Here is a 72,089-nt window from a genome sequence, read left to right on the forward strand (position 1 = left end):
AAAGCCACCAGCATCCACAAAGACTCTTCACACCCCTGCAACAGTCTGTTCGAACTCCTTCCATCGGGCAGACGATACAAGGCCTTCTACGCCCGCACCTCCAGACTCAGGAACAGTTTCATCCCCAGGGCCATAGCTGCTATGAACCGGTCCTGCTGAGCCGGATGGTCACAACGCACAGTGAACCGGCACAGATCTACTTGCACTTTATTCTGTCTTAAAACTGTTCTAATTTGTTTTGTTGGGTGTGCTGTTGTTTAAACTAACTAAATTATTGCATCGTATGGGAGGCGCATTCCCAATCTCGTTGTACCCCTGTACAATGACAATAAAGATATATTGTATTGGATTGTATTGTAGTGTAAGATAAAGTTCAGTAAAGTCTGATCGTTTGAAGGTCTACCAATGAGGTTGATGGTAGGTCGGGACACTCTCTGGTTGATGATGATGGTGCAGCTTTGACGTTGCCCTGCTTGGAGAGGGGAGTGTTTCATCTGCATTTGCATTTAGAGATAGTCCGAGGGTCTCCAATGAAGTAGATCTTCATCCTGATGGCCCGCTGAGTTACACCAGCACTTTGTATCTTTTTTTTAGATACATTGCAATTTTTAATTCTTCAAATAACAGCAAAAATGTACAATAATTTGTCACCTTGATGTCAGCCCTTTCTTAGCTACAATGACTAAGCAGGAATGGGAATTACTGACTCATACCCGTGATGAATCCAGCCCTCTGACTGATCATCGTTGGACAAAAGAGTGACATTTTATATTTATTCTTACATATTCATGTTGACTTTGAAAGAGTTAGAATACATGAATGTTGAAAATAGTAACACTATTTTAGTCCAAGTACAATAGTTAAAAATAGATTGTTCCTTCCTAAAATGATGGCAGAGTGGGATCAGAGATTCCTGTGTCTTAATGCGTTGTTGCTTATATTGTTTACAAGCTGGTAGTTGGAGAGGAATAGACCGTTGATGACATCTCTGCCCACAATCAAGCACAATCGTGGGTGGCACGGTAACACAGCGGTAGAGTTGCTGCCTTACTGCGCCAGAGACCCGGGTTCCATCCTGGCTACGGGTGCTGTCTGTACGGAGTTTGTACGTTCTCCCCGTGACCTGCGTGGGTTTTCTCCGAGGACTTCACACATTCTTCCACATTCCAAAGACAGACAGGTTTGGAGGTTAATTAGCTTGGTATAAATGTAAAAATTGACCCTAGTGTGTGTATGGTAGTGTTAATGTGCGGGGATCACTGGTCAGTGCGGACTCGGTGGGCCGAAGGGCCTGTTTCCACACTGTATCTTTAAACTAAACTAAACTAAACTAGACTAAATGAATCACACAACAAAAGCTTTTCACTGTACCTCGGTACACGTGACAATAAACTACACTGATAAATTGTGTGTGAAGTTCCCAATTCACAGACATTTGAAAGGCTGGAGCAATTAGGCTTGTATACACTGGAATTTAGAAGGATGAGGGGGGATCTTATTGAAACATATAAGATAATTAGGGGATTGGACACATTAGAGGCAGGAAACATGTTCCCAATGTTGGGGGAGTCCAGAACAAGGGGCCACAGTTTAAGAATAAGGGGTAGGCCATTTAGAACGGAGATGAGGAAGAACTTTTTCAGTCAGAGAGTGGTGAAGTTGTGGAATTCTCTGCCTCAGAAGGCAGTGGAGGCCAGTTCGTTGGATGCTTTCAAGAGAGAGCTGGATAGAGCTCTTAAGGATAGCGGAGTGAGGGGGTATGGGGAGAAGGCAGGAACGGGGTACTGATTGAGAGTGATCAGCCATGATCACATTGAATGGCGGTGCTGGCTCGAAGGGCTGAATGGCCTCCTCCTGCACCTATTGTCTATTGTCTATTGAAAGCTCGGGGCAAGACAAGGACACGTTGCCTTTTACCTTTATGGTTGGCCATCTGCCAGTGGGTGAACTGCAGGTGTGAACACTCCAATAATGTTAAGTATGGGAGTGTGAGACAGAGCAGATGGTTCAAAGGGTTGAGGACAAATTGCTGGAGGTTGGTGAGAGATGGCTTATGGAAGTATCTGAGTTTGGTGCGTGCATTTGCAAAGAGATATCATCTGAAAATTGCATTCACCTTGATAACGCACGCCAGATTGTTAAAAACCTTTATTCAGACTCTCGGGACAACACTCCCATCTTTGATAGACACAGAAAGCTGGAGTAACTCAGCGGGTCAGGCAGCATCGTTGGAGAAAAGGAACAGGTGACGTTTCGGGTCAAGACCCTCTTCAGATCCTTCTTGTCTCGACCCGAAATATCACCTATTCCTTTCCTCTGGAGATGCTGCCTGTCCCGCTGAGATACTCCAGCTTTTTGTGTCTATCTTCGGTTTAAACCAGCATCTGGAGTTCTTTCCTACACTCCCATCTTTGTCTGCCTTTCCTTTGATGCTTCTCCCTTTACCTCTTCCCCCTGCACACGTCGAGAGCACACCTGCCCCACTGTGAGTACGAGATACATCTTCCTTCCAATCTTGTACCAACATCTTCATCACATTTTCAGAAGGCCATGGGACAAGCAACTGCCTCAAAGCAGCTCAATGCAAATTCACCATTTCTCAGGCCCTACCCCAGCATCTGCAGGTGCAAGTTCACCCACCCTCCAACCTGAACGGCAGCCACTCGTGTCATCCAGCCTCCTACTGATGTGTGCATGTACGAGTACAGCACAAGAACAGGCCCTTCAGCCCACAATTACTGTGCCGAACATGATGCTGTGCAGCTGATGGTGCGGAATGCGCACAGCAATCATTTAAAATAGGTGGTATGCCTTTACCGTGTTGCCTGTATCAGGCAAGAGGTACAGAAGTGTGAAAACCCACACCTCCAGATTCAGGGACAGTTTCTTCCCGGCTTTTATCAGGCAACTGAACCATCCTCTCACCAACTAGAGAGTGGTCCTGAACTCCATGTAGGAAGGAACTGCAGATGCCAGTTTACACTGAAGATAGACACAAAGTGTTGGAGTAACTCAGCGGGTCAGGCAGCATCTCAGGAGAGAAGGAAAATGTGATGTTTCGGGTCGAGACCCTTCTTCAGACATCTCAACCCGAAACATTACCCATCCCTTCTATTCAGTGATGCTGCCTGTCCCGCTGAGTTACTCCAGCGTTTTGTGTCTACCTTAGTTTCTGAAGATCTGAAGATTGGTCCTGAAGTAGATCGTATCTCTGGAGAACATAGATGGGTGATGTTTCGGTGAGACTTTAGACTTTAGATACACCGCAGGGAAACAGGCCCTTCGGCCCACCAAGTCTGCACCGACCAGCGATCACCCGTACACTAACACTATCCTACACACGAGGGACAATTTACAGAAGCCAATTCACCTACAACCCTGAACGTCTTCCGAATGTGTGAGGAAACTGGTCACAAGGAGAACGTGCAAACTCCGTCCAAACAGCACCCGTGGTCAGGATCCAGCCCAGCTCTCCGGCGCTGTGAGGCAGCAACTCTACCACTGCACCACTGTGCTGCCCAAAGGGTCAGGATCCTTCTTCAGACTAAATAAAAAGAAGGGTCTCGACCCAAAACGTCACCCATTCCTTCTATCCAGAGCCTGTCCCGCTGAGTTACTCTAGCATTTTATGTTTATCTAAATAAAAAGAGCAACAGGAATCAAAGAGGGGGAGCAGTGAGAGAGGGTCTCACAGAACTCCAGTCAGAGAGAGGAGAACTTTCAAAGTAGCCACACCTTGAGGAGATTTCACAGTGGAACAGTGAAACTTCAACATCTGTAGTTCATTGTTTCCATGTAGGAATTCTGACAGATGTGTAAAACCTCATATTCTTCAAGTTTAATGCCCAAGCTTCAAAATAAACCATCTCTGAGGTCCTGTATTCTCCTTAAATAATGCAGAAACCATCAAATACCCGAAGAAAAATATCTTACATACCTCCAGTTCCTTCCCCCTACTTTCAATCTGAAAAAGGGCCCAAACCAAATAGCCACCCATCCTTTTCTCGAGATGCTGCCTGACCTGCTGAGTGACTCCAGCTCTTTGTGTCTATCTTCCATCTTACAATGCATGTTTAGTTTAGTTTAGAGATACAGCGCGGAAACAGGCCCTTTGACCCATCGAGTCCACCACGACCAGCGATCCCCGCACATTAACACCATCCTACACTATGGACAATTTTTACATTTACACCAAGCCAAATAACCTACAAACCTGCACGTCTGTGGAGTGTGGGAGGAAACCAAAGTTCTCGGAGAAAACCCACGCAGGTCACGGGGAGAACGTACAAACTCCGTACAGACAGCACCCGTAATCGGGATGGAACCCGGGTCTCTGGCGCTGTGAGGCAGCAACTCTAACATCACACCACCGTGGCACCCTAAAATTCCAATCCTGTGGAGACTGAGCATTCTGTGTGCACCAAAATGAGCCAGTATAAATATATTTAAAAAATAAATCGGCACAGTGGCGCAACGGTAAAGTTGCTGCCTCACAGCGCCAGAGACAATAGACAATAGGTGCAGGAGGAGGCCATTCGGCCCTTCGAGCCAGCACCGCCATTCAATGTGATCATGGCTGATCATTCACAATCAGTACCCCGTTCCTGCTTTCTCTCCATACCCCCTGACTCCGCTATCCTTAAGAGCTCTATCTAGCTCTCAAAAGCATTCAGAGAATTGGTCTCCACTGCCTTCTGAGGCAGAGAATTCCACAGATTTACAACTCTTTGACTGAAAAAGTTTTTCCTCATCTCCATTCTAAATGGCCTACCCTTTATTATTAAACTGTGGCTTCTGGTTCTGGGTTCACCCAACATTGGGAACATGTTTACTGCCTCTAACGTGTCCAACCCCTTAATAATCTTATATGTTTCAATAAGTGTAGGAAAATAACTGCAGATGCTGGTACAAATTGAAGGTATCACAAAATGCTGGAGTAACTCAACAGGTCAGGCAGCATCTCAGGAGAGAAAGAATGGGTGATGTTTCGGGTCAAGACCCTTCTTCAGACTGATGTCAAGGGGGTGGGACAAAGGAAGGATATTTGTGGAGACAGGAAGACAGTGGGAGAACTGGGAAGGGGGAGGGGAAGAGAGGGACCGAGGAACTATCTAAAGTTGGAGAAGTCGATGTTCAAACCACTGGGCTGCAAGCAGCCCAAGCGAAATATGAGGTGCTGTTCCTCCAATTTCCGGTGGGCCTCACTATGGCACTGGAGGAGGCCCATGACAGAAAGGTCAGACTGGGAGTGGGAGGGGGAGTTGAAGTGCTCAGCCACCGGGAGATCAGGTTGGTTAACGCGGACTGTACGAAAGTGTTGAGTGAAACGATCGCCGAGCCTCCGTTTGGTTTCGCCGATGTAAAGAAGTTGACATCTAGAGCAGCGGATACAATAGATGAGGTTGGGGGAGGTGCAGGTGAACCTCTGTCTCACCTGGAAAGACTGTTTGGGTCCTTGGATGGAGTTGAGGGGGGAGGTAAAGGGACAGGTATTGCATCTCCTGCGGTTGCAGGGGAAAGTGCCCGGGGATGGGGTGGTTTGGGTAGGAAGGGACGAGTGGACCAGGGAGTTACGGAGGGAACGGTCTCTGCGGAACGCAGAAAGGGGAGGGGATGGGAAAATATGGCCAGTAGTGGGGTCCCGTTGGAGGTGACGGAAATGTTGGAGGATGATTTGTTGGATACTCTGGCTGATGGGGTGGAAGGTGAGAACGAGGGAGATTCTGTCCTTGTAACGAATGGGGGGAGGGGGAGCAAGAGCGGAGCTGCGGGATGTAGAAGTGACCCTAGTGAGAGCCTCATCTATAATGGAAGAGGGGAAGCCCCGTTTCCTGAAGAATGAGAACATCTCTGATGCCCTAGTGTGAAACACCTCATCCCGGGTGTAGACGGAGGAATTGGGAGTAGGGGATAGACTTTCTGCAGGGGACAGGGTGGGAAGAAGTGTTGTCCAGATAGCTGTGTGAGTCAGTGGGTTTATAGTAGATGTCAGTCACTAGTCTGTCTCCTGTGATGGAGATGGTGAGGTCCAGAAACGGGAGGGAGATGTCGAAGATAATGATACAGGTTCGATCCTGACTACGGGTGCTGCACTGTAAGGAGTTTGTACGTTCTCCCCGTGACCTGCGTGGGTTTTCTCCGAGATCTTTGGTTTCCTCCCACACTCCAAAGACGTACAGGTATGTAGGTTAATTGGCTGGGTAAATGTAAAAATTGTCCCTAGTGGGTGTAGGATAGTGTTAATGTACGGGGATCGCTGGGCGGCACGGACTTGGAGGGCCGAAAAGGCCTGTTTCCGGCTGTATATATATGATATGATATGATATGATGATAATCTATGCTATTAGTTGATATAGTTAATTAGAGATATTGATATTTTGTTGTTGTCTTAACTAATATAAAATGAATGCTTATTTTCAGTGGAAAGCAGTAAGATGGATGTTTGTGGCAGAAATGTTATCCTTGGGAACGGAATGTGTTTGTCCCTTTATGAATGATAAGGAGTGTACAGAAGAGTAGGGGCTCTTGTCTCTAATTAACTATATCAACTAATAGCATAGATTGTCAATAGTCCAAGTATATTTACGAGCAGGATAGAAATTGCTAGTGAAGTGTATGAAGTCAGTGAGTTCTGCATGGGTACAAGAGGTAGCACCAATGCAGTCGTCGATGTAGCGGAGGTAGAGTTCGGGGATGGGGTCAGTGTATGTCCAGAACAGTGCATTTTGTGATATGTTTCAATAAGATCCCCTCTCATCCTTCTAAATTCCAGTGTGTACAAGCCTAGTCGTTCCTGTCTTTCAACATACGACAGTCCCGCCATTCCGGGAATTAACCTAGTGAACGCCCTCAATAGCAAGAATGTCCTTCCTCAAATTTGGAGACCAAAACTGCACAGTACTCCAGGTGCGGTCTCACTAGGGCCCTGTACAACTGCAGAAGGACCTCTTTGCTCCTATACTCAACTCCTCTTGTTATGAAGGCCAACATTCCATTGGCTTTCTTCACTGCCTGCTGCACCTGCAGACCCGGGTTCCATCCCAACTACGCGTGCTGTCTGTATGGAGTTCGTACGTTCTCCCTGTGACACATGTGGGTTTTCTCCGGGTGCTCCAGTTTCCTCCCACACTCCAAAGATGTACTGGTTTGTAGGTTAATTGGCTTCTGTAAAATTGTCCACTCTATGACTATATTCTTCTTGCCTTCTTCTAATTACTAGAAGTTTCATTTTTATGAAATACTAGACTTCTCCTGCATTGGTGCGGCATCCCCTCCTCCCCTCCCCCATCCCCTTCACCCAATCCCCCCTCCCCCTCTCCCTCCCATCCCCTTCACCCTTCCCTCCACCCTCCCTCCCTCCCTCCCTCCTCCTCTCCCACCCTCCCCCTCTCCCTCCCCTCTCCCTCTCCCTCAGCCGTTGCCGGGTGGGGAGTGCCCCTGTGGCCCTGTGCCAGCAAGGGGGAGAGGGGAGAAGCAGTGACGTCGGCCCCGTTTCTCCTGGGGAGCGGAAGCGTCTCCTGCAGCTGGGCTGTAATCTGCGGCGGGGAACGGGGGGGACAGCATGGACCCGTTGCCGGGCGGGGAGCATCTCCCGGGGCCGTGGGTGGGCGAGAGTGGACAGGGAGAATGCACTGTCTTCAGCCCCATTTCTCCTGGTGTGAGCGACGGCCATCTTGTTGGACCCTCTGCCACAGCCTCTGCGGCGCACTGCAGTATGGGAAGAAGGTCACGCGGACCAATCGGGCGCGCGGGTCCCATTGTGACGTCACACACTGAAGATCATAACGAAATCGGTTTAAAAGGAATTTTTAAAATGTAGCTTCAATTTGAAAGAGTTGTTTCAAATGGTGCCCAGGATAATGGTGAATAAGGTGGGCCAAAAATGGTGGCGTTATGGCTGTGTGGAACCACACACACATACACACAAACAAACTGAGAGAGATAGATAGATAGAGAGAGAGAGAGAGATAGATAGATAGATAGATAGATAGATAGATAGATAGATAGATAGATAGATAGATAGATAGATAGATAGATAGATAGATAGATGCATTTATTTCATCAGTAAGGAAATGACATTGAGGCCTTGTTTTCCAATCAATTTTATTTTGAAACCATATGCACATTGTACTTCAATTACAGCTCAGCAGAGCATGGGAAACCTTGTTGAACTGTTGAAACAAGAAAGTGGCACATACACTTCTTGCTGAACAAAGTACTAGAAACAAAGTCAGACCTGTCTTTTTCTTGTTACAGTATCACAAATGTGCATGCCTATCGTAAAGGCTGGTACTAAGTAGGAAATGGTCACAGAATCGAGAACTGAGTTATATGTTCTGCTGCCATATAAGGTTCTATTGCTATAGCACAAAAATGGTGAAAGTGTGAGTTCTTTGGAGACAGACAATGATTCAAACAGTGTCTTATTTGTGGCCGATAACATCATTTCAAACGCATGGAGACTATCCTATTGCCGACATTGAATTTCAGTGCTATTCTCTGATCACCACACAACACCAGTATTGTCTATTTTCAGAAAGCAAATAAATATCAGCCACTGGGAAAAGTAATGTATGCAGCAGAATGTAATTACAGATGTTTAACCACCAAAGATATACAGCTTATATATTTAATACTTGCACCTTCCTTTTGATGTGTATTTGTAAACATGGTAGTAACAATGTCACAACAAAGATAGGATATTAAGAAATATATGCAGTTCACATTCAAAATGTATCTGGTGAAGAATATTCTTTCTTCTACCTGACTGTATACCTCATCAGGTCATAAGTAATAGGAGCAGAATTAGGTCATTGGGCCCATCAAGTCTACTCCGCCATTCAATCATGGCTGATCTATCTTTCCCTCCTATCCCCATTCTCCTGCCTTCTCCCCATAACCCCTGACACCCGTACTAATCATGAATCTATCTATCACTGCCTTAAACATATCCATTGAACCTGCGAAGTTTACTGCAAGGAATAGCTGTCAGTCTTTGATGACTGCTGCCATTTTGCAGAAGGGAGCAAACTATAGCTGTGTCATTATCTTAATTATGCTTTTCCTTCTAAAACACAATGTAATTATTTTCTGTTATAAGCTGTAATAAAAATTCCCAAGAATTGAATGAATCGAAAGCAACAGTTAGACAATGTAAACGCAGGCTATGTTTAAGAACGTACTAAAAAAAAAATTCTGAATTTAAAATTAATCACCATGATGTGGAAATGGAATCAGAGAGCTGGACTAAGTGTAGGTATTGAACAAAATCAGCAACATGTTGTTGGATCGCTGCCTTGACAAAAGAGGGGCAGAGTTCAGCATCTTGTCCAGCTTCTGCTCACAGGACAACCCCAATCAAAGTTGTGGAGTCCATCATTTATACTGGACAGACACCTCCGACACCTCAACTCAACAGGGCAACAGGATCATTGTGGCACCTAGCTGCAGCCTGACAAGGCCAGATGAACCACAAACAGGTTAGGATTGGGACAGACTGGGCGGGCGGCTCAGTTGCGCAGCGGTGGAGTTGCTCCCTTACAGAGCCAGAGACCCAGGATCCATCCCTACAACGGGTGCTGTCTGTACTAGTCTACACGTTCTCCCCGTGACCCGCATGGGCCTTCTTCAGGAGCTCCGGTTTCCACACTCCAAAGACGTGCAGGTTTGTAGGTTAATTTGAAATGACAAATTGTCCCTCATGTGTAGGATAGAGGATCCCTGGTCAGTGTGGATTCAGTAGGCTGAGGAGCCCGTTTCCGTGTTGTACTTCTGAATTAAACAAAAAAAATTCAAAGTGATTTTCCAGATCTTTTGTATAAAGGTTATGTGGCAGGTAAGAGGGTCCAGAAATTAAATCCACCAATTTTCAAATGGGTAAGGTTCTGGTGTGCTAAGTGGGAGATAAGTGGGGATCAGGGGATTATGCTGCCGTCATGAATCAGGCACCAAGGACAGGCTGGACAAGCTACTGCCATACACTTGTGCAACGTCATCCCTCTTAGTTCATCTGAAACCGATGCCCAGCTTGCTCAAGGCATTTGGGGATAAAAAACTTCAAAGAATCGTTCATCCCAAATTAGTACAGCTGAAGACTTCCTTTTGTTTTCATCACTCAATTTTTTAAAAAGAATTGGACAAATGAATGAAAGCACTGGAGATGTAAGTTCAACAGAGGTAGGGTCTCGACCCGAAATGTCACCTATCCATGTTCTCCAGCGATGTTGCCTGCCCAGCTGAGTTACCCCAGCACATTGTGTCTTTTTTTGTAGACCAGCATCTGTAGTTCCTCGTTTCTCCAGTTATCATAAGATCATAAGTGATCGGGGTAGAATTAGGCCATTCAGCCCATCAAGTCTACTCCGCCATTCAATCATGGCTGATCTATCTCTCCCTCCTAACCCCATTCTCCTGACTTCTCCCCGTAACCTCTGATACTCGTACTAATCAAGAATCTATCTCAGCCTTAAAAATATCCACTGACTTTGCCTCCACAGCCTTCTGTGGCAAAGAATTCCACAGATTCACCACCCTCTGACTTAAGAAATTCCTCTTCATCTCCTTCCTAAAAGAACGTCCTTTAATTCTGAGGCTGTGACCTCTGGTCCTAGACTCTCCCACTAGTGGAAACGTCCTCTCCACATCCATTCTATCCAAGCCTTTCACTACTCTGTATGTTCCCCCTCATTCTTCTTAGCTACAGGACTCTTTCTCTGGTGCACTGGGCAGTTTTGAATCATTGCCTTCCATGTTTGAGTTTCAGTTTAGTTTAATGCCACGTGTACCGAGGTACAGTGAAAAGCTTTTGTTGCGTGCTATCCAGTAAGCGGAAAGACATTACGTGATTACAATCGAGCCATCCACAGTGTAGAGATACATGATGAAGGGAATTTGTAGATGACACAAAGCTGGGTGGCAGTGTGAACTATGAGGAAGATGCTATGAGGTTGCAGGGTGACTTGGACAGGTTGTGTGAGTGGGCGGATGCATGGCAGATGCAGTTACATGTGAGGTTATCCACTTTCGTGGTTAGAATAGAAAGGCAGATTATTATTTGAATGGTGTCAAGTTAGGAAAAGAGAACGTACAACGAGAAAAGTACAACGAGATCTGGGTGTCCTAGTGCATCAGTCACTGAAAGGAAGCATGCAGCTACAGCAGGCAGTGAAGAAAGCCAATGGAATGTTGGCCTTCATAACAAGAGGAGTTGAGTGTAGAAGCAAAGAGGTCCTTCTGCAGTTGTACAGGGCCCTAGTGAGACCGCACCTGGAGTACTGTGTGCAGTTTTGGTCTCCAAATTTGAGGAAGGATATTCTTGCTATTGAGGGCGTGCAGCGTAGGTTCACTAGGTTAATTCCAGGAATGGCGGGACTGTCGTATGTTGAAAGACTGGAGTGACTAGGGTTGTATACACTGGAATTTAGAAGGATGAGAGGGGATCTTATTGAAACATATAAGATTATTAAGGGATTCGACACATTACAGGCAGGAAACATGCTCCCAATGTTGGGAGAGTCCAGAACCAGGGGCCACCGTTTAAGAATAAGGGGTAGGCCATTTAGAACGGAGTTGCAGAATTTTTTTTCCAGTCAAAGAGTTGTAAATCTGTGGAATTCTCTGCCTTGGAAGGCAGTGGAGGCCAATTCTCTGGATGCTTTCAAGAGAGAGTTAGTTAGAGCTCTTAAAGATAGGGGGTATGGGGAGAAGGCATGAACGGGGTACTGATTGTGAATGATCAGCCATGATCACATTGAATGGCGGTGCTGGCTCAAAGGGCCAAATGGCCTCCTCCTGCACCTATTGTCTATTGAATAACATGAATAGATTAAGAAGAGCATAGTTAAAGGAAGAAATGCTGCTGTTGGAGCAGAGGTGTAAAAGAATGGAGCGGCTGTAATGTGTGAATGCAGATCCACTTCCGTGACCAGCTTGGGTTGTGCACCATCTTGGATCATTGACAAGTGAACATCATACTTTAAGCTGTCTACATTTATTTCTTAATTAATTGTACGCATAAAATCCAATTAATAAATGCTAATAATTTTTGGGGTCAAAGCTTGAAGTGGTGTGGGGTTTATTGGCACTAACCCCAATTACTTGTCACTGTTATAATGCTGTGTTGTGCACCATTGGTGTGAGTTAAGCCTACAGTTAAATCTATTAAGTCTTTCTATTCTGCCGTACTGTTGCCAACAAATCAAGGCAAACTGCTGGAAGGAATAGCATCATCATCCGGTGAGGGGAACATACAAGATGATTTTTTTTCTTCTCCTTTTCAATCAAGAAAGCAAATAACAATTTTTTTTTCTCAAAAGGTCTGGAAAATCACTTAGCAATCCTAACTTGTTTGCAGTTGAGACAGAAGTCTGGCATGGACAGGCAACGCTGGTTTTCTGAATTTAAGAGACAATGTGTCACAGCATTAAACAAGTACAGGAGCAAGCGGGAATAGCTGTGTCACTGACATCGAGATCTGAGGTTTGACACTGAAATGGTGAGGTTGGAGGAACAGTACTTTGCTGTATCCCTCAATGTGACACTGCTGGTCTGCCTGCCCGAGTCTCTGGCATTGTTTCAATTGTGTCTATATCCCTCCACCATTACAACATTTCAATAGTCCTTCCCTGTGACTACGTTTGCTTTGACTTCTCCACGATACACACACTTCCCTGTTATTATCCCATTCCCGTATATCTTACTGACAAACACCTGGTATCCCAGCCTGTTCATTCTTTAAGAGGAATATAGTACAGCATAAGAAGAATGAAAATCTGTCCTTTTTTTATCAGTTTTCTAGAAATAAACTGACATTTGAACCTGTTTATTTTATTGTGGCAGCAGTAAAAAGGATTGAAGGCTTTTGACTTAAAAATGAATCATCACATAAACATAAAAGACACGTCCCATTTAAAATATCACAAATAATCGGTGATGGTTTAGGCATTGTTTGGCCTTGTACTATTTTTCCTCCACTGTCTCTATTGATCTCGGTCAGATTTATTTTTCCTGTGACTCTGAGCTGTGCCAACTTACCAATGGAAAAAAGGCTTAAAATAGCAAGACCTCAAACTTATGTTTTTGTTTCCTCAAATTACTAACTGATTTCTGTCCAAGCTCTCTCAGGGTCATAAATCACAGTGTTAAACAGTTCCAACTTTTCAGAAACAAAGATCCTGGCCTGCAGATGACCTCTGGCATTCAAAGCCCCAAACATCTACAGCAGTTTGCACTAAGATGCAGTACTGGTGGGGCGGTGGAGCAGAATGTTCAGGTCATCTTTTGCTTATTCCCAGTTTGCGTTTACAATAAAATGTGTGGAATACTTGTGAATACTTGACTATAATGCCTATTAAACGCCAATTTAAGTAATAATCCGATCCAGTATGGTGATTGACTTCGAAGAAGAGTAAAGAGTAAAAACTACTGCCTCTGTAGCTATGTAGACAACAAAATACACAGCTGATCAAATGTGGACATTAAACTTAAATCTATACTTTATCCTTAAGGTTGAAGACACAGACAATATAGAAACAATAAATACTATCTCTACATAACATCAACCACCACATATGTAAATAATTGTCAGAAATTCAAGTACAGCTGAACATTCAGATGAAGCCTTTTGACAAACAAGTCAGTCGACTCGGAATCCCTTTTGAGGTTCTCTACCAGATTCCAGTCTGTGACCAAACCTTCACAGTGGGGTTCCAGTCAGGTGGTGCCAGCTTTTAGCTGCTCTCAGTCGAGCTTTCTGATGTTCTTTGACCAGAACAGTCTATTTCGATTTCTGGTGTCTGACTGGGCGCTGATGATACATCTAGAATGAACAGAACTAACATTACCGGTTGTGTATCTGGCCAATGGAACGCCACTGTTGTTACCAGACAGACAGGCATGATGTATTGAATGTGTAAATGCAATGTTACCTGAACATTTCACATGAGTGAAATGAAAGTTAGCTTAAGGTCATAAGTGATAGAAGCAGAATTAGGCAATTCGGCCCATTACGTCTACTCCACCATTCAATCATGGCTAGGATTGCCAACTATCTCACTCCCAAATAAGGGACAAGGTGACGTCACTGCCCCGCGCCCCACGTGACCTCACCCAGCCAGCGGCCACGTGCTTCCGCTCCATCAATGGCGGCCGCCCAGGCCAGGAGGCAGATTGCTACGCAATCTCCATTAGGCGGTGCCCGGGCCTCCGGGCCTACAGCATCTGGGCCTACAGCTAGCCCCCGGGCCTAATACAGGGTGGTCCCGTACCGGACAAACCAATTTAACCCAAAGTACGGGATGTCCCAGCTAATATGGGACAGTTGGCAACCACAATCATGGCTGATCTATCTCCCCCTCCTAACCCCATTCTCCTGCCTTCTCCCCATACCCCCTAACACCCATACTAATCAAGAATCTATCTATGTCTTATAAATATCCATAGACTTGGCCACCAAGTCAGTCAAAAACACTGTGGCTTTTCTACATAAAACCAAACAATATCTCCACGAATATTTTGACAGGCATGGGACTGAGATAACATCATTCCTCGCTGATCCATCTGCCTGATTCAGCTGACTTGCCCCCTGGAGCTTCCTGCTATAATAAGGAGTCAAACAGCACAGATACTAAAAGAGCAGTCATAAACATATGTTTATTCTAACAAATCCTTATTCCAGGGCAGACATGCAAATGCAATGTTAGCATTCATTTCCAGAGGACTAGAATATAAGAACAGGGATGTAATGCTGAGGCTCTATAAAGCCACATTTGGAATTTTGTGAGCAATTGTGGGCACCATATCTGAGGAAGGATGTGCTGGCTCTGGAGAGGGTCCAGAGGATGTGCTGGCTCTGGAGAGGGTCCAGAGGATGTGCTGGCTCTGGAGAGAGTACAGAGGAGGTGCTGGCTCTGGAGAGGGTACAGAGGATGTGCTGGCTCTGGAGAGGGTCCAGAGGATGTGCTGGCTCTGGAGAGGGTCCAGAGGATGTGCTGGCTCTGGAGAGGGTCCAGAGGATGTGCTGGCTCTGGAGAGGGTACAGAGGAGGTGCTGGCTCTGGAGAGGGTCCAGAGGATGTGCTGGCTCTGGAGAGGATACAGAGGAGGTGCTGGCTCTGGAGAGGGTCCAGAGGATGTGCTGGCTCTGGAGAGGGTACAGAGGAGGTGCTGGCTCTGGAGAGGGTCCAGAGGATGTGCTGGCTCTGGAGAGGGTACAGAGGAGGTGCTGGCTCTGGAGAGGGTCCAGAGGATGTGCTGGCTCTGGAGAGGGTCCAGAGGATGTGCTGGCTCTGGAGAGGGTCCAGAGGATGTGCTGGCTCTGGAGAGGGTCCAGAGGATGTGCTGGCTCTGGAGAGGGTCCAGAGGATGTGCTGGCTCTGGAGAGGGTCTAGAGGAGGTTTACAACAATGATCCCAGGAATGAGTGGGTTATCATATGATGAGCGTTTAATGGCATTGGGCCTGTACTCGCTGGAGTTTAGAAGGAGTCGTTGAAACTTACTGACTGGTGAAAGGCTTGGATAGATAGATGTGGCGAGGATGTTTCCACTAGTGGGAGTGTCTAGGACTAGAGGGCACAGTTTGACAGTAAAAGGACATACATTTGGAAAGGTGACGAGGAGGAATTTCTGTAGTCAGAGGGTGGTGAATCTCATTGTCATTGGGTATTTTCTAAATGGAGATTGGTAGGTTCTTGATTAGTACGGGTGTCAGGGGTTATGGGGAGAAGGCAGGAGAATGGGGCTGAGAGGGGAAACTAGATCCGCCATGATTGAATGGCAGAGTAAACTTGATGGACTGATTAGCCTTCTTCTGCTCCTATGATTTCTGAACTTATGAAGATACCCAAATACTACCCACCTCTACTTTGGTAACTTATTTTTGTTCTTGTTTGACATATTCTTATGTGAAATTCATGTAAGTATCAGCTTGTCTTCAGAGCCCTGCAAAGTTTTTTTTGAGCAATCTCCATGAATTATGCTCCAAATCATCCTCCCTCTGGTGGAAAAGTTCATTGGTTTCCTCCTCTGGCCTCAGATCAGAAACCCATTACGTGAAAATATGCTGTCAAAATAGTGTCGAAACAAGGGAGAGGTATAAAGGTCAGGACCGACCATTCTGCATCCGAAAGAGGGAGGTCGTGGGGATTGGTGCAAACATGACAGAGGTGAGTCTGTAGAAGGGACCCGACCTGAAATGCCACTTATCCATATTCTTCACAGATGCTGCCTAAGGTGGCACAGCGGTAGAGCTGCTGCCTTACTGTACCAGAGACCCAGGTTACATCCTGACTAAGGGTGCCGTCTGCACGAAGTTTGCACGCTATCCCCGTGACCTGCGTGTGTTTTCTCCGGGTGCTCTGCTTTCCTCACTCCAGATGTACAGGTTTGTAGGTTAATTGGCTTCTGTAAATTGTACCCAGTGTGTCGGACAGAGCTATTGTATGGGTGATCACAGGTTGGTGCGGACTCGGTGGGCCGAAGGGTCTGTTTCAACACTGTATCTCTAAGCTAAACTAAAATAAACCCACTGTTAGTTTCTGTCAAAATAGTGGCCTGGCCAATGGATCCATTGTTATTTTACACAAATGGTGCAGCAATGCAGATAACGGTAGAGGGGTGATTAACTGGGGACGTGTCCAAGATGCTCTGCTCATTTACACATTCACTACCTGAGACCAGCACTTTCTTGTTACCTCTTCCACTGAAACCCACTGAACTCCATGCACTTGCAGTAAGTACATAATAAAGTCCTTTCCATATCACTCATGTCCCAGATGCCTGGTTTTCCTTCAATGATGTATCCTGCAACTCATCCTTTCTGCAGTAATTGAATGCCTAATATGACTACCAAGCACCAGATATTGTTACATTCATTTCTGCAGAAAAATATATTTCACTCTGCATTAATAACGATAATGCCACTGCATTGTCGCTGTTAATACATAATGGAACATTGTGCATTGATATAACTTATATTGCCTGAATACTCTGCTTCAAAATTGTAATAATACTCTGCTGTAACAGTTTCTGAAATTCAACATTACAACAATGATATGTTTTTTAGTATAGAGATACAGCATGGAAACAGGTCCTTGGCCCGCCAAACCCAGGCTGACCATCGGTCACCCGTTCACACGTTCTATGTTAACCCACTTTCTCCTCCACTCCCTACAATTTACAAAGGGCCAATTAATCCACAAATCCGTATTTTTTGGGGATGTGAGAGAAAACTGGAACACCTGGAGGAAACCCACGTGGTCACAGAGAGAACGCTTAAACTCCACACAGACAGCAGGATCGAACCCGGGTCATTGAGGCAGTAACACTATGAACCCGGGTCATTGAGGCAGTAACTATCTCTGCCACACCAGTTTTCTTGGGACAAGTAAATAGTCAGCAAAAGCTTCTAGTTCTAATCCAACACAGTGAGTGTTTTAGGAAACTGTATGTTTATGGGCGTCAGGTGAGAACAGATTGACACCCTCTGCCGGAATCTTCAGATGAAGATTGACCGTAACTGAAGAATGTAGGAGGAATGACAGGAGTGCCTGAGGAACTGTTCCTCCACATGGTTCAAGGGAGGATTGGGTGAGGATGGCAGGAACCTCAAAGGAAAATATGTGGTAAATCAAGTAAGTGAATTAAAATTACATCATTGAGATCAGTTGCTCAAAAGATATACATATCTCCACAGTCAACTAGGGCGGCATGGTGGTGCTGTGGTAGAGTTGCTGCCCCACAGCGTTTGATCCTGACTATAGGTGCTGGCAGCACAGAGTTTGTACATGCTCCCTGTGACCATTGGGTTTTCTCCAGGTGCTCCTCCCACACTCCAAAGACGTGCAGGTTTGTAGGTTAATTGGCCCTGTATAAATTGACCCATATCCCCATGTGTAGGATGCGAAAGTGGGATAATGTAGAACTAGTGCATGGGTAATCGAAGATTGGTGCAGAATCAGTGGTGGAGAGGGTCTGTTTCCATGCAGTGTCTCTAAACGAAACGAAACTAAATAAATCACATGAGCCCATCAAAAGAAACGTGTGTTTTACCGTCCTCTGCATTTTCCGGTGTTTTTGGTTTAGAAGTTAATTCACTTTGGTGGTGTTCTTCACCTTCCAACACGTTCATCTCATCAGGAGGCCACCGTAGCTCTCCGCTCTCCACATCCCCACCCTCTGTTGGCTCAATCACAATTGATGGCAGTCTTTTTGTCATCTTGGGATACCTTTCTTGCGAATCAGGAAATATCTATTGCAAAAATAAATTGTCTTACATTGCTAATCTTTAGTTCATACTGTTTAGAGAATGTATTGGCAATGTGAAAAAGTTACATATTGCACATAATCATAATATTTTACAGAATATTGAATAGGACAAGTTGTTCTATTTTAGTAGAACCATGTACAAACAGGGAACTGCAGATGCTGGTTTACAAAATGAAGACACAAAGCGCTGGAGTAACTCAGTGGGTCAGGCATCATCTCTGGAGAAGATGTGGGGATATGGGGAAAAAAGCAGGAACGGGGTACTGATTTTGGATGATCAGCCATGATCACAATGAATGGCGGTGCTGGCTCGAAGGGCCGAATGGCCTCCTCCTGCACCTATTTTCTATGTCTATGTCAGACTGAGAAAGGGTCTCGACCCGAAACGTCACCCATTCCTTCTCTCCCGAGATGCTGCCTGACCTGCTGAATTACTCCAGCATTTTGTGAATAAATCGATTTGTACCAGCATCTGCAGTTATTTTCTTATACTATCATCATCATATCATCATCATATATATACAGCCGGAAACAGGCCTTTTCGGCCCACCAAGTCCGTGCCGCCCAGCGATCCCCGTACATTAACACTATCCTACACCCACTAGGGACAATTTTTACATTTACCCAGCCAATTAACCTACATACCTGTACGTCTTTGGAGTGTGCGAGGAAACCGAAGATCTCGGAGAAAACCCACGCAGGTCACGGGGAGAACGTACAAACTCCTTACAGTACAGCACCCGTAGTCAGGATCGAACCTGAGTCTCCGGCGCTGCATTCGCTGTAAAGCAGCAACTCTACCGCTGCGCTACCATGCCGCCCATACTATAAGGTTTGGAGGGATACGGACTAAATGCGGCAAAATGGAACAATCTTAGATTGGCCACCTTGATCAGCATGGAAGAGCTGAGCCAAAGGGCCTGTTTCCATGTTGTATGACTCGATGATTCAAATATTGATTGCATTCAGGAGATGTTATTGTTTGGAGAGATCTCTGGTGACTGAACAAACTGATGGTTTCAAATCACTGTTCTTCACAGAACAAATATGACTAGAAGAAAAAAATCTTCCAAAGTGAAATTGGCAGAGAATTGGCATTGTTTGTTAAATTCCTCTTGGCAAGACAGTGGGACATGGAATCAAGGGAGAAGCATACCAAAGACCATCTAACAAGATACCATACGGTGAACTTAGTTATTTTTAATTAACATTGAAGCTTGATTGTAACTTATTGTACCGCTCTTTAATGTTTGTTGAAGCTGTTACATAAATTAAACCTTCAGTTCGATTTATGATAAAACAAATTTGACGGAAAAAGAGCTAATAATTAAATACTATAAATTGACAATAATGGCATTTGCTTTGTTGGGACAAATCAACAGGTCAGGCTGATGTTTTTTGAAATGGAACATCAGTAGAAAATATTAAAACCTGAATGATCTTATTACTTGTTGGAATTCATTACTCTCAGTGCTTTGTCTGCAGCACATAGATTATCCGCGGGTTTCTAAGACAACCAGGTTTGTTTGTTCCACCCTTTATTCTGCACGGATTATTCAAAGAATGAAATGCTGAAGAGTGTGAGCATGGGAAGAGAAGCAGGAAACTTTGGTGGGAAAAACTTTGTGTACAAGTTCAAGGTTATTCAAAGTGCACCGAGAGAATAGTGTTCATTATTTCAGGTCCTCCCAGGTTAAGAATGACCGACATATGGACAACCTCTAGATGCAAATAGAACATAGAACAGCACAACACATGAGCAGGCTCTTCGGCCCAGTGTTGTTGCCGAACATGATGCCAAGTTCAATGAGCAAGGGGCCGGGATGGGCGGGAGTGGATTTGCCAGCATTTTCTGTTGGCTGGGGATGGGGCTTTTCCATCCTTCTCTCCCCACCACCCCATCCTGCCCCCCCACCCACTTCCCAAGCCACAACAGTCTGAAGGAGGCTACTAACCCAAGATGTCACCTATCCATGTTTTCCAGATCAGTCCCCAATTAGCATCAAGAAAGTGCCAGTGAGATACTCTCATGAACTGCGGCAGTCCTTCTGTTGATGAACTGTTGGTTTTGTTGATGTTGATGAGGAGGAACTTCCAGCATTTACACCTGGTAACAGTGAACGTTTATGTTTCCAAATCATGATGGTGTGTACCAAAGATGGACACAGAGTGCTGGAGTAACTCAGCGGGTCAGGCAGCATGTCCTGGAGAACATGGATAGGTGATGTTTCGGTACAGGGCCCTTCTTCAGTCTGAAGTCCATTTCAGTCTGAAGAAGGATTCCGACCTGAAACATCACCCATCCTTTTTCTCCAGAGATGCTGCCTGACCCTCTGAGTTACTCCAGCACTCTGTGAAACGTCACCTATCCATGGTCTCCAGAGATGCTGTCTGACCCACTGAGTTACTCTAGCACTCTATTTCCTTTAGCACAACAATCAGCGGCTGGGTTGGGGTGAGCAGTGAGCACTGGGCAGACTCACTCACTCACTCACTCACTCACTCACTCACTCACTCACTCACTCACTCACTCACTCACTCACTCACTCACTCACTCACTCACTCACTCACTCACTCACTCACTCACTCACTCACTCACTCAGTGAGGCGGCTGCCAGTTACTCTTGCCGCACTATCTCCATCTCTGCTGCTCTCCATCACACTCCGCTTGTTCATCTCTAACTTTCATGTTACAAGCGGAACAGGACCTTGTGGTCATCTGGGGACAGCCTCGAGGGTTTGACTGACGGGTGCTTTTCACCTGAACATTAATAGTATCATCACATTTGATCATAATCAGTTTTTTCTGGTCTATTCTAGTCAAATCTGCACGGTGTGGCAGCGGTAGAGTTGCTGCCTCACTGCCCCAGGGACCCCAGTTCTATCCTGATTACGGGTGCTGTCTGTACGGAGATTGTACGTTCTCCCCATGGGCTTTCCCTGAGATCTTCAGTTGCCTCCCACACTCCAAAGACCGATAGGTCTGTAGATTAATTGGCTTGGTATAAATGTAAAATTGTCCCTAGTGTGTGTAGGATAAGTGTTAGTGTACCGGGATCGCTGGTCGGTGATGACTTGGTGGGCCGAAGGGCCTGTTTCTGCACTGAATCTCTAAACTAATTATCAATTATTCAGCTGGAATTACCCGAATTTAAACTGATTGGGAATTGAATACAAGTCCTTATTTGAACCGTATGAGTTGGCTACATGCTAACTGTGCACGACAGGCTATTTATTTCAGTCCTTTATTTGATATTACACTCTTTCTTAATTCAGTTTATAGTACATGTCTAAGCAGACAGCTTATGATCACTGTGGAGGTACAAATGGCAGGAGAGTGTCTGTGACTGAAATAAGCAAAAGGAAAAGCAGCACGAGTATTTGCAACAATGCCCTCTCTTCCAGCAAACAATTTAATGCCACACACTTTTGTGTCTACATTTTATAACAGTCAAAATAGATCCTTTTGTTTTTGCATACACCGTAGAGTGATAGTGATATAGTGCGGAAACATACCCTTCAGCTCAACTTGCCCACACCGGCCAACATGTCCCAGCCACCCTAGCCCCACCTGCCCGCATTTGGCCCATAAACCTGTCCTATCCATGAATGTTAGGATAGTCCCAGCCTCTACTACCTCCTCTGGCAGCTTGTTCCATACACCCACCACCTTTTGTGTGAAAATAGTATATCAAGTATGTTAGAATTTTCTCTTTATACTTATGATACATAAAGTGAAATTTTCTCCTCCTCCCCACATTAAGTTTTCAATGAACCATCTTATTTTACAGTGTTAAGGGGCTGATCACTCTACAGCAAAACAAAATATCAGCAAGTCAAATATCCTTCCCAACTCAGTGAAGGAATTGAAGAGAATGGGCCCAACAGAGCAGTGATCTGCCATTTTAATTTATTACCATAGCATATCTACCGCACTTAGTTTCTCTTTAAGGTCTTTATTTAATCTGGTTACGGGGAACGGAAACTGAGCTTGATAAATTATTGTGAATAAAAAATAAACACTGGCCATGGTTATACAATATAAGAAAGACGAGCTGCTGGGAACTACGTGACTGGTTTAAAGAGTCCAATTCTTGAGTGGAAGGGTGAATGAGCAGCACATCGGAGCTTCCATTATAATTTACAATCAAACTAAGTCAAAGTAGTTTTGTGAAAGTGGAATCATGTTTGACAAATTTGCTGGTTCACAAGTTATAGAAGTTCAATGAGGCCATTCGGTCCATCAGGTCTACTCCACCATTCAATCATGGCTGATCTCTGCCTCCTAATCCCATTTTCCTGCCATCTCCCCATAACCCTTGACACCTGCACTAATCAAGAACTTATTATTTGAGCTTATAACAAGCAGAGTTGATAACGGAGAAACAAAGAATGGTAGATGCTGATTTATACCAAAGATAGACACATAGAGGTCTGAAGAATGATCCCAACCCGAAACGGCACTCATCCTTTTTCTCCAGAGATGCTGCCTGACCCGCTGAGTTACGCCAGTATTTTGTGTCTCTCTTTAGAAGACTAGTGGAAATGCAGTGTATTTAGATTAGAGTTGGTAATGTATCCATAATGCATTCAATAAAGTGCCACACGTTTAGAGATACAGCGCGGAAAAAGACCCTCCAGTCCACCGAGTCTGCTCCGACCAGCGATCCCCGCACATTAACACTAGGGACAATTTACACTTATACCAAGCCAATTAACCGACAAGCCTGTACATCTTTGGAGTGTAGGAGGAAACCGAAGACCTCGGAGAAAACCCATACAAACTCCGTGCAGACAGCACCTGTAGTCGGGATGGAACCCGGGTCTCTGGCGCTGCATTCGCTGTAAGGCAGCAACTCTACCGCTGGGCCGCCCACATGGAAGGCTAGTGCATAGAAGTTGGTGGTCATGGACAGGCGAAGTGTTAACATGCACTGGATGCTGGTTATCTCACAGGACACATAGAAGCACAATAGATACGCATCTTCTAGGCCGGAAAGCTGCAACCCTCCAGAGCACCCCTAGGATCAGTCTTTATCCATCAGTCACTTTTAGTGAGGTGGAGGGAAAGTATATAAAATATCCAAATTTGCTGATGTCATGAAAATAGGTGGAAGTGCACAAAGTGCTGGAGTAACTCAGCGGGTCAGGCAGCATCTGTAGAGACCATGGATAGGTGACGTTTTGGGTCAGGACCCTTTTCCAGACATTTTGATGGGGGAGGGGAGAAGGCTGGAGCGGTGTGGGCAGGACAAAGCCTGGTGAGTGACAGGTGGATACGGGTGAAGAAGAGGGGGTTGGTAGCAGAGGGTTGGACAAAGGCTAGGGATGAACAGACAAAAGGTGTAAGATAAGGGTGGAAGAGGATTGAACTGGGCGGCACGGTGGTGCAGCGGTAGAGTTGCTGCCTTACAGCGAATGCAGCGCCGGAGACCCGGGTTTGATCCCGACTACGGGCGCTGTCTGTACGGAGTTTGTACGTTCTCCCCATGACCTGCGCGGGTTTACTCCGAGATCTTCAGTTTCCTCCCACACTCCAAAGGCTAACAGGCACGTAGGTTAATTGGCTTGGTAAATGTAAAAATTGTCCCCATTGTGTTTAGAATCGTGTTAATGTGCGGGGATCGCTGGCCGGCGCAGACCCGGTGGGCCGAAAGGCCTGTTTCCGTGCTGTATCTCTAAAACTAAAAACTAGAGCAGCAGGTGGAGTCTTTAATTTAGTTAAGTTTAGAGATACAGCCTATCAGCCCACTGAGTCCACACCGACCACCGATCACCCCGCACACTAACACTATCCGGCCTTCTCCCCATATCCCTTGAAAGCATCCAGTGAATCAGCCTCCACTACCTTCTGAGGCAGAGAATTCCACAGATTTACAACTCTCTGGGTGAAAATGTTTTTCCTTTTCATTCTAAATGGCCTACCCCTTATTCTTAAACTGTGCCCCCTGGTCCTGGCCTCCCTGTAGATTAGTGTAATGGTGTTACTCATGTTATGCGACATACTTTTGTAGTTACGCCCCAGTAGCTTTTGAGTGACCACTGCTTGCGAGATTCGGGTTAGTGCAAGTGGAACGTGAGGTCGTGCTTGCTATGTAGTTAATAAAGTCTTTGGATCGTTATCCAGGTGTAAGGCTTCTGTTATTATACGATCACCACAACACTCCCCCAACATCGGGAACATGTTTCCTGCCTTGAGCGTGTCCAATCCCTTAATAATCTTATTTGTTTCAATAAAATCCCCTCTCATTCTTCTAAATTCCAGTGTATACAAGCCCAGTCGCTCCATTCTTTCAACATATGACAGTCCTGCCTGCTGTACCTGCATGCTTAATTTCAGTGACTGATGTACAAGGACACCCAGGTCTCGTTGTACTTCCCCTTTTCCTAACCTGACACCTTTCAGATAATAATCTGCCTTCCTGTTCTTACCACCAAAGTGGATAACCTCACATTTATACACATTAAACTGCATCTGCCATGCATTCGCCCACTGACACAACCTGTCCAAGTCATCCTGCATCCTCATAGCATCCTCCTCACAGTTCACACTGCCACCCAGCTTTGTGTCATCCGCAAATTTGCTAATGTTACTTTTAATCCCTTCATCTAAATCATTAATGTATATTGTAAATAGCTGCGGTCCCAGCACCGAGCCTTGCGGCACCCCACTAGTCACTGCCTGCCATTCTGAAAGGGACCCATTTATCCCCACTCTTTGTTTCCAGTCTGCCAACCAATTTTCTATCCATGTCAATACCCTACCTCCAATACCATGTGCTCTAATTTTGCCCACTAATCCGAGACCTTATCAAAGGCTTTCTGAAAGTCCAGGTACACCACATCCACCGGCTCTCCCCTGTCCATTTTCCTAGTTACATCCTCAAAAAATTCCAGAAGATTAGTCAAGCATGATTTCCCCTTCGTAAATCCATGCTGACTCGGAACAATCCTGTTACTACTATCCAAATGTGCCGCCATTTCATCTTTTATAATTGACTCCTGCATCTTCCCCACCACTGATGTCAGACTAACTGGTCTATAATTCCATTTTCTCTCTCCCTTCTTTCTTAAAAAGTGGGATAACATTAGCTACCCTCCAATCCACAGGAACTGATCCTGAATCTATAGAACATTGGAAAATGATCACCAATGCATCCACGATTTCTAGAGCCACTTCCTTAAGTACCCTGGGATGCAGACCATCGGGCCCAGGGGATTTATCAGCCTTCAGTCCCATCAGTCTACCCAACACCATTTCCTGCCTAATGTGAATTTCCTTCAGGTCCTCCGTCACCCTAGGTCCTCTGGCCACTAGGACATCTGGGAGATTGTTTGTGTCTTCCTTAGTGAAGACAGATCCAAAGTATCTGTTCATCTCATCTGCCATTTCCTTGTTCCCCATAATAAATTCACCTGTTTCTGTCTTCAAAGGACCCACATTTGTCTTAACTAATTGTTTTCTTCTTCACATACTTATTAGTACTGGTCTCAGAGGTTATGGGAAGAAGGAAGGAGAATGGGGGTTGGGAGGGAGAGATAGATCAGCCATGATTGAATGGCGGAGTAGACTTGATGGGCTGAATGGCCTTATTTTTTCCTATCCCTTATGAGATGGTGGTTCACACTGAAGATCAGATGCTGTCGGACCTGCAGGGTTTTGCGTCTATCTCCAGAGTTTTGTGTCTATCTTTGAGAGTGAGGACAGACAGAGGAATATGTTGCCATGAGGATGTGTGGACTCTGACAGTGGATGCAGATAGGTGGAGTGTAGGGTGTACACTGTAGGTAAATGGGAGGTCGTGTACTTCTATAGGAGGGAGCAGAAGGCAGACTATTATCTAAATGAGATAGCGACTGTGAATGACTGGCATTCAGCGGGATCTAATGTTCTCCTGATGAAACACAAAAGATTAGCGTGCAGCTGAAGCAAGTAATTAAGAAGCAAATGAGATACTGGTCTCTGGGGTTTAAAAATAGAGACTTATTACAATTGCATAAGGTGTTGCTGAGCTGCACTCGGAGAGCTGTCTGCAGATTTGGTCCTGTTATTTAACAAAGGATATCCTAGCAGTGGATATTGCCCATGGTTTAACAAAGGTAGCTCCTGTAACGAGAGGGCTAACGCACATGACTGAAAAGGCCAGGCCCATGTTTTTTGGAGTTTAGGAGATTAAGGGACAATTTTATTGAAACATGTAAGACATGATAAGGTAGATGTGAAGCTGCTTCCATGAGTGGGGGAGTCTCAAACAGGGCATAGTTTACAAGGTAACGGGGTGGTTAGTTAAAACGGACATACAGTCATGTGATAGGAGCACAATTAGGCCATTTGGCCCATCAAGTCTACTCCGCCATTCAATCATGGCTGATCTATCTCTCCCTCTCAACCCCATTCTCCTGCCTTCTCCCCATAACCTCCGACACCCGCACTAATCAAAAATCTATCTACCTCTGCCTTAAAAATATCCATTGGCAGCCTCCACAGCCTTCTGCGGCAATGAATTCAACAGATTCACCACCCTCTGACTAAATAAATTACTCCTCATCTCCTCCTTAAAGGAACGTCCTTTAATTCTGAGGCTACGACCTCTAAGTCCTAGACTCTCCCACCAGTGGAAACATCCTCTCCACATCCACCCTTATCCAAGCCTTTCAGTTTTCAGTATGTTTCAATGAAGATCCCCCCTCATCCTTCTAAGATCTAGCGAGTACAGGCCCAGTGCCAACAAACACTCATCACATGTTAACCCAAATGCATAGTAATGTCCTCTCACACAAGCCTCTGGAACTCTAAACTCCAGCGCATTCTGAAGACTAGATCGCAGAAGGTTTTAAAGAGGTGCCATGGTGGCACAGTAGTAGAGCTGCTGCCTTAAAGCACCGGGAATCCGGGTTCAATCCTGACTATGGGTGCTCTCTGTGTGAAATGTGTACGTTCTCCCTGTGGCCTTGTGGGGTTTCTCTGGTTTCCTCACACATTCCAAAGACGTGCAGGTTTGTAGGTTAATTGGCTCTGTAAATTGTAAATTGCCCCCAGTGTGTAGGATAGTGTTAGTGTAAGGGGTGATCACTGGTGGGCTCGGACTCGGTGGGCCACAGGGCCTGTTTCCATGTTGTACCACTAAAGTAAAGTCCAAAGACATGCATCGGGATGTCTACGCACACAGGGTGCGGTGTCACTCTGGAACTCTCTACCCAGGAGCACTCTGCCTTGCCGCGACGGTGATGACTTGCGGCTCGACTCACGGTCGATGAGGGGGGAGGGGAAAAGCAATGGAGGAGCTGGCCTGGTGGGGGGAGGGGAAGAGCAATGAAGAAGCCGGCGTGGGGGGGATGCCGTGAGGGGGGAGGGGAGGAGCAATGGAGGGACCCGCCGTGAGGGGGAGGGGAAGAACAATGGAGGGACCGCCGTGAGGGGTGACCGCCGTGACTTGTAACTTTGTCAACGCCGTAGGTGGCTGCTAATTGTACACATTGGGTACGCCAGCAAAGAACCTCACTGCCCCTGGTCACATGTGACAATAAAGTATCCATACTCCATTCCATTCTGGAGCTGGATTGCAGGTTTTAAAGCAGCAGTGAATAAGTCTTTGAAAGACCAGGGAATGTAGTGCTGCGTGGAATTGGCATGGAAGTGGAGATCAGGTTTGGGGCAGATCAGCCATGATCATATGAAGGGCCACTCCTTGTGTGTTACTTAGTGTGTCTAGCAGGCTTCGTAACATCAGCTAGTCAAACTCCTGCAAGGAATGGAGCTTTCTCCTTCTATTCTCCCCACATACACCATCTTGTTAGACCATTATTCTTTTAGTTTAGTTTAGTTACAGCACGGAAACAGGCCCATCGAGTCCGCACCGACCAGCGATCCCCGCACACTAACACTATCCTACACACACTAGGGACAATTGTTTTTTAACATTTACTCCAAGCCAATTAACCTACGTCTTTGGAGTGTGGGAGGAAACCGAAGATCTCGCAGAAAACCCACATAGGTCACGGGGAGAACGTACAAACTCCGTACAGACAGCACCCGTAGTCGGGATGGAACCTGTGTCTCTGGCGCTGTGAGGCAGCAGCACTTACCACTGTACCACCAGTAGCAAACATACATGTAGCCTGCCCTAACAGCCTTAACCACTCGACAGCAATAAAATCAGCTATTCTAATTTCCTTCCCCGCTCAGTGTAGGAAATGAAGAGAATGGAAAAATGTATTCCTCTGGTGCAGAATACTCCCACGTCCATCTATTACCACAGCACATCTACTGCCACTGGATCCTTTAAAATCTTTACTTGGTCCAGTTCCATTCTACATTGAACGGACGATGTGCTTGTTTCATTATCATGAATTAAAAAATATTTAAACATTGACTGTGGTTACACAAGGGAAGAAAGGCGAGGTGCTGGCAAGTCTGTGACTTCCCATAAATAGTTCCATTGTGCTGTGGGAAGGTGAAGCTATCTTGGCACCTATCTGCATTGCCTGTTTATAGAACTCCCACTGGAATGTGTGTTTCCTAGCTTGATGCTCAACTGTGGAATTTAAGCAAGTCCAAACCCTCATCCTTCTCTAATCAGCTCCAAGTTTGAAGTTGGCAAGCCGATGATTTTTATACCTTTGCTAAAGACAAAGTGTTGGAAGATATCAGTGGGTCAGGCAGCATCTGTGGAGGGAATGGACAATGTTTCAGGTCAGCACTTCCACAGTCTAAAGAAGGGCTCTGCCTCTGAACACTGTCTGTCCTTTCCCTCCACAGATGCTGCCTGACCCACTGAGATCTTCCAACACTTTGCTCAAGATTCAAGATTCCAGCATCTGCAGTCTCTTGTGTCTCTGCTTTTCTCACTGTGTTATTGTCACTCGTCTGAAGTAAATAGAATGAAAAGGAAATAATCTGCATTTCATGTGGAACCAATGTGAGAGCACATTATGTGGGCTTCTCCGTCACTTCCCGAAGCATCCACTCTTTGTTCTTCCTTCAGCCACTGCAGCCTCTTCATCCATGATAACCTTAATATCCTCATCAGCTTGTTATCTTCACTACTGCACACAGAGTGCTCTCCTTTCCACCCTGAACTTTCATCTAAACCTTCCACCCATACAAAGATGAATCTCGACCACATCCACCTGGCCCATCCATTCCCATCTTGGTCTCAATCACAGCCAGCTTTCTCCAAAGCCTTGCTTGTAATCTTCACTAACCACGTTGCTTTCCCTCCTTCAGTGCCACTACTGCTACATTCATCATTGGGGAACAATTAGCCTCCTCTAACTTTCATGCAACCCAGTCGTGACAATCTTTAGAACATGAGTATAGAACAGAGCAGCACAAGAACAGGCCCTTTGGCCCACAGTGTCCGTGTCAAACATGATACCAAGACTAACTCTTATCTGCCTGCACATAATTCATATCCCTCCATATCCATGTGCCTATCAAGTCTCTTAAATGCCACTGTCATACCTGCCTCCACCATGATCCCTGGCAGCACATTGCAGGCCCCGCCACCCTCTGTACAAAAAGACTTGCCCTAAACATCTCCGTTACCCTTTGTCCATCTCATGTGGGCAGCACAGTGGCACAGCGGTAGAACTCCTGCTTACAGCGCAACAGAACGGGGTTTGATCCCGACTACGGGTGCTGTCTGTACGGAGTTTGTATGTTCTCCAAGTGACCTGCGTGGATTTTCGCCGAGATCTTCGGTTTCCTCCCACACTCCAAAGACGTACAGGTTTGTAGGTTAATTGGCTTGGTATAAATGTAAATTGTCCCTAGTGTGTGTAGGATAGTGTAGGTGTGTGGGGATCGCTGATCGGTGCAGATTCAGTGGGCCGAAGAGAACTTATCTCTATAAAGTAAGCTAAATCACATCTTAAAACTATGCCCTTTAATATTTGTTCTCCATCCTGGGAAAAATGTTCTGACTGTCTATCCTATCGATGCCTCTCATCATTTTCTATACTTCTAGCAAGTCTTCCCACAACCTTTGACATTAAACTCTTGCTCATCCAACTTCTCCTGCTGGCCAGACATTCACTGACCCTGTCGATGGTGTTCATCCTTGTTCTGAAGTTAGTCACAAAATGCTGGAGTCACTCAACATGACAGGCAGCATCTCTGGATTGAAGGAATGGTTGACTTTTCAGGTCGAGACCCTTCTCGTTCTGTTGGTCTACTTTGTATAAATAATGGATATCTATTATCCTATTATCTATTATTTAGACATTATTTATTTATTTCCAGTTCTAGTTATCTCTAAAGTTCAAATTACATCCTTGGTGACTGTAATTGAAACATGTTGCCCATCCTTGGCCTCTGGAGAGTCATACAGAGGGCAATGGGCATGTGGAACAAGCTGCCAGAAGAGGTAGTTGGGATGGGTACTAGACCAGCATTTAAAAGACACTTGGACAGGTACATGAATAGGAAAGGTTTAGAGGGACATGGATCAAACATGGGGAGGTGGGACTAGCATAGATGGCGATTTGGTTGGCATTTACAAGTTGGGCTGAAGGGCCTGTTTCAATGCTATTTGACTTTATCATCCCTCATCTACATTAGTACTACTCAAGGACCTTGAAAGAGGTGATCAGACAGATCTTTGATAATCCTGATGGAAATCACCCCAATTAGTTTGCTATCCATCCCCACATGATCTCTGAGGTATAAATGACATTAGCTCTTAGGGCTAACGGAATCAAGGGATATGGGGAGAAAGCAGGAACATTGTACTGATTGTGGATGATCAGTCATTGAATGGTGAATGGTATTGAATCATATTGAATGGTGGTATTGGCTCGAAGGGCCGAATGGCCTACCCCTGCACCTATGTTCTTTGTTTCTATGATATCCTCGGTCTCTGTAGATTCAGACACGATCAGCACCTGGTCCTCCTCCATCAGCTCATCTCCTGGTGTTGGTCTAGTCAGTGACTGAAGCCACTTGGTGAAATATGTAACTGTGATCTCAGATCTAGTGCCCAATCTGGGAAATGTGGAGACAAGCCATCATTGTCAAAGACAGACACAAAGTGACAGAGTAACTCAGCGGGCCAGGCAGCAAATATTTCCCAGCATTTCCTTTATGGAGAATCATACGAATTATCCAGGAAAATATTGAAATCGGGAAGGCTGCGTTGTCTTTGTTTGATTTTCCACGCTGCATTTGTTTCTAATGGACTGATGAATATATATATATATATATATATATATATATATATATATATATATATATATATACTGCGAAATAATTCTTCACACTGGATGACTGATACCAGGGATAAAAATAACCTCATCCACTAACACAAGTGGTAGCTTCTATCCGTGCTTTGTCTCCATTACAGCAGTGCTCTCGTTCCATACCCACTTCAGTAACTGGAGAGCACTTCGGGGTGATTTGGTGTTGGGAAAGGGTGCATGTAAATCCAACTTTCCTCCTCCTTCCTCGTAGCAAACAATGATTGATGTGTGACTGAGGGCAGGAGCAATGTCGGGCTCTGTGATCATACCATTTAGTAGGTTACAACACTGGATATGAACACTGAATTCTCTACGTTTAGGTATCCTCTAAAAACCCCACTCCCCTCCCCCCCCCCCCCCCCCCCCGTGCACCTATTTATCCCCTCCCCCTCTACCCACATCCTGTCCTCCGGCTTCACAATTTGCAACTCGTCAATCTTCCTGTCTCACACCGTTTGTTTTATTCTCCGTCCTTTGTCCCACCCTATTTGCCTGTCAACACCCCCCCCCCCCTCGCCTGTACTCACCTGCCTCGCCCCGCCCAGCCTTCCCTCCCTCCCACCCCACGATCAGTCTGAGGAAGGGTCCCAGCCCGAAATGCCTGGCCATGTTCTCCAGAGATGCTGCCTGACCCGCCGAGTTATTCCAGCACTCTGTGTCCTTTTGTGTCTGAACCAGAATCTGCTGTTCCTTGTTTCTACACAGAGCTCTGTGTATTTACTCTTCGCACAGATACCCACACACACTCTGCACACCCACACACACTCTTACACGCACACACATACACCTACCTGAAAAGGCAGACTGCCTTCCTCTGAAGTCTGGTTTAAGGTAAAATCCTCCATTACAGGCTCGCAACCGCTCATCACTTCCGTCATTCTGAAACATAAAAGTACTGAACAGTTTGCAAACCCGGCAGCCAAATGTAGCATTGATTGTGTGAACGTTATTGACGAGCCCGCGGTGCGAGTCAGTGGAACGGGCAGTTGAACCGTCGAGAAAGAAAATAACGAATACACACACGGGGGGGGGGGGGTTAAAACTGCTTTAAAAACCACCCCTTCAGTCGGTCCAGAGGAGGACAGAGACGGGATATCACCAGAACAAACGGGGTGGAGAAGATTTCATGCAAAGATAGTCAGCTGGCTGGAATTGTCAGCGCAGAAGGTGAACAGACGCGTTGTTCAGTGTGGAGATGAGAAGACAAAGCCAGACCCTTTATGTTACAAAGAATGGCCGGGACTGGACTGGACGGACACTCCGGACAGCCAAGCTCACACTCCCCACACCTCCGCGGGTTCCCCACAGAAATCCCTTCAGAAGTCTTGTCTGCAAAGGAATTCATCGACAATGAAACGGCATTCCAAAACTTCACACTTTCTAATGGGGTTGTGAGTTTCTATTTCAGACGAGAAACATGCCCAGTCTCGGCATTACCCGGAGCAACGCTTCCCCACTCCATCAATGCATCGCCTTGCTGACTGGTCACTGGGAGAGAGAGAGAGAAAGAGAGAGGGAGGAACACAGTCGGCTTCTCCGGCCCCACTGGCGCCCCACTGTAACCCCACTGTAGCTCCACTGGCGCCCCACTGTAACCCCACTGTAGCTCCACTGGCGCCCCACTGTAGCTCCACTGGAACCCCACTGGCACCCCACTGTAACCCCACTGTAGCTCCACTGTAACCCCACTGGCGCCCCACTGGCACCCCACTGTAACCCCACTGTAGCCCCACTGTCGCCCCACAGTGTGCGGGCCGGCCGGCCGGCGGTGACAAGCACACAGACACCATTCCTACCTCGGGATGTCAGCGTGAGACGTTCCGCCGGCCCGGGGCTGGGGCTGGGGCTGGAGCTGGAGCTGGGGCTGGGGCTGGGGCTGGAGCTGGGGCTGGGGCTGGGGCTGGAGCTGGGGCTGGGGCTGGAGCTGGAGCTGGGGCTGGGGCTGGGGGGGGGAGCGGCTGGAGTGCGCTGCGCTGAGCTGAGCTGAGCGGACCCGGCTTGCCGCTTGTGCAACACGACTGGCAGCTCCCTTGTGCCTTCAGCTGCGGTGACCTCGGCTCACAGGACGTAGTGACTGCGAACCGCCCCAGGAGGCAGGACACCGACTGCCCATACACCCCGCGACGGAGGGAGGGAGGGAGGGAGGGAGGAGGGAGAGGGAGAGGGAGAGGGAGAGGGAGAGGGAGAGGGAGAGAGAGGGGGAGGGGATGGGAGGGGGAGGAGGAGGGAGGGAGAGGGAGGAGGAGGAGGGAGGGAGAGGGAGGAGGAGGAGGGAGGGAGAGGCTCCCTCACCATCTCCACATCACCAGCGACCCGGCCCCGGTGGGGGATGCGCTGGACTCTTCAGACCGGCTGTAATCGGGCCGGCACCCGCTCTCCTAGAACCATGGGGGGGAGGGGGGGGGGAGGGGGGTGAGGGGGGAGGGAGGGGGAGGGAGGGAGGTAGGGAGGGAGGGAGGGGGAGGGAGGGAGGTCAGATCAACGGAACCCTGATTAAAATATCTGGTGTGTCATTACACGGGGGGGGGGGGGGGGGGGGGAATCAAACATCTGCACATAAACAATAGCAGAAACTGACTGAAATTGGTTGTGATTTGTACATGGGTTGGGATGAGGGGCCATTACATGAAGATTTGATGTGCAGTTGTGCGCCGGCTGCTCGCTCTATTGTGCAGGAGAGGGAAGTTTGAGGCGGCGGGGCGAGTGTTTTTCATCACTTACCTTGCGACCCAGAGCCAGAGGCTGGCGTTCAGCGGCTCCACTGGCGGTTCAGCGGCGTGGTGGTGGAGGTGGTGGAGGTGGTGGAGGTGGTGGAGGTGGTGGTGGTGGCGGTGGTGGTGGTAGTGGCGGTGGTGGAGGTGGTGGTAGTGGCGGCGGTGGCGGCGCTCCGGACACTTGTGTTGTCCATGTATTTGCACCCTTCTCGTAGACGATCACCACGGCAGGCAGCACAGTGAAACCGTCTCCTCACAAAGCACCAGGCTCTTCCCCCTTCGCCTCTCCCCCGAAGAGGTTAAAGTCGAAATTGAGTGCGCTGGCCGTGACGTCTTATTGCATCTCTCTCCAGATTTGCCCTTTGGAAAGTTTAAAATATTCACCAGTGTCGGAATGGGACCGACGCACCGAGGAAAGGTGTTTGAGACAGGCAACCATTCAACATGCCAACATCTGACTGGCACGCTTCCAGCACCCAATTCTCACATCAATGGGAACCGAGCAAGGAGATGTTAAATCAGATGGTTCACGGTTCACAGATTGCCTCCTTCCTCGCTGCTCCTTTTAAACCCTCGAATTGTGCTTTGGCCACTCGTTGATGGCTAACGTCTGCGAGAAACGGTTCATGGCTGTGGAACTTAGTGCTTATCGACAGGCAGACAGTGTCGTTTACCAGCAATAAACACAGCTGAGTAATCCCAGTCTCCTTGTCCTTGGCTGTTAGTGTCTTTGGATGTGAACGCCAGCGATTGTCCTTTAACCCATCCCAAGGGCCATACACAATGGTTCCGAGGCGAGCGAGCCTTTAGGTTTAAGGAGGAGGCACTTGGGGGTTTGAAGTTATCATTGGGAATGTTGGGGGGGTAGATAGATAGAGAGAGAGAGCAAGTCCCAACTGTTAAAATGGGAGACCTGCATCTTGTAGCTGTTAAGGAAAGGGTGAGTAACCACAACACTCAAGGGCGAGCAGCTGTGTTTCCCGCTGGGAGTTTTACCAGCATATGTTGATGTTATTGCTAATGTGAGAAACAAGGCCGCGGCAGGAGAGGCAGTGAAAATATCCGCTTCACACTGAATAGACACAACACCGGAGGGTGGAGGGGAACCGAGGGCAGAATATCCCAACCTGGAGACAATGAGCTGCAGATACAGGTTTACAAAAACAAAGACACACAGTGCTGGAGTAACTCAGCGGGTCAGGCAGCATCTCTGGAGAACATGGATAGGTGACGTTTCACAGAGTGCTGGAGTAACTCAGTGGGTCAGGGTGGATAGGTGACGTTTTGAAGAAGACCCTTCTTCAGATTCGTCAAACCTTTCTCCAGACCCATCTTCAGACACTTCAGACTCATCTGTACTCAGATCCCGACTACGGGTGCTGTCTGTACGGAGTTTGTACGTTCACCCTGTGACCTGCATGTGTTTTCTCCGAGATCTTCGGTTTCCTCCCACACTCCATAGACGGCAGGTTTGTACGTTAATTGGCTTGGTATAAGTGTAAATTATTCCTCGTGTAGGATAGTGTTAGTGTGCGGGGATCAGTGCGGACTCGGTGGGCCGAAGGGCCTGTTTGCACGTTGTATCTTTTAACTAAACTACACAGGCCAATTAACCTACAAACCCGCAAGTCTTTGGAGTGTGGGAGGAAACCTGAGCACCCGGAGGAAACCCACGTGGTCACAGGAAGAACGTGCAAACTCCACACATACAGCACCCGTAGTCAGGATGGAACCTGGGTCTCTCCTGCTATAAGGCAGCAACTCTACCGCTGCGCCACTGCGCCGCCTCTATTCATACCAACATGTACAGGAAATGTCTTTCTTTACATTCGGTCACATCTACACGTTCCCTTGCAATGCGTAATTGCCACTCATGCTTCCTCCTTAAATAAATCGCCCACGAGGCATCCGGGAGGCTGTTACACAATATCCCCGCAGTGAAATGCAAATAAATAACTCTATTTGCTCTAGCATAATCTGCAGCCTTTGAACATTGTTTGAGCAATCAGTTCTGAAGGTGTCTAGTCAGATCTCTGGATGTCAGCAGTGTGTCCCTTCAGCAAGAATGCAGGTAAAACCAGCCACAGTACCATTCTACTGACACGTTTCCAAAGTATTCGAGTTACAGAGCCTTCCACCCCAATTTCCGTTAGAACAGACAGAAGCAGACATTACACACGCAATGATTTCATTTACTATGCATTTGACGTGGTGAGAAAAATCAAACATGCGTGTACCGAGATACAGTGAAAAGCTTTTGTTGTGTGTTATCCAATCAATACATGATTACAATCAAGCCGTCCAGAGTGTGCAGCTATGGGATAATGGGCATAATGTTTAGTGCAAGATAAAATCCAGTAAAGTCCAATTAAAGATAGTCCGAGGGTAGACAGTAGTTCATGACTGCTCTCCAGTTGGTGGTAGGATGGTTCAGTTGCCTGATAACAGCTGGGAAGAAACTGTCCCAGATTCTGGAGGTGTGCGTTCTCACACTTCTGAAACCCCTGATTGATGGGTGAGGGAAAAAGGAGTGACTGGTCCTTGATGATGCTGCTGGCCTTGCCGAGCCATTGTGAGGTGTAGACGGAGTCAATGGGGGGAGGTTGGTTTGTGTGATGGTCTGGGCTGCAACCACAACTCTCTGCAAGTTCTTGCGGTCTTGGATGGAGCCGTTCCCAAACCAAGCTGTGCTGCAACCCAATAAAATGCTTTCTGTGGCACATCTGTAGAAGTTGTTGAGCGGTGTTGGGGACATGTGAACAGCGTATAGTAGTTGCTGGTGCAATTTGATGCCTGATGCAATTTCACCCCAATATGATCTCCTGCAGCATCTTCTCCAGGTACAGCATCGCAACACAGGATTAGGTTCATGTCTTGACTTCTACTGAGAGCTTGCTGACTGGGAGTGGAAAATTGAATGCATTAACCAAGAGTGGTGAAATAGCAGCTCCATTGAAAGAGGGGTAGAGGTAAAGAAGTGAAATTAAGTTGTCGTTCTCAGCAGTCCGTGGAAAGAAATGAGGCTTTTAGTGCACATAACACAACAGTTCCAACTTTCCCCGTCAATGGCTCCTCAATCAAACAAGAGGAAAGGCCATTGGCCTGAAACATTGCTAGCTTTTCTTTCCATAGATGTTCCCTGACCTGCTGACTATGTTCAGTGCTCTCAAGTCAAGTCAATTTTATTTGTCACATACACATACACGATGTGCAGTGAAATGAAAGTGGCAATGCCTGCGGATTGTGCACAAAAAAAATTACAGTTACAGCATATAAATAAAGTTAATAAGTTACTATAGTGTAGACAAAAATTTAGTCTCTGGGGTTATAAAAGTTGACAGTCCTGATGGCCTGTGGGAAGAAACTCCGTCTCATCCTCTCCGTTTTCACAGCATGACAGCGGAGGTGTTTGCCTGATCGTAGCATCTGGAACAGTCCGTTACTGGGGTGGCAGGGGTCCCCCATGATCTTACTTGCTCTGGATCTGCACCTCCTGATGTATAGGTCCTGCAAGGGGACGAGTGTAGTTCCCATGGTGCGTTCTGCCGAACGCACTACTCTGCAGGGCCATCCTGTCCTGGGCAGAGCTGTTCCCAAACCAGGCTGTAATGTTGCCGGACAGGATGCTCTCTACAGCCCCAGAGTAGAAGCAATGAACGATCCTCAGAGACACTCTGAATTTCCTCAGTTGTCTAAGGTGGTAAAGGCACTGCTATGGTTTCATTTCTGATGTCCAGCACAAGCAGTATTTTATAGAGCTTTTTTTTTGTGATGTATGCATTCCCCCGCAGAAAATGACAACTGCAATTCCTTACAATCCTAAATAAAAACAGAAAATGCTGGAAAACGCTCAGAAAGTCATCGGTGGAAAAGGAAACTGAGCTCAAAAAAGGACACAGATTGCTGGAGTAACTCAGCGGGTCAGGCAGCATCTCTGGAGAACATGGATAGGTGACGTTTCACAGAGTGCTGGAGTAACTCAGCAGGTCAGGCAGCATCTCTGGAGAACATGGATAGGTGACGTTTCACAGAGTGCTGGAGTAACTCAGCGGGTCAGGCAACATCTCTGGAGAACATGGATAGGTGACTTTTTTGGGACGGGATCTTTCTTCAGATTTTGGTGCCAAATCTCTTATCTGCCTGCTCCTAATCCATATCCCTCCTTTCCATGTCTCTCTGTATTCCTAGCCAAAATTCTACATCTCTGGAGAACATGGATAGGTGACTTTTTTGGGACGGGATCTTTCTTCAGATTTTGGTGCCAAATCTCTTATCTGCCTGCTCCTAATCCATATCCCTCCTTTCCATGTCTCTCTGTATTCCTAGCCAAAATTCTCTTCAATGTCACTATCAGATCTGCCTTCACCACCAACCCAGGCAGCATATAAATAAGAGTCATGATAGATCACTTTTGCAAATTGTCCTGCCTTTGTCCCGCCCCCACGTCCCTTCCAGCTTTCTCCCCCCCCCCCCCCCCCCCCCACCCTCGCTACAATCAGTCTGAAGAAGGGTCTCAACCTGAAACGTCACCTATCCATAAGATAATTAGGGGATTGGACACATTAGAGGCAGGAAACATGTTCCCAATGTTGGGGGAGTCCAGAACAAGGGGCCACAGTTTAAGAATAAGGGGTAGGCCATTTAGAACGGAGATGAGGAAGAACTTTTTCAGTCAGAGAGTGGTGAAGGTGTGGAATTCTCTGCCTCAGAAGGCAGTGGAGGCCAGTTCGTTGGATGCTTTCAAGAGAGAGCTGGATAGAGCTCTTAAGGATAGCGGAGTGAGGGGGTATGGGGAGAAGGCAGGAACGGGGTACTGATTGAGAGTGATCAGCCATGATCACATTGAATGGCGGTGCTGGCTCGAAGGGCTGAATGGCCTACTCCTGCACCTATTGTCTATTGTCTATTGTCTCCAGAGAGGCTGCCTGAGCCGCTGAGTTACTCCAGTACTTTGGGTCTATCTTTGGTGTAAACCAGCATCTGTAGTTCTTTGTTTCAATGTCCTGCAATCATAAAATCTTATGAATCTTATGAACAAAGTCTTTAACAATACTGTTACAAAGTGCTGGTGCCAAACTTACGGGAACATGTTGTTTTAATGATGGTGGCTGCCAAAGATGTCAAATCCGGTTTAGAGATCCAGTATGGAAACAGGCCCTTCAGCCCACCGAGTTCATGCTGACCATCGATCACACACTTTCACACTAGTTCTATGTTATCCCACTTTCGCATCCACTCCCTACACACTGCAGGTAATTTACACAGGGCCAATTAACCTACAAACCCGCACGTCTTTGGAGTGTGGGAGGAAACCAGTGCTCCCAGGGGAAACCCACGCGGTCACTGGGAGAACGTGTAAACTCCACGCAGACAGTACCCCAGGCCAGGATCGAACCTGGGTCTCTGGTGCTGTGAGGTAGCAAATCTACCAGCTGCACCATTTTACCAACCCTAAACTGTAAACTGGTATGACAAATATTGTCTCATCAGCATCTATAATGTGCCTTGCTGTCATGTTATATTAATCACAACAATTATTCATAGAATAGCTGCACACAGCTCCTCTTTTATTGACAATTGCAAAATGTTAAAATAAACAGCCTAACCTGCCTATTATGTCTATTGTCTATAAATTAAGCATGGTTAATGGTTGTTATTTCAGTCATGACTATAAATTGTAAGTTATTCCTATTAAGTTGTACAATGTGAAACATTTTACTGTGACTCAGTGACTTTCACCCTTACATTGTTAATATTACTCCGGAACTAGTTTTTTTAAGATATATATATTTTTTAATTGGTGAAAGAATCACACTTGCTTGAGTGGTCTATCATAACTCTTAGATAGACACTAAAAGCTGGAGTATCTCAGCAGGTCACACAGTATCTCGGGAGAAAAGGAATAGGTGGCGTTTCGGGTCGAGACCCTTCTTCAGACTGAAAAAGGGTCTCGACCCGAAACGTCACCTATTCCTTTTCTCTTGCAATGCTGTCTGACCCGCTGAGATACTCCAGCTTTTAGTGTCTATCATTACTCTCACTTGTCCGCTCTGGGGTTGGTGGTGGACGCACATATGACCGTGGCATTTAAGAGACTTTTGGATAAACACATGGATATGGAGGGAATGGAGGGATATGGATTATGTGCAGGCAGATAAGAGATGGTCATGGCACCAAAATCTGAAGAATGGTCTCGACACAAAACGTCACCTATTCATTTTCTCCTGACCCGCTGAGTTACTCCAGCACTCTGTGAAACGTCACCTATCCATGTTCTCCAGAGATGCTGCCTGACCCGCTGAGTTACTCCAGCACTCTGTGAAACGTCACCTATCCATGTTCTCCAGAGATGCTGCCTGACCCGCTGAGTTACTCCAGCACTCTGTGAAACGTCACCTATCCATGTTCTCCAGAGATGCTGCCTGACCCGCTGAGTTACTCCAGCACTCTGTGAAACGTCACCTATCCATGTTCTCCAGAGATGCTGCCTGACCCGCTGAGTTACTCCAGCACTCTGTGAAATGTCACCTATCCATGGTCTTTTCAATCTTTCCTCATATGTCAGTCCTGCATCCCAGGGATCAATCTCGTGAACCTACGCTGCACTGCCTCAATTACAAGGATGTCCTTCCTCAAATTAGGAGAACAAAACTGTACACAATACTCCAGATGTGGTCTCACCAGGGCCCTATACAACTTTCAGTGACTGGTGTACAAGGACACCCAGGTCTCACTGCACTTCCCCCTTACCTAACCTGACACCATTGAGATAATAATCTGCCTCCTTATTTTTGCCGCCAAAGTGGATAACCTCACATTTATCTATATTATACTGCATCTGCCACGCATCTGCCCACTCACTCAACCTGTCCAGGTCACCCTGCAACCTCCTAACATCCTCTTCGCAGTCCACACTGCCACCCAGCTTTGTGTCATCCGCAAACTTGCTAGTGTTGCTTCTAATTCCTTCATCCAAATCATTAATATATATGGTAAACAGTTGCAGCCCCAACACCGAGCCTTGCGGCACTCCACTCACCACTGCCTGCCATTCTGAAAAGGACCCGTTTACTCCTACTCTTTGCTTCCTGTCTGCCAATCAATTCTCTATCCATGTCAACACCCTACCCCCAATACCATATGCTCTAATTTTAGTCACCAATCTCCCGTGTGGGACCTTATCAAAGGCTTTCTGAAAGTCTAGATACACTACATGCACTTCATTCATTTTACTTGTCACATCCTCAAAAAATTCCAGAAGATTAGTCAAGCATGATTTCCCTTTCATAAATCCATGCTGACTTGGACTTATCCTTTTACTGCTATCCAAATGTACCGTTATTACCTCTTTAATAATTGACTTCAGCATCTTCCCCACCACCGAAGTCAGGCTAACTGGTCTGTAATTCCCCGTTTTCTCTCTCGCCCCTTTCTTGAAAACTGTATAAAATTATGAGAGGAATAGATCGGGTAGATGCACAGACTCTCTTGCCCATAGTAGGTGAATCGAAGACCAGAGAACGTAGGTTCAAGGTGAAGGGGAAAAGATTTAATAGGAATCTGAGGGGTAACTTTTTCACACAAAGGGTGTGTGGAACAAGCTGCCAGAGAAGGTAGTTGAGGCATGGACTAACCCAACGACTAAGAAACAGTTAGGCAAGTACATGGATAGGACAGGTTTAGAGGGATTTGGACCAAATGCGGGCAGATGGGACATGTTGGCTGTTGTGGGCAAGTTGGGCCGAAGGGCCTGTTTCCACACTGTATCACTCTGTGACTCTATGAAGGGCCTGTTTCGACACTGTATCACTCTGTGACTCTATGAAGGACCTGTTTCCACACTGTATCACTCTGTGACTCTATGAAGGGCCTGTTTCCACACTGTATCACTCTGTGACTCTATGAAGGGCCTGTTTCCACATTGTATCACTCTGTAGCGACCATAGAGAATGGTCCAGGTCGTCGAACCCTCGGATTGGCCAGCGAGGTCACTTGGGAACGCGACCATGGGGATTGGTCCAGGGAACGACATCGCTGATTGGCCAGCGATGTCATGTGCGCGTTTGGCGCCCGATTGAGTCAGTTCGGCGAAGTCTTCAAGGAAGACAGTAAGTTTGTATTGGTTGTCCTGTACCTTGTTGTTTAACTCTGTATTCGTGTATTGCGGCTGCAATAAACTTCGTCAACAACCAACAAGTTTCGGACTCGCCATATTGGTGACCCCGACGTGATCTGGACGATCACCGACTGAGCAGGAACCCGACGCCTCGTTGACGATGGCTGAGCAGGGCACACCGGAGTCAAGCGCGGCAGGCGTTCATCTTCCGTTATTTTGGACGTACGCACCGCAAGCTTGGTTTATCCACGCCGAGGCTCAATTCCATATAAAGAAGGTGTCGGATGAGTCCACGAAGTACTTCTACCTCGTCAGCGCGCTATCGCCGGACAAAACCAAGCGCGTGATGCGGTTCATCGTAAATTCACCTGCGGAAGACAAATACGAGGCCATGAGGAAGGTATTACTACGAACCTTCGGGTTGAATAAGCATGGTGGTGCGGCAAAACTTCTGCACCTACCGGATCTTGGAGACCAACTGCCTTCCGTCCTCATGGCCGAAATGATGATGCTAGCCGGTGAGCATACGGATTGCCCGATGTTTGAACAGGCATTCCGCGAGAAACTTCCCGAGGATGTCCGACTGCTGCTTACGGATTGTTCTTTTAAGGACCCCGAAGCATATGCAGCGAAAGCGGACGCGCTCATAGCGGCAAAAAACAAGGCAAGTGGTTCAATCAACAAAGTCTCGACATCGGTGGCCACGCCACAGCGACGGCAAGATGGCGCCACGTCTCCCGTCAATTCTCCGAAAGCCCGCCAAAAAGATCCGCACAAGCGCGGCTGGTGCTATTATCACCTACGATGGGGTAACGAATCCCGCAACTGTCGTTTGCCTTCTACCTTCGCGGGAAATGCCTCGGCCGATCGTACATAGGGGCAGTTACGATTGGCCAGAACCGGCGCCTCTATGTCCATGATCGATTCATGGACACAGAATTTTTGGTAGACACGGGAGCCATCGTCAGCATAGTGCCGCCGACCGACCTCGAAACCAGATCGGGTAAGACAGGTCCCACCCTCATCGCGGTTAATGGCAGCCCAATTCGCACTTTCGGTACACGGAAGATGTCCCTTGTGTTAGGCCTCCGCACGTACGAATGGCCATTCATCATAGCCGACGTCAAACAAGCGATCCTGGGCGCAGATTTTCTCTGGGCTTTTTCACTGGTTCCTGATGTCCGCGGTAACGACCTCCGACCCTCTGCCGAAGATGAGCACGTCGCTCCGACAATCGCCTCCTCGCCCAGCCCTACTGTCCAGGCCGTCGTCGCGGCCCCCGACTCGTATGCTGCGATTCTGGCAGAGTTCCCAGAGCTGCTCGTCCAACGTTTTGACGCACCTTCGGCTAAGCACGGTGTGGTCCATCACATCCGCACCGAAGGCCCTCCCGTTTTCGCTCGGGCCAGGAGACTACCACCAGACAAACTGGTGGTGGCAAGGGCGGAGTTCAGGAAGATGGAGGAAATGGGAATTGTCCGTCAGTCTGACAGCCCGTGGGCCTCGCCGTTACACATGGTCTCCAAGGCATCTGGGGGGTGGAGGCCATGTGGCGATTATCGGCGTCTCAATGCTGTCACCACGGCTGATCGCTACCCCATACCGCACCTACAGGACTTTTCATCTGGGCTGGAAGGAGCGGTGGTGTTTTCCAAAATCGATTTGGTGCGAGGATACCATCAGATTCCGGTGCGACCGGAGGACATACAAAAAACTGCAACTATTACTCCGTTCGGGTTGTTTGAATGGTTGCGTATGCCTTTCGGTTTAAAGAACGCGGCACAGGCTTTCCAGCGACTGATGGACCGCGTGGGCCGGGGTTTACCCTTTTTGTTTATTTATTTAGACGACATCCTGGTAGCCAGCCCCTCAGTGCAGGAACACCAGGCCCATTTGCGGACCGTGTTCCAGCGGCTCCAAGACCACGGGCTCATTATCCAACCCTCCAAATATCAATTCGGCCTGCCTGCCCTCGATTTTCTAGGGCACAGAATTACTCCTGCCGGCGGCGCCCCTTTGCCCGAGAAGGTGGAAGCTATCCGGGCTTTTCCCAGGCCCACCACAGTAAAAGGGCTGCAGGAGTTCGTAGGCATGGTTAATTTCTACCATAGATTCGTCCCGGCAGCGGCGCGAGTCCTGCGCCCGCTTTTCCAATGCCTTGCAGGGAATCCGGTAGAGTTGTTGTGGTCCCCGGCCGCAGAGTCGGCTTTTACGGCAGCTAAGGCAGCCTTGGCAGACGCCACCATGTTGGTCCATCCGAGCCCCTCCGCCCCCACGGCCCTGACGGTTGACGCCTCTGACGTGGCGGTGGGTGGGGTTCTGGAGCAGCAGGTCGGTGGCCGTTGGCAGCCTTTAGCGTTTTTCAGCCGGCAACTAAATTCGGCCGAGCTGAAATATAGCGCATTTGACCGAGAGCTTCTGGCTCTCTATTTAGCTGTCCGTCATTTCAGGTATTTCCTCGAGGGCCGCCCATTTGTGGCATTTACGGACCACAAGCCATTAACATTTGCTTTTTTGAAATTGTCTGACCCATGGTCGGCCCGCCAGCAGCGGCACCTGACTGCTATCTCCGAATTTACCACAGATGTCCGTCATATCGCGGGTAAGCTTAATGCCGTTGCTGACGCCCTGTCTAGACCTGCTTTTCCCCCTATTTCGGCGGTGGACTGCGAAGTGGATCCCCAGGAGCTCGCGGAGGCACAGCTCCTAGCGGATACCGTTTCGGCATACCGGTCCACCACTTCGGGATTGAAGTTGGCCCAGGTAGCTTGTGGGTCGGAGGGCACGAAAGTCTGGTGCGATGTTTCTCTTCCTCGTCCCAGGCCGGTAGTACCGCCCTCCCTTCAGCGCCGGGTTTTCGATGCCATTCATGGGCTGGCGCACCCGTCCATCCGCTCCACCTCTGCCTTGGTAGCAGCGAGGTTTGTCTGGCATGGCCTGCGGAAACAGGTAGCGGGGTGGGCACGTTCCTGCGTGCCCTGTCAGACCGCTAAAGTCCAGCGCCACGTCCAGCCCCCCGTACAGGATTTCGGGGTCCCGGCTTTTCGTTTTTTCCACATCCATGTGGATTTGGTTGGGCCTTTGCCTTCCTCCCGGGGCTACACCCACCTCCTCACGGTGGTGGATCGGTTCACCCGGTGGCCAGAGGCTTTCCCATTGTTTGATATCTCGTCAGCGTCTTGTGCTAGGACTTTGGCCCTTCATTGGGTAGCTCGTTTCGGGGTCCCGGCAGTTATTACAACTGACAGAGGGCCACAGTTCACTTCGTCCCTCTGGGCCGCGCTGGCGGAACTGTACGGGTCCAAGTTACAACCCACAACTGCATATCACCCCCAGGCAAATGGACTCGTAGAAAGGTTCCACCGCCAACTTAAGGCGTCCCTCAGTGCAAGGCTTGAAGGCCCGGACTGGGTAGACCAACTCCCTTGGGTTCTTTTGGGCATCCGGACTGCTCCTAAGCCAGATCTCGGTGCGTCGTCCGCAGAGCTAGTATATGGCTCGACACTTCGAGTACCCGGAGATCTGTTTCCGGACCCTTCAGCCCTGCTCCCTACAGTCCCATCAGCGTTAGCATCCCTCCGGGAACGGGTGGGCTCCCTGGCTCCAGTGCCGACTTCACGTCATGGGTGTCCCATGGTACATGAACCGTCTTCCCTGAAGGACTGTGAGTTTGTTTTTCTGCGTAAAGATGCCCATCGCGCCCCGTTGCAGAGGGTCTATCAAGGGCCGTTCCGGGTTTTACGTAAGGGAACGGCTACTTTCACCTTAGACATGGGCGGCAAGAGTGAACTCGTCTCGGTGTCCCGGCTCAAACCTGCCCATTTGGACCCGGATCAACCAGTCCTGGTCGGTCAAACCCCTAGGAGAGGCCGACCTCCGTTAGTTCCGCCCAGTCCAGAAACCCCCGTTCCGACAGTTCCTCCAGGACCCCCCGTTTCGGCAGTTCCTCCAGGACCCCCCGTGCCGGTAGTTCCTCCAGAACCTCTCGTTCCGGCTGTTCCACCAAGTCCGGAACCTCCGGCTCCTGTGGTTCAGGCTGTCCCTCTCCGTACTCGTTATGGTCGCGAAATCCGGCTCCCAGCTAGGTTCCGCACCTCGGGTTCTGGGGGGGGTCATGTAGCGACCATAGAGAATGGTCCAGGTCGTCGAACCCTCGGATTGGCCAGCGAGGTCACGTGGGAACGCGACCATGGGGATTGGTCCAGGGAACGACATCGCTGATTGGCCAGCGATGTCATGTGCGCGTTTGGCGCCCGTTTTAGTCAGTTCGGCGAAGTCTTCAAGGAAGACAGTAAGTTTGTATTGGTTGTCCTGTACCTTGTTGTTTAACTCTGTATTCGTGTATTGCGGCTGCAATAAACTTCGTCAACAACCAACAAGTTTCGGACTCGCCATAACTCTGTGACTCTATGAAGAGCCTGTTTCCACACTGTATCACTCTGTGACTCTATGAAGAGCCTGTTTCCACACTGTATCACTCTGTGACTCTATGAAGGGCCTGTTTCCACACTGTATCACTCTGTGACTCTATGATGGGCCTGTTTCCACACTGTATCACTCGATGACTCTGTGACATCTCTCCCACATTGGAAGTATTTCTCAGCTAAAAGCCATCCTCGCAAAAGCAGTTCCGGTTTTGACTGCAACCCCCGCTGGAAGATAGACACTGAAAAAGGGTCTTGACAGAAGTATCTGTTTCTTCAAGCAAAATGCCAGCAGGGTGGTGAGTAATCGGCAACTGTTTAATGGGCCTCACTAAGTCAGTGCCAACTTAGCACCGGATGCAAGTGCAAACAAACACAGATTTGACAGTTCACAAGGCAGCACATTGTAGCTCAGCTGTATCCTATATTGCTACTGCATTGTCCCAGCTTTCTTTCCCTTTTATCATCCATCTACTTCATGTCGGTAATGGAATCCATTCACCAAGATGATTGGTAAGAAGATGGATATTTTGTAAGGTGGAGATAGATAGATTCTTGATTAATACGGGTGTCAGGGGTTATGGGGAGAAGGCAGGAGAATGGGGCGAGGAGGGAGAGATAGATCAGCCATGATTGAATGGCGGAGTAGACCTGACGGGCCGAATGGCCTAATGCTGCTGCTATCACTAATAGACATGAACATGGTTGTGAAGCAGTATTGGCCTCATATTTGTGTGAATGTGGCAGCACCATTTGATGGTGAAATCTGAGTCTGCAACCCCCAGGGAGGTTTCAATACATGATTGATTGATTTATTCTTCTTTTTTCACGTCCATCATCCATGTTTCAATTGTTACATCACTGTCATCGTCCGTCCTGAAAAGGGCGCAAGCTTCCAGCGACAATCAGTGGGAGCCGTCACTTGTACAATAGATGATGGTGGTAGCAGAATTAGTTCAGGACACTTCCAGTTTCCAGCCCCACGATGTGGTCGCTTCTGCTATGGGGCCGATTGATTTATTGATTGAAAGATACAGCAGGGAAACAGGCCCTTCGGTCCACCGAGACCACGCCGACCATCGCTCCCGTTCACAGTTTCTCACCCACACCAGCACTTTGTGTCTCTGTTTGGAAGGCAGCATCTGCATTCCCTTGTTTCTGCATCGTATACGTGCATCGATTCTCGCACATGCCTTCATCGGTCAGGAATCTGCCTGTCCATGGTGGCTCTTCAGCGCAGTGCTGGCAGAGTGGAATCCATCTCAGTTCCAGTCTGGTTCAGCGTGGAGCCTGAGCCCAGAGGAAGCTCACAACCATGCAGTGTCACCTGCTTCCTCCATCCCCTGCTCGGCAGCAAGGGAACATAATACAATACAATACAATACAATACAATATATCTTTATTGTCATTGTACCCAGGGGTATAACGAGATTGGGAATGCGCCTCCCATAACGATGCAATAATTTAGGTAATTTAGACAGCAGCAACCCAACGAAACGAAACAGTTGTAACAGTTTTGGACAGGGTAAAGTGCAAGTTGATCTGTGCGTTGTGACCATCCGGCTCAGCAGGACCGGTTCATAGCAGCTATGGCCCTGGGGATGAAGCTGTTCCTGAGTCTGGAGGTGCGGGCGTAGAAGGCCTTGTATCGTCTGCCCGATGGAAGGAGTTCGAACAGACTGTTGCAGGGGTGTGAAGAGTCTTTGTGGATGCTGGTGGCTTTTCTGAGGCATCGTGTGTTGTAGATGCCCTCCAAGTCTGGTAGCTGTGTTCCGATGGCCCTCTGAGCTCTATGGACTACCCGCTGTAGAGCTTTCCTTTCTGCCTCCGTGCAGCTGAGGTACCACACAGGGATGCCATGCGTTAGGATGCCCTCTATGGTGCAGCGGTAGAAGGTCGTCAGCAGCTGTTGGGGTAGACCAGACTTTTTCAGTGTTCTTAAGTAGAACAGTCTTTGTTGTGCCTTCTTGACCAGCGCAGCAGTGTTATTGGACCATGTTAGATCCTCCGAAATGTGAGTGCCCAGAAACTTGAAGCTGGACACTCTCTCCACATTGTCCCCGTTGATAGAGATCGGGGCATATTCCCCGTTATGTGACCTACGGAAGTTGATGATCAGCTCCTTGGTCTTGGTGGTATTTAGGGACAGGTTGTTATCCGAGCACCAGTCCGCCAGGTTCTGCACCTCCGCTCTATAGTTTGTTTCATCCCCGTTGGTGATCAGCCCGATCACCGTTGTGTCATCTGCAAACTTGACAATGGTGTTGGTGTCGAATGCAGGAACACAATCGTGTGTGAAGAGGGAGTAGAGCATGGGGCTCAGAACACAGCCCTGTGGTGTGCCGGTACTCAGGGTGATAGTGGAGGACAGGTGCGGGCCCATTCTCACTGCCTGCGGTCGTTCCAGCAGGAAGTCCAGGATCCAGTCACATAATGACGAGCTGAGGCCTAGCTGGTGGAGTTTGGTGATGAGCTTGAAGGGGATGACCGTGTTGAAGGCGGAGCTATAGTCTATGAATAGCATCCTCACGTACGTGCCCTGTCTCGCTAGGTGAGTCAGGACAGTGTGAAGAGCCAGAGAGATGGCGTCCTCTGTGGATCTATTTGCCCTGTATGCAAATTGATGTGGGTCCAGTGAGTCAGGGATGCTGGATTTGATGTGTGAGAGGACTAGCCTCTCAAAGCACTTCATGACTATCGGCGTTAGGGCAACCGGGCGGTAGTCGTTCAGGTTGGAGATCTTTGCTTTTTTTGGCACCGGAACTATGATAGCCGACTTCAGGCACTTGGGGACCATAGCCAGAGATAATGACAGGTTAAAGATCCTGGTGAATACCTCAGCCAGCTGTTCAGCACAGTCCTTCAGTACCCTTCCTTGAACTCCATCCGGTCCTGCAGCCTTGCGTGGGTTGACCCTTTGCAGAGCGCGTTGTACCTCCTGTGTGCTCAGTTGCAAGACTTGTCCCACCGCCTCGGCTGGGGTTCTTTCACTCAAGGTGGTTTTGCCAGTTTCAAAGCGGGCAAAGAAGGTGTTAAGCTCGTAGGTCAGTGCCATATCGCTGTGGGGGCAGGCAGGGCTGCTCTTGTAGCCAGTGATGTCCCTGACACCCTGCCACATGCTTCTGATGTCCGTGGTGTTGAAGTGGTCTTCCACCCGTTGCCTATGGGTGTCTTTGGCCCTTTTAATACCTTTGCTCAGGTGTGATCTGGCAACACTGTATGCTGAAGTGTCACCAGATTTAAAGGCATTGTTGCGTGCCCTCAGCAGGTTCTGTACCTCCTTGTTCATCCAGGGTTTCCGGTTTGGGAACATCTTTATCTCCTTGTCCTCCGTGACATTCTCCACACAGCAGTTGATGTAGGAGAGCACAGTGGATGTGTATTCCTCCAAGTCTACCTCTGAACCGTAGGTGGCCTGTTGTGCAAACAGGTCCCAGTCGGTGCGTTCAAAGCAGTCCTGGAGTTGTAGGGTGGCATCCTCGGGCCATATTTTGACTGTCTTTATTGTGGGTTTGGTCTTGCGGATGAGGGGTTTGTATGCGGGCAGTAGAAACAGTGAGAGGTGATCGGATTGTCCCATGGGTGCGTATTCCTCCAACACGCTGCTGTCTGGTACCTTTGAACAGGAAGCTTCAGACTCTCGTCCATTGGCAAAGTTTAGTTTAGTTTAGAGATACAGCACGGAAACAGGCCCTTCGGCCCACCTAGTCTGCGCCGACCAGCGATCCCCATACACTAACACTATCCTACACACACTAGGTACAATTTACAATTTTTACTGAAGCCAATTAACCTACAAATCTGTATGTCTTTGGTGTGTGGGAGGAAACCGAAGATCTCGGAGAAAACCCACGCAGGTCACGGGGAGAACGTACAAACTCCGTACAGACAGCACCCGTAGTCAGGATGGAACCCAGGTCTCTGGCGCTGTAAACTCTACCGTTGTACCACCGTGCCAATATAAAGTGTCTAGAGCAAAATTTGTATGTTCTCCCTGTGACTGCATGGTTTTCCTCCAGGTTTCCTCACACACTCCAAAGACATTCAGGTGAATTCCCCTCTGAGAATTGTTAATTGTCTCTAGTGTGTAGGATAGTGTTAGTGTAAGGGTTGATCGCTGGTCAGCACCGACCCAGTGGGCCGAAGGGCCTGTTTTTGCACTGTATCTTTAAAGTCTAAAGTCAACAATGCCTGATTTGATGAAGCAGCTCCCCATCTGTGATTCCTGCTGCTTTCTGAAGAAGGGTCCCGACCCAAAACGTCACCGATCCCTTTTTTGCAGAGATGCTGCCTGACCCGCTGAGTTACTCCAGCACTCTGTGAAATGTCACCTATCCATGTTCTCCAGAGATGCTGCCTGACCCGCTGAGTTACTCCAGCACTCTGTGAAACGTCACCTATCCATGTTCTCCAGAGATGCTGCCTGACCCGCTGAGTTACTCCAGCACTCTGTGAAACGTCACCTATCCATGTTCTCCAGAGATGCAGCCTGACCCGCTGAGTTACTCCAGCACTCTGTGAAACGTCACCTATCCATGTTCTCCGGACATGCTGCCTGACCCGCTGAGTTACTCCAGCATTTTGTGTCCTTTTTTGAGATACATTGCAGTTTGTTTCTCCAAATAACAGCAAATGTGTACACTGACTGTCACGTTAAGAGATGCTGCACACTGAGTCTCAGCTCTGCCAGGGAACAGAGCTAATGGGCTTCACAAGTGCAGAGTGAATGTAGATAAAACCCCATGAGGCCTCCAGCAGGTGACAGTATGTAGGCCGCTACATGTGCTGCCAATTATTCACCCAAAACTCAAAATCATCCCAATCTAACACTTCAAGAAGATAAATTGTTGCTCAAAATGATGTACAAAATGGTAATAAGGCAATATGCTGCCTGGCTTAAAATGACAACATCCTTTTCTGAAGAAGTGTCTGAAGAAGGGTCTCGACCCGAAACGTCACCCATTCCTTCTCTCCAGAGATGCTGAGTTACTCCAGCACTCTGTGAAACGTCACCTATCCATGTTCTCCACAGATGCTGCCTGACCCGCTGAGTTACTCCAGCACTCTGTGAAACGTCACCCATTCCTTCTCTCCAGAGATGCTGCCTGACCCGCTGAGTTACTCCAGCACTCTGTGAAACGTCACCAATTCCTTCTCTCCAGAGATGCTGCCTGACCCGCTGAGTTACTCCAGAACTTTGTGTCTATCCTTCTCATTGATGGGAGTGAATAACATTTTTATTTGTTGCCCACATCATTTTTCTGTGTGATTTGAATTGTTATTGAATAAACCTAAAGTACTTTAATGTTGATATTCAATTACTAAGAATCTATGTACTAATCTTGATAAAATATAGTGATTTTCGAACCCTTTGAAACAACTCCAAACTAAACTAAACATTAAACTGTGTGAACATCTAGGAAATCTCGGTAACCCAACCTCTTTCAGTAATTAAGAGAGTGAAGAGAGTGTTCAAGAATGGGCAGCATGGCAGAGTTGCTGCCTTACAGCGAATGCAGCGCCGGAGACCCGGGTTCCATCCCGACTACGGGTGCTGTCTGTATAGAGTTTGTACGTTCTCCCCGTGACCTGCGTGGGTTTTCTCCGAGATCTTCGGTTTCCTCCCACACTCTAAAGACATAAAGGTTTGTAGGTTAATTGGCTTGGGTTTGTATACTTGGTATAAGTGCAAATTGTCCCTAGTGTGTGTAAGCTTGTGTCAGTGTGCGGGAATAGCTGTTCGGTGCGGACTCGGTGGGCTGAAGGGCCTGTTTCCACGCTGCTTCTCTAAACTAAAAAAAATAATGTTTTATTGTCATATGTCCCGAACTGAAACTATGAAATGTGTACTTGCATCAACACACTGCTATTTTCTATGTTTCTATGTTTCTATAATATAATATAATATAATATAATATAATATAATATAATATAATATAATATAATATAATATAATATAATATAATATAATATAATATAATGTAATAAACAAACAAATTAAAAAGTTAAATAAATAAAAAACATAACGTGGTGCAAAACCAAAACAGCCTCCTGACCCTCGCCCCAATCTCCAGTAGAATTAGACACTTGAGTTTTGACATTGCTTTTGCATCAGCTACATCCCTGTTCTTCACTGGTGTGGGCCATCGATACATTGCCACTGGACCATAAACTATTTAAGGGAACAAAATGTCAGAATCAAAGAACTGCAGATGCTGGTTTACAAACTAGCCACTAAGAGCTGGAGTAACTCAGCGGTTCAGGCAGCATCCCTGGAGAACATGGATGAATGACATTTCAGGTTGGGGCCCTTCTTCAGACAAAGATGCTGGAGCCCAACTTGCCCACACCGGCCAACATGTCCCAGCTACACTAGTCCCACCTGGTCCATATGCCTCCAAAACGATCCCCCAGTCCCGTAAAGTATTGCCATTCCCCCAATCTCCGTTTAGCAAGTGTACAAAAGTGGTCTAGTGAGCCGGCATGTAAGAAGCGTCATGTTTTGGCGCCCTTTCCAAAGTCCACACTCCAGTTCTTCTGAGTTCCAGGCAAGCTCCAGGCTGTTGGGGCCTCCAGCCATCTCCATCCTTGGATGTCACGTCCCTCCCTTCACCCGTCCACCTTTGTTACCCTAAGGTGCCACCCACAGCTGACCTGGAGGGCATGGTCGGCCTGACCCTGGTGCTCTCTCCCCTCCTACCAGGAACACTGAGATGTGTGAAGGTGGATTTCTGGTGACTTCTTTTCAACATCCTGCCAAGGCGTACAGGCTAGATTCAGGATATGTTTGGGAAATCATTATCAGATTTTCCTTTTCGCGATGCTTTGAAGTGCCAGCAGCAGATTGGACCACTACAGTGGTGCAGCGATAGAGTTGCTGTGTCACAGCACCAGAGGCCCGGGTTCCATCCTGACTACGGGTGCCGTCTGTACAGAGTTTGTACGTTCTCCCCATGACCTGCCCCGTGGCTTTTTGCCAGCTGCTCCTGTTCCCTCCCAGATCCAAACACATGCAGGTTTGTAGGTAAATTGGCATCGGTAAAATTGTACATTGCCCCCAGCTTAGCTTAGTTTAGCTTAGAGATATAGCGCGGAAATAGGCCTTTCGGCCCACCGGGTCTGTACCGACCAGCAATCCCCGCACATTAACATTACTCTGCACACACTAGGGACAATTTTACATTTATACTAAGTCAATTAATTTACAAATCTGTACGTCTTTGAAATGTGGGAGGAAACCGGAGCAACCGGAGAAAACCCACGCAGTCACGTGGAGAACGTACAAACTCCGTGCATACAGCACCCGTAGTCTGGATCGAACTCGGGTCTCAGGGTCTGTAAGGCAGCAACTCTACTGCTAGGCCGCGTGTCACCCAAAGGGTGGAGAATAGTGCAAGTGTACAGGGGTGATTGCTGGTCAGCACGGATTCAGTGGGCCCATGGGCCTGCTTCCACTCTTTATATCTAAAGTCTAAAGTCTCAAGACAGCCTGCTCAATGATTCTATTTCAAAGGGTTGGGTTTCCTCCCTGGCTGAAGAAGCGGTAGATTATTGCTAGTTTCCTGCATGTAACCACTAGTCAAAACCACCGTCTGTCTCACTGCTCACCACACCCCGCCCATCCCACAGCCTTGTGGTATCATGAGGCAACAGAACCTCTAAGCATCGGGCCCAGCTACTTCCTGTCTGGGAAAGGGCAGGAAGTAATTGTGGCCAATAATTCCTGATTTAAACACCGCCATGTAGAAAACAGGTTCATCAAAGCAGAACATTTGTCATCCCAGCTCACATATTTACAAACAATTACTCAAGTTTTAAAATAAAGGCTGCTCGTTTTTACATTTTACTGACATTATCATATGCCAGCACTCAGAAAAATAGATCTGGCTGTCCAGTGAAACTTTATTTTTATCGAATCATTATTATTATTATTATTATTATAGACAATGGGATGAAGATAGACACAAAATGCTGGAGTAACTCAGCGGGACAGGCAGCATCTCTGGAGAGAAAGAATGGGTGATGTTTCGGTTCAAGAGAGTCTTCAGACTGAGAGTCAGGGGAGAGGGAAAGCAGAGATATGGAAGGGCAAGGTGTGAAAACGAAAGAACAAAGGGGACAAAGCTTGAGGAAAATGTCAAATTGATCATTGTTAGTTAGGGAAAGGTGAAAACGAGGCATACAATGTAACATTTAATCAGGAGGACAGTCAGACTGGTTGGGGAACTAGGATGGGGGAGGTGGAGAGAGAGGGAAAGCAAGGGTTACATGAAGAGAGAGAAGTCAATATTCACACCGCTGGGGGTGTAAGCTGCCCAAGCAAAATATGAGGTGCTGTTCCTCCAATTTACGCTGGGCGTCACTCTGACAATGGAGGAGGCCCAAGCCAGAAAGGTCAACAGGTAGGTTTAGGCGGACTGAGTGGAAGAGCTCAGCGAAATGATCGACGAGCCTGTGCTTGGTCTCGCCGATATATAAGAGTCCACACCTGGAACATAGAAACATAGGAAAAACATAGAAACATAGAAAAATAGGTACAGGAGTAGGCCATTCAGCCCTTCGAGCCAGCACCGCCATTCAATATGATCATGGCTGATCATCTAAAATCAGTACCCCGTTCCTGCTTTATCCCCATATCCCTTGATCCCTTTAGCCCTAAGAGGTAAATCTAACTCTCTCTTGAAAACATCCAGTGAATTGGCCTCCACTGCCTTCTGTGGAAGAGAATTCCACAGATTCACAACTCTCTGGATGAAGAAGATTTTCCTCATCTCAGTCTATAAATTTAAATCCCTGCTCCCTGCACCAGCTCCTCAGCCACACATTCATATCCCCTATCTCTCTGTTCCTGCCCTCACCAGCACAAGGTAGAGGAAGCAATCCAGAGATAACCACCCTAGAGGTCCTGCTCTTCAGCCTCCTGCCTGGTTCTATAAATGCACGATGCAGAGCTTCCTTCCTCTTCATCCCGACATCGTTTGTGCCCATGTGCACAACTACTTCCGGCTGCTCATCTTCCCTCTCGAGGATGTTGCGAAGTCGTTCTATGACATCTTGGACCCTGGCACCAGGGAGGCAACAGACCATCCTCGAGTCTCGGCTGCCACCACAGAATCTCCTGTCCGCACCTTGGCCAATGGAGTCACCCACCACTATGGCTCTGCCCGACGCTTGTCTCGCCTCAGTACCAGAATTTGAGTTACACACCTGTCCGCCGCTCGGACTGGAAGCGTCATCTGCCCTGACAGCTCCCAAGAGGGTGTACCTGTTTTCAAGAGGCACTTCCACCCAGGTCTCCTGCACTAGTTTCATCCCCTTCCTTTCCGTCTCTACCCATCACACCTCCTGCACTCTTGAAGTGATGACCTCACTGTAAGTCAATGGTCAGGGCGGACTCATAGAAACATAAAAACATAGAAACATAGGTGAAGGAATAGGCTGTTCGGCCCTTCGGCCATTCAATATGATCATGGCTGATCATCCAAAATCAGTACCCCGTTCCTGCTTTTTCTCCATATCCCTTCATTCCTTTAGCCCTAAGAGCTAAATCTAACTTGGTGGGACGAAGGGCCTGTTTCCGTGTTGTGTCTCTCAATTTAACTAGAATCCAAAAATATCCTTCAGTCAAATATATTTGGGCACTTCCAAATATTAGCATTATGTTTGTTTCATTTGCATCCTCAGTATTTTTGTAAATGGGCTGATGCGCGTTCTGCTTTGATGAAATGCCCTGTTTAAATGTGAATCTATTGAAAACTAATCAGTCTTTGCAGCTTTCCAACTGCACATATTTAAGATCATAAAACACCAACAATTATAACCTGTCAGCTGTGCCTTTGAATCTTAAAATAGCACAATTGCAGTACATGGACTTTACATCGCAGTGAAGACTCAGTAGAATTCTACCATAGATACAAAAGGTCTTCCTGATGGACATTTAATTAACAAATATGTTTGTTGAAAACTCTTCAAAACGATCATTATTCAGGAACTATTTATTCTTGTCCTTTCAAAGTATTCTAATACAAACTCATATCAAAACACTCATTCTTAGATCTCAATTTTTATCATAAAGTCTTTCAGAATTTAATGATCAACCTTCATTTCAGACAATCAATCCTAGTAATAAGAACAGAACCTGCTGGAACCCATCAGCTGATCAGCTAGCATCAACCTGGAAAGTTATCTCTACTTCTCGTTTCACGGATGTTTTTCTATTTTTCTTTCAGGTTTCCAGCATCTGCATTGTGCTTGATTTTTGATCAACTCTTCCACTTCCAGATGACGCTTCCAGTTGAACGAATGACAAGTATTTGCTCAAAAGACTGGAGTAACTCAGCGGGTCAGGCAGCATCTCTGGAGAAAAGGAACAGGTGACTTTTCGGGTCAAGACCCTTCTTCAGACTGAGAGTCAAGGGAAAGGGAATCGAGAGATATACTTCAGACGGTGATGTACAGAAATGAATGAAAGATACGCAAAAAAGTAACAATGATAAAGGAAACAGGCCATTGTAAGCTGTTTGTTAGTTGAGAACAAGTACAGACAATGAGACTCAACAAGACGACTTTGAAGCTGGTACGACTTGGGTGGGGGAGGGATGGAGAGAGATGGGATGCAGGGGTTACTTGAAGTTAGAGAAATCAATGTTCATACCACTGGGCTCTAGCTGCCCAAGTGAAATATGAGATGCTGTTCCTGCAATTTGCATTTAGCCTCACTCTGTCAAAGGAGGAGGCCCAGGACAGAAAGATCAGCGTGGGAATGGGAGGGCGAATTAAAGTATTTGGCAACCGGGAGATCAGATAGGTCCAGGCGGACTGAGCGCAGATGAACATGGATAGGTGACGTTTCACAGAGTGCTGGAGTAACTCAGAGGGTCAGGCAGCATCTCTGGAGAACATGGATAGGTGACGTTTCACAGAGTGCTGGAGTAACTCAGCGGGTCAGGCAGCATCTCTGGAGAACATGGATAGGTGACGTTTCACAGAGTGCTGGAGTAACTCAGCGGGTCAGGCAGCATCTCTGGAGAAAACATGATTAGTGAAGTTTTGGATCGGGATCCTTTTTCAGGTCTGAAAAAGGGTCCTGACCGGAAATGTCACCCATCCATTTTCTCCAGAGATGCCTCCTGACTCGCTGAATTACTCCAGCACTTTGTGTCTATCTTCAGTATAAACCAGCATCTGCAGTTCCTTTGTACGCTTATATTCTATCTACAGGCCAAATACAGCATAGAAATGTAATCCTCCAATTTGCGTTTGGTCCCACTCTGACAATGGCGGAGGCCTGGGACAGAAAGGTTAGTGCGGGAACAGGAAGGGGAATTAAAGTGTTTGGCAACTGGAAGATCAAGTAGGTCCAGCAGGTAAGCTCCTCCCATTTCTTCAAAATGAACAACTTCAACTCCTCCCACTTCCTCCAAATCCAAAGCATAGCCATGGGCACCCGCTTGGGCCCCAGATATGCCTGCCTCTTTGTAGGGTAAGTTGAACAATCCCTGTTCCAGGCCTACACTGGCCCCATCCCCGAACTCTATCTCAACTGCATTGACGACTGCATTGGTGCTGCCTCCTGCACCCATGCAGAACTCACTGACTTCATCAATTTCACCACCAATTTCCATCCTGCACTTGAATTCACATGGACCATCTCTGACACCTCCCTCCCCTTGCCTGATCTCACCGTCTCCATCACATGAGATAGACTATTGACTGATGTCTATTACAAACCCACTGACTCCCCCAGCTATCTAGACTACACTTCCTCCCACCCTGCATCCTGTAAATACTCTATCCCCTACTCCCAATTCCTCCGTCTACGCTGCATCTGTGCCCAAGATGAGGTGTTCCATACTAGAACATCCGAGATGTCCTCATTCTTTAGGGAACGGGGGTTCCCCTCTCCCGTCATAGGCGAGGCCCTCACTCGTGTCTCCTCGGTACCCCGCAGCTCCGCCCTTTCCCCCCCTCTCCCCCTAGTCTCAACAGGGACAGAGTCCCCCTTGTCCTTATCTTCCACCCCATCATCTTCGGTTTAAACCAGCATCTGCAGTTCCTTCCTACACACTCAGGCACTGGCCTGGATTCATGCTGCAGCCTGCAGGTCCTTGTTTCAGGAGCACTGACACCAGAAACAGTGACTTGGAACATGGTGCCATCTATGGGGACCAATGGTGTTCAGCTACAATTCAGTTCAGCTCAGTTCAGTTTAGTTTAGTTTAGTTCTGGAGAACATGGATAGGTGATGTTTTGGGTCGAGACTCTTCTTCAGACTGATTGTTGGGGGTGGGGGGGGGGGGGGGGGAGGGGGGAGGAGGAAAGAAAGCTGGAGAAGAGATACAGAATTGAAGATGTATAAAATTATGAATGGCGGGACTGTCGTATGTTGAAAGGCTGGAGCGATTAGGCTTGTGTACACTGGAATTTAGAAGGATGAGGGGGGATCTTATTGAAACATATAAGATAATTAGGGGATTGGACACATTAGAGGCAGGAAACATGTTCTCAATGTTGGGGGAGTCCAGAACAAGGGGCCACAGTTTAAGAATAAGGGGTAGGCCATTTAGAACGGAGATGAGGAAAAACTTTTTCAGTCAGAGAGTGGTGAAGGTGTGGAATTCTCTGCCTCAGAAGGCAGTGGAGGCCAGTTCGTTGGATGCTTTCAAGAGAGAGCTGGATAGAGCTCTTAAGGATAGCGGAGTGAGGGGGTATGGGGAGAAGGCAGGAACGGGGTACTGATTGAGAGTGATCAGCCATGATCGCATTGAATGGCGGTGCTGGCTCAAAGGGCTGAATGGCCTACTCCTGCACCTATTGTCTATTGTCTATTGACTGGACAAGCTAGATGCAGGAAAAATGTTCCCAATGTTGGGGGAATCCAGAACCAGGGGCTACAGTCTACGAATAAAGGGGAGGCCATTTAAAACTGAGGTGAGAAAAAACTTTTTCACCCAGACAGTTGAGAATTTGTGGAATTCTCTGCCATAGAAGGAAGTGGAGGCCAATTCACTGGATGAATTTAAAAGAGAGTTAGATAGAGCTCTAGAGGCTAGCGGAATCAAGGGGTATGGGGAGAAGGCAGGCATGGGTTACTGATTGTGGGTGATCAGCCATGATCACAATGAATGGCTCGAAGGGACAAATGACCTCCTCCTGCACCTATTTTCTATGTTTCTATAAGAGGAGGACAAGACAAATCCTGGCAGGAAATAGGTGATCCCAGGCGGGTTCACATTTTCACCCCCTCTACAATCACTCAAAGACGGTCCCGACCCAAAACGCCACCTATCCTTGTTTTCCAGAGATGCTGCCTAACGATGTGAGTTGCCCCTCAGGTTCTGATCAAATCTTTCCCCTCTCACCTTAAACCCAAGGTTCTTGATTCCCCTACCCTGGGTAAAAGACTCTGTGCATTCACCCTGTCTTTTCCCCTCATGATTGTATACACCTCGATAAGATCACCCCTCAACCTCCCATGCTCCAAGGAATAAAGTCCTAGCCTGCCCTACCTCTCCCTGCAGCTCAGGCACTTGAGTCCTGGCAACATCCTCGCAACTCTTCTCCGCCCCCTTGCAGCTTGACAACATCCTCCCTACAGCAGGATGACTAAAACTGAACACAATACTCCAAATGTGGCTTCACCAACTAATGGAAATAACGTCTGAAACACAAATCATCTGAAAGAAAGCGATATCCAGCTGGTACAGAAGTTATTGATAACAATTGCAACCTAAGTGAAAATGGATTGTCAATTCTGTGCATGGCAGCATAATAATCTTTTTCCACGACTGAATTTTCCAAGACATTGACAGAATTTCCGATTTTTAGGATCATGAGCTTCTCGGGATAGGAAAAAGCTTTTCTGACATTTCTTTACATTCTTTCTTCGAACAAGACATTAGCAGCTTGCAAGCATTCCTCTGGCAGTGAGGTGCACATTTTATGGGACAGATCAGGTGAATCAGAGGTCCTGTGCTCTGTGTCAATTGTTACCATTCTTTAGTTCCTTGACAAAGATGTCTTTGGAACAGCCTCCGGCTGCTGTTACTTAGATCAGAAACACGCTCAATAATACACACTCTCCAATAGTGGAGAGAACTAATTAAAAGTAAATTTGGTTTGACATTTACCTTCATGCATAATTCAGAAATAAAAATCACACAAAGACAAAAGTCAAGCGAGAAATCGAGCATTAAGGCAATGATTATTAATAATTGCATCGGTGTAACTAATTTTTATAATCTTGTAGATCGACACAAAATGCTGGAGTACCTCAGCGGGACAGGCAGCATCTCTGAAGAGAAGGAATGGGTGACATTGGGAGAGGGAGACATAGAGATATGGAAGGGAAAGGTGTGAAAACGACAAATCAAAAGGGACGAAGCTCAAAGAAAATGTAGAATAGGTCATTGTTAGCTTGGGGAAGGTGACAATGAAAAATACAAAGATAAAATGTAATCAGGAAGACAGGGAGACTGGTCGGGGAACTAGGACGGGGTAGGGATGGAGAGAGAGGGAAAGCAAGGGTTACTTGAAGTTAGAGAGGTCAATGTTCATACCGCTGGGGTGTAAGGTACCCAAAAGAAATATGAGGTGCTGTTCCTCCAATTTGTGCTGGGCCTCACTCTGACAATGGAGGAGGCCCAGGACAGAAAGGTCAGTGTGGGAATGGGAGGGGAAGTCAAAGTGTTTAGCAACCGGGAGATCAGGTTGGCCTAGGGGCCTGAACAGACGTGTTCTGGTATTACTCTTGTGCCAAGGTAATGTTTCTCACTCAAGTTAATGCAGCACCTAAACATTTGAAAGCCTAACTTAAAATTTATGTTCAAAATTGAATATCAATAATCTATTCACATCTTCACTGTTACATTGTGCATCTCAAATCAGCCAAGTTACATTCCAGCTGTTCCAATTATATTTTAAATGCATTCAGACTAGTAAATGCTACAGGGATAGGCACTTATGAATAAGTTGCCAAGTCAGCCGTTTGGGTTCATTGTGTTACCTGTTTTCGCACTGCCCATTGCAGCTTTCTTTCACATCTGACTGAAGCCCCTTCTGCATTATCATGGAGAGACAGTTCCAAACAATTTTTTGAACAGGGTTACTTGAACATTCAAAAGAAAACTTTACACTGGCACGGTGGCACAGCGGTAGAGTTGCTGCCTCACAGCGCCAGAGACCCTGGTTCCATCCTGACTACGGGTGCTGTCTGTGCAGTTTATACATTACCACATGGGTTTGCTCTGGTTTTCTCTCACACTCCAAAGAAGTACAGGTTTGTAGGTTAATTGGCTTGGTGTAAATGCAAATTGTCCCTAGTGTGTGTCGGATAGTGTTAATGTGCGGGGATCACTGGTCAGCGTGGGCACGGTGGGCCGAAGGGCCTGTTTCTGCACTGTATCGCTAAACTAAAACTGAATTAAACCAAGCTGGAATGTTATGAAGTGCCACATGGTGGCTGTATGCACTACTGCAGTAACACCACCTGACAAGCACTGGATGGTTCTAACATGTACAACTGTTGCCTGTTGACAGTTACAGAAGAAACACTTTCATCAAGTGACTTTTCTGCATTAATATTCCATGCATTTTAAATAAATTGTCACCCTTTGATGCAGGGTTAATTTTACAGTGTTTGACATGTCTACTTGTAAAATCAGAGGCACTCCAGTGTAAGATTTTCTGCATTGTAGTATTAGAATTAATATTCTGAACATTCTTCACTTTATACAGTTCTAACGAGAAGGCTCATAACCTTTTATATCACATATTCTCCCTTGAGAATTTCCAAGCATTGCTTTGATTTAAGAATGATCTTTATAGTGTTTCTCTCAATTCCTGTATACATCTGACAAGCACGGAAAAAGCAAAGCACGCTCAGTCTCATCTTCCTATTGTTCTGTTTAACTGCACGTTTTGTCACACTCTGTTGTGGAATATTCTAGAGTGTGGTAGCTATCAGGTCACATGGATCTGACTATATGCAGTCTGTCACAATGTTTTCTTCTCTCTACTTTGCGTTTAGCTTAATTTAGAGATACAGCACGGAAACAGGCCCTTCGGCCCAACCAGCACATTAACACTATCCTACACACACTAGGGACAATTTTGTATTTATATATTTATACAAAGCCAATTAACCTACAAACCTGTATGTCTTTGGAAAATGAAGATCTCGGAGAAAACCCACGCAGTCACGGGGAGAACGTACAAACTCCGTACAGACAGCACCCGCAGTTGGGATTGAACCCGGGTCTCTAGCGCTGTAACGCAGTAGCTCTACCGCTGCGCCACCGTGCTGCCCCACTGACATACTGTGCTTTCCATTTGACTACATGTTAGGATGTAACAAAATAGCAAGCTACCTACGAGAGGTGTATAATACCAAGAGGGGCAGAGATAATAGGAATGCTGACTGTCTTTATCCTCAGTGTAGGGGAATCTAAAACCCAACAGCCTCAGAATAAAAGGACGTACATTTAGCAAGGAGATGAGGCATTTATTTCGCCAAAGGGGAATCTGTGGAATTCATTGCCACAAAAGGTTGTGGAGGCCGTCAATGGATATGTTTATGGCAGAGATTGGTAGATTGTCAGGGGTTATGGGGAGAAGGCAGGAGAATGGGATTGAGAGGGAAAGATAGATCAGCCATGATTGAATGGCAGAGCGGCCTTGATCGGCTGAATGGCCTTATTCCACTCCCACAACCTATGTACTTATGAATGCAGTATGATTTACTTGGTGGTAGTCTAATTTATCTAAGTAAGTTCTCTATAGCAACATTTAAAAGGCATTTGGACCAGTACATGGATAGGACAGGTTTAGAGGGATATAGGCCAAACACAGACAGGTGGTACTAGTGTAGATGGGGCATCTTGATCGGTGTGGGCAATTGGGCAGAAGGGCCTGTTTCCGTGTTGTGACTCTATGATTCTAAGTTGATGAAAAGTGTCAAAGTATAACTTACAACCAAGTTAATAATATAAAAGGCAAAAAGTTAAATATTCAAAGACATTACAATCGTACACGAAACACACAGCTATTTCTAAGGCTAAGCCTAATTGTAAGAAGTTGAATATTTCACAAAACTGCCCATTGTCAGGGTATTTGTATAAATTAAAAATTGAGATTGGTCACCAGTGGTTGAATAGTTCACAAGTTGCAGAAAATCCCACAGAAGGAAATCATTTTCTGACAAATTCACTTGTCCACCCAATTCCCATTCTCACCATAAGTGATAGGAGCAGAATTAGGCCATTCGGCCCATCAAGTCTACTCCGCCATTCAATCATGGCTGATGTAACTCTCCCTCCTAACCCCATTCTCCTACTTCCTCCCCGTAACCCTTGACACCCGTACTAATCAAGAATCTATCTCTGCCTTAAAAATATTCACTGACTTGGCCTCCACAGCCTTCTGTGGCAAAGAATTCCACAGATTTACCACCCATTCCTCAGATTCACCACCTCATTCCCATCCCCACTATATTCCCATCCTCACCACATTGAGTGTCCCGGGGAGCCGTGCCAGCCTGATCCACCCTGTCGAACAACCGCGCCGCCAATGACCGAAGACCGGAATAACTCGCCCCACAGGCCTCCCAGGGGACTGCGGTGAAGCTGGGTGGCGAGGGCTGCCTAGGTCGAAAGAGCGGGAGCGGCGACGATGAGCCTCGGCCGGCGGCGGTGAAGGAGCGGGAGCGAGTGCCTCAGCGGCAACAGGAGCCTCGACGGAGGTGGGGCCTCGACGGAGGTGGGGCCTCGACGGAGGTGGGGCCTCGACGGAGGTGGGGCCTCGACGGAGGTGGGGCCTAGACGGAGGTGGGGCCTCGACGGAGGTGGGGCCTCGACGGAGGTGGGGCCTCAGCGGCAACAGGAGCCTCGACGGAGGTGGGGCCTCGACGGAGGTGGGGCCTCGGCGGAGGTGGGGCCTCGACGGAGGTGGGGCCTCGACGGAGGTGGGGCCTCGACGGAGGTGGGGCCTCGACGGAGGTGGGGCCTCGACGGCAACGGGAGCCTCAACGGAGGTGGGGCCTCGACGGAGTTGGGGCCTCGACGGAGGTGGGGCCTCGACGGCAACGGGAGCCTCGACGGAGGTGGGGCCTCGACGGAGGTGGGGCCTCAGCAGCAACGGGAGTCTCGGCAGCACTGGGGCCTCATGATCGACCTGCGACCAGCGGTCGGTGAGCATGAGGGGGGAGGGTAAGAATAGAGGACCTGGCGTGGGGGGGACCGCCTTGAGGGACGGTGGGAGAACAAAGGGGGAGCTGGTGTGGGTGAGGGGGGGCACTCTAGTTTAGAATCGTCTGCCCAGGGGATAAGTCTGTGTTCATTTGTTTGTTTGTTTGTTTGTTCCGGTGAAGGTGCTGTGCAGACGGCAGCCAGACAACAGTGGCTTGTCTTTTTCTTTTTGTTTTCACTTTTAATTTCTAGTTTTCGTCTACCTTGCTGTGTGTTGTGACTGTCGGCAGACCAATCTCCCTCTGAGTGCAGAATACAGTGTTACAGCTACAGAGAAAGCGCAGATAAAGAAAAGTGCAGGGGATGCAACAAGGTAGATTGGAAGATCGCAAATACATCCTCAGCAAATGAGATGTCCGTTCAAGTACCTGATAACAGTTGGGAGGAAGCTGTTCTTGAATCCGATGGCGTGTGGTTTCAAGCTATCGTATCTCCTATCTAACGAGAGTGGGGAGAAGAGAGAATGGCGGGGTTGTGAGGGGTCCTTGCTAATTTTGCCTGCTTTCTTGGGACAGCATGAAGTGTGGATGAAGTGTGGAACTGTTGGTATTTTAAAGGCATGTCCAGGATGAAGGGAGATGGGGTTGCACAAGAGGCCAGAGCTGGTTGGAACAGTGGTGATAATGTTGTCTGACATTTCCGTTTGTCTGTGTCATTGAACAAGGGTGGAAGATGGAGGCCAGACTAGGGATTGGACCACACCAAGGGCATCAAAGACAGAAAACAACATGCCATGAACAGAGTGCTTTTTATACCATCAGCTGCTTATACACCATTCGCAGTCTGTGGCAATGAATTCAAAACGTGAACAAAGAGGATGATGATTGAACTTTATTTCCTTCTATCACAGTGAGGAATGTGGAATCCGCTGTGGTGGATGTTCATGATAAATTTTATTTTATGTGGCTGTGTGTCTTGTGCTTTTTATTTAGTATGGCTGTTTGGTAACTCAAATTTCACTGTACCTTAATTGCTACATGTGACAATAAATTGAATCTTTGCTGCCAGTGAAGTATTCTTCTATTAATAATAATAAAAAAAGAAGTATTCTTGTAACTCTAAGCACTGGATAATCAGTTTCCGCAATGCTGATTGATTTTAGACTTTAGAGATAAAGCTCGGAAATCTACGGACCCTCCGAATCCAGGCCGGCTAGCGATCGCTAGCCCCGTACACCAGCTCTACCTACACACTAGCGATCGCTAGCCCCGTACACCAGCTCTACCTACACACTAGCGATCGCTAGCCCCGTACACCAGCTCTACCTACACACTAGCGATCGCTAGCCCCGTACACCAGCTCTACCTACACACTAGCGATCGCTAGCCCCGTACACCAGCTCTACCTACACACTAGCGATCGCTAGCCCCGTACACCAGCTCTACCTACACACTAGCGATCGCTAGCCCCGTACACCAGCTCTACCTACACACTAGCGATCGCTAGCCCCGTACACCAGCTCTACCTACACACTAGCGATCGCTAGCCCCGTACACCAGCTCTACCTACACACTAGCGATCGCTAGCCCCGTACACCAGCTCTACCTACACACTAGCGATCGCTAGCCCCGTACACCAGCTCTACCTACACACTAGCGATCGCTAGCCCCGTACACCAGCTCTACCTACACACTAGCGATCGCTAGCCCCGTACACCAGCTCTACCTACACACTAGCGATCGCTAGCCCCGTACACCAGCTCTACCTACACACTAGCGATCGCTAGCCCCGTACACCAGCTCTACCTACACACTAGCGATCGCTAGCCCCGTACACCAGCTCTACCTACACACTAGCGATCGCTAGCCCCGTACACCAGCTCTACCTACACACTAGCGATCGCTAGCCCCGTACACCAGCTCTACCTACACACTAGCGATCGCTAGCCCCGTACACCAGCTCTACCTACACACTAGCGATCGCTAGCCCCGTACACCAGCTCTACCTACACACTAGCGATCGCTAGCCCCGTACACCAGCTCTACCTACACACTAGCGATCGCTAGCCCCGTACACCAGCTCTACCTACACACTAGCGATCGCTAGCCCCGTACACCAGCTCTACCTACACACTAGCGATCGCTAGCCCCGTACACCAGCTCTACCTACACACTAGCGATCGCTAGCCCCGTACACCAGCTCTACCTACACACTAGCGATCGCTAGCCCCGTACACCAGCTCTACCTACACTCTAGGGACAATTTACAGCAGACAATTCATCTACAAACCTGCACATCTTCGGAGTGTGGGAGGAAGCGGGAGCACCTGGAGAAAACCCACACGGTCACAGGGAGAACGTACAAACTCCATACAGACAGCACCTGTAGTCAGGATCAAACGGGTGGAGCCGCGATGGCTGCCTCCCCTTACAATCTGTCTGTTCTTTTTGTCCTTTTTTTGTTATTTTTGGTTGGTTTTAAAAGTTTGTGTTAATGTTCTCTGGTTTGTTTTATGTGGGGGGTGGGGGAGTGGGTCGGGGGAAACATTTTTTCAATCTCTTGCCGGAGATGCGATTGTATTCCGGATGGTATCTCCAGTCGCTCTGCGGCCTAACATCATGGAGCTGGAGGCCTTGCTCGGGACTGACTTTGAGCCCCACCGCGGGGCGTGGACTTACCATCAGAGCCTGGGATCCCTGCCTGGGATCGACACTCCAACCGTGCGCGGCCTGTGGACTTTAACATCAAGGAGCTCGTAGTCTCGGGTTGAGACCGAGGTCGGGAAGCTCCAAGCTGCACGAGGTTCGACCAGCCCCGACCCGGGGTAGATCGCCCGGCTCGGGGGAGCTGAGATCCCCCCCCCCACCCCCTGATGCAGGAGCTTGATCGCCCCGACGAGGAAGGCCCACCGCCGGCCACGGGAGTCAAGATCGTCCCGTCAACGGAAGGTTCGAGGCCCCCAACCGCTGGAGGACAAAGAAGGGAGAGAATTAACTTTTTTTCACCTTCCATCACAGTGAAGAATGTGGAGGAGTCACTGTGGTGGATGTTCATGTTAAAATGTACTTTGTGTGTTCTGTTGCTTTTTATTGGTAGATGAAATTCCTCGTATGTTGCAAAACACACTTGGGTAATAAAGTATGATTGTGATTGTGAGCCCAGGTGTCTGGTGCTGTGAGGCAGCAACTCTACCATTGTGCCACCGTGCCACCCTGAGCCTGGGATTGAGGGGTACAAATGGGTGGGAATCCTGCAAATCACTTCCCCGCTCCTCCTCACAATAGCTCCTAATCATGAGACCTCGGTTTTACGTTTCAAAGAAAGATGAGGGCACAGTGTTAGGTGAAGGAGTGATTGATCAGGTCCATAGTTGCATCAGGTAGTGGTGAAAGGGTTAAAGCAGTGTAAAAGCAGGTTTAAAGCAGGCACCGTATGTGTGCTGTGCAATAGACCACAAGATCATAAGGCATCGGAGGAGAATTAGGCCAGTCAGCCCATCGAGTCTACCTATCCCCTACTCCCAATTCCTCCGTCAACACCGCATCTGCCACCTAGTTTCACACTAGGGCATCAGAGATATCCTCATTCTTCAGGAAACGGGGCTTCCCCTCTTCCATTATAGATGAGGCTCTCACTAGGGTCTCTTCTACATCCCGCAGCTCCGCTCTTGCTCCCCCTCCCCCCATTCGTAACAAGGACAGAATCCCCCTCGTTCTCACCTTCCACCCAACCAGCCAGCGGATCCAACAAATCATCCGCCAACATTTCCGTCACCTACAACGGGACCCCACCACTGGCCACATCTTCCCATCCCCTCCCCTTTCTGTGTTCCGCAGAGACCGTTCCCTCCGTAACTCCCTGGTCCATTCGTCCCTTCCTACCCAAACCACTCCATCCCCGGGCACTTTCCCCTGCAACCGCACGAGATGCAACACCTGTCCCTTTACCTCCCCCCTCACCTCCATCCAAAGACCCAAACAGTCTTTCCAGGTGAGACAGAGGTTCACCTGCACCTCCTCCAACCTCATCTATTGCATCCGCTGCTCCAGATGTCAACTTATTTACATCGGCGAAACCAAGCGCAGGCTCGGCGATCGCTTCGCTGAACACCTGCTCTCAGTCCGCCTTAACCAATCTGATCTCCCGGTGGCCGAGCACTTCAACTCCCACTCCCAGTCTGACCTTTCTGTCATGGGCCTCCTCCAGTGCCATAGTGAGGCCCACCGGAAATTGGAGGAACAGCACCTCATATTTCGCCTGGGCAGCTTGCAGCCCAGTGGTATGAACATCGACTTCTCAAACTTTAGATAGTTCCTCTGTCCCTCTCTTCCCCTCCCCCTTCCCAGATCTCCCACTGTCTTCCTGTCTCCACCTATATCCTTCCTTTGTCCCGCCCCCTGACATCAGTCTGAAGAAGGGTCTCGACCCGAAACGTCGCCCATTCCTTCTCTCCTGAGATGCTGCCTGACCTGCTGAGTTACTCCAGCATTTTGTGAATAAATACCTTCGATTTGTACCAGCATCTGCAGTTATTTTCTTACACTAAATTTAATAAATCAATCTCCGCTTTAAAAATATCCATTGATTTCGCATCCACCGTCATCTGTGGCAATGAATTCCACAGATTCGCCACTCACTGGCTAAAGAGATTCCTCCTCATCTCCATTGTAAAGGTGTGTCTTTTTATTCTGAGGCTGTGCCCTCTGGTCCTAGACTCTCCCACCAGTGAAAACATCCTTTCCACATCCACTCTACCTGGGCCTACCTGTTCATACCTTCATAACACACACCTGTTTGAAATTCTGATTTTAGAGCACAATTTGTGGTTCGATTGCGGTTGCCATAAAGCTGCCTGTTGTTGGAATATGATCTGCCTCCCTTTCCCATTACAGCTGGGCCTGCAGGGACAATGTCACACAGCAGGTGGCAGTATAGACCACCTTCTCCACCCTCAAACCCAGTCACGTGCAAGTCTTGTTTAGATTTACTTTTGTTAACTTTGGCCTCGTTAACAAGTTCTTGCCCTTATTAATTTGTTGACAAGCTTTTTCTCCTTTCACTCTGATACCTGGATTTTGCTCTCTCACTGCTCCTATCCGGGCAGAAGCTACAGAAGCTTGAAAGCGCTCACCACCAGACTCACCACCAGAAGCTTGTTCCCTTCTGTTATTCACCTCTACCCCATTGCGGACATTGGACTACAATGCTGAGAGTGATATTCTACACTTTGTATCCTTCCCAGTGGTGCAGCGGGTAGAGCTGCTGCCTCACAGCATCAGAGACCCAGGTCCGACCCTGACCTCAGCTGCTGCCTAAGTGGAGTTTGCACGATCTCCCTGTGACTGTGTGGTTTTCTTCCGGGAGCTCCGGTTTCCGCCCATTTCTCAAAGACGTGCGGGTTTGTAGGTTAACTGGCCTCTGTACATTGCCCCTAGAGTGCAGGGAGTGGATGAGAAAGTGAGATAACATGGAACTAGTGTGAACCGGTGATCGATGGTCAGCGTGGATGCGGTGGGCCGAAGGGCCTGTTTCCATGCTGTGTCTCTAAACTAAACTAAACTAAAATAACCTAAACTAAACTAAAGATGACTCTACCTATTGTACGTGAGTTTGAACTGCTTGTATCGATGTATAATGCATCTGACCTGTTTGGAAGGCACACAAAACAAAGCCTTTCACTATTAGTCCGCACACGTGATAATAATAAACCAAAATCCTTGGAAGTGAATTCAAGATTCAATAACACTGAACGATTTAATAGGAAAATTCACAAAGAAAGTAAATATAACAAAATACATACCAAGTGCACTGACTTCCCCAGTATCAGTGCTCCTGCTATTCTACAGGAGTGCCCTGAAGGGACCTACCTCCTTCACACGAGTGCCTGTGATATGTGAAACATACTGGCTACTTCCAGCATGTTTATGACGTTTAACAAGCTTGCACTGTGAAGAATGGTCCTGACCCGAAACATTACCTATCTGGATCTGAAGCAGATTCCCCATCTGAAACGTCCCCTATCTATGTTCTCCAGGGATGGTGCATGACCCACTGATTACTCCAGCACTTTGTGTCCTTTTATATTAACCAGCATCTGCAGCTTTTTGTTTCTACATGTTGCACTAACATGCTGTAGAAACAAAGAACAGCAGATGCTAGTTTATACCAAAGAGAGACACAAAGTGCTGGAGTAACTCAACGGGAGAAAAAGGATGGTTGACGTTTTGGGTCTGTAGAAGTATCCCAAATCGAAACGTCACCTATCCATGTTCTCCAGAGATGCTGCCTGACCCGCTGAGTTACTCCAGCACTCTGTCTCCATCTTTGCACAGACGTACACTCATTCTGTATCTGTGTGAGAAATGCTGATTGGTGATGGATGTGCAGCACATCAGGGCTCCAGTTCGTTAGGTGTCGTCCTGGAATGGACGGCGGGCGGACTGGGAACCCGTCTGGAGAGCCCAGCTTGGCCGCCCAGAGCAGGAGGAGTCAGAGCGTGGGCCAGTGAACTGACCAGTTGCAGGAGGCAGTGCACGGCCTTGATGGGGAGTGGGCCGCTGGAGGCCCTGCAGCAGCCTGGGGCTCAGCTGGACCGGGGAGTGGGCCGCTGGAGGAGTTGCAGCAGCCTGGGGCTCAGCTGGACCGGGGAGTGGGCCGCTGGAGGAGTTGCAGCAGCCTGGGGCTCAGCTGGACGGGGGAGTGGGCCGCTGGAGGCCCTGCAGTGGGCCTGAGGCTCGGCTGGACGGGGGAGTGGGCCGCTGGAGGCCCTGCAGTGGGCCTGAGGCTCAGCTGGACGGGGGAGTGGGCCGCTGGAGGCCGTGCAGTGGGCCTGAGGCTTGGCTGGACAGGGGAGTGGGCCGCTGGAGGAGTTGCAGCAGCCTGGGGCTCAGCTGGACCGGGGAGTGGGCCGCTGGAGGAGCTGCAGCAGCCTGGGGCTCAGCTGGACCGGGGAGTGGGCCGCTGGAGGCCCTGCAGCAGCCTGGGGCTTGGCTGGACCGGGGAGTGGGCCGCTGGAGGAGTTGCAGCAGCCTGGGGCTCAGCTGGATGGGGGAGTGGGCCGCTGGAGGCCCTGCAGCAGCCTGAGGCTCGGCTGGACCGGGGAGTGGGCCGCTGGAGGCCCTGCAGTGGGCCTGAGGCTCGGCTGGACGGGGGA

At 47.9% G+C, this 72,089-nt stretch overlaps 1 protein-coding gene across 3 annotated transcripts; it reads right to left on the minus strand.

Annotated features, from left to right (window-relative positions):
• Positions 1–8,096: 8,096 nt before the first annotated feature.
• LOC144597108 (protein LBH-like) lies at positions 8,097–34,965 on the minus strand. Of its 3 annotated transcripts, none has more exons than XM_078406004.1 (4): positions 34,222–34,965; positions 32,292–32,379; positions 18,046–18,244; positions 8,097–13,816 (listed from the first exon to the last, which is right to left on the minus strand). In XM_078406004.1, the coding sequence occupies exons 2-4, from the start codon at positions 32,376–32,378 to the stop codon at positions 13,728–13,730; spliced, it is 375 nt and encodes a 124-aa protein (XP_078262130.1). In that variant the 5' UTR covers position 32,379; positions 34,222–34,965; the 3' UTR covers positions 8,097–13,727. The 3 variants fall into 3 exon arrangements, with proteins under 3 accessions (XP_078262130.1, XP_078262132.1, XP_078262131.1); XM_078406006.1 differs by lacking the exon at positions 34,222–34,965 and adding an exon at positions 33,793–33,873; XM_078406005.1 differs by lacking the exon at positions 34,222–34,965 and adding an exon at positions 33,297–33,652.
• Positions 34,966–72,089: the final 37,124 nt, after the last annotated feature.

The sequence above is a fragment of the Rhinoraja longicauda genome, chromosome 10 (assembly GCF_053455715.1).
Source record: "Rhinoraja longicauda isolate Sanriku21f chromosome 10, sRhiLon1.1, whole genome shotgun sequence".
Taxonomy (NCBI): domain Eukaryota; kingdom Metazoa; phylum Chordata; class Chondrichthyes; order Rajiformes; family Arhynchobatidae; genus Rhinoraja; species Rhinoraja longicauda.

Excerpts from the sequence above, each read along its gene's own strand:
- LOC144597108 (XM_078406004.1), bottom strand. The coding sequence starts at position 32,378 with ATGACGGAAGTGATGAGCGGTTGCGAGCCTGTAATGGAGGATTTTACC. Across the intron at positions 18,245-32,291 it reads AAGGCAGTCTGCCTTTTCAG|ATATTTCCTGATTCGCAAGA; the intron begins GTAGGTGTATGT and ends TTTTTGCAATAG. Across the intron at positions 13,817-18,045 it reads ACCGGAAAATGCAGAGGACG|ATGTATCATCAGCGCCCAGT; the intron begins GTAAAACACACG and ends TGTTCATTCTAG.